The sequence below is a fragment of the Magnolia sinica genome, chromosome 19, assembly GCF_029962835.1.
Source record: "Magnolia sinica isolate HGM2019 chromosome 19, MsV1, whole genome shotgun sequence".
In the NCBI taxonomy this organism is placed as follows: domain Eukaryota; kingdom Viridiplantae; phylum Streptophyta; class Magnoliopsida; order Magnoliales; family Magnoliaceae; genus Magnolia; species Magnolia sinica.
In genome coordinates, this window is record NC_080591.1 from 49,296,063 (window position 1) to 49,368,151 (window position 72,089).

The 72,089-nt window shown below is 39.1% G+C and overlaps 1 protein-coding gene and 1 long non-coding RNA gene across 3 annotated transcripts in view; both read right to left on the reverse strand.

Moving 5' to 3' along the window:
• Nucleotides 1-9,155: 9,155 nt before the first annotated feature.
• On the reverse strand, nucleotides 9,156-15,268 carry LOC131234951 (uncharacterized). 2 transcript variants are annotated; one of them, XR_009165850.1, is made up of 3 exons: nucleotides 15,060-15,268; nucleotides 14,221-14,280; nucleotides 9,156-9,283 (listed from the first exon to the last, which is right to left on the reverse strand). It is a non-coding gene; the product is annotated as an uncharacterized LOC131234951 (long non-coding RNA). The 2 variants fall into 2 exon arrangements; XR_009165851.1 differs by lacking the exon at nucleotides 9,156-9,283 and adding an exon at nucleotides 11,014-11,110.
• A 45,007-nt stretch (nucleotides 15,269-60,275) lies between these two features.
• The window catches only part of LOC131235127 (uncharacterized), a 16,976-nt gene continuing 5,162 nt past the window's right edge, over nucleotides 60,276-72,089 (reverse strand). Inside the window, exons 3-10 of the mRNA XM_058232263.1 lie at nucleotides 70,528-70,657; nucleotides 66,276-66,392; nucleotides 66,069-66,192; nucleotides 65,093-65,248; nucleotides 63,792-63,947; nucleotides 62,149-62,228; nucleotides 61,362-61,411; nucleotides 60,276-60,818 (exon numbers count right to left, since the gene is read on the reverse strand). Coding sequence (XP_058088246.1) covers nucleotides 60,688-60,818; nucleotides 61,362-61,411; nucleotides 62,149-62,228; nucleotides 63,792-63,947; nucleotides 65,093-65,248; nucleotides 66,069-66,192; nucleotides 66,276-66,392; nucleotides 70,528-70,657 — 944 coding nt within the window. The 3' untranslated portion in view covers nucleotides 60,276-60,687. The remainder of the gene's footprint in view (nucleotides 60,819-61,361; nucleotides 61,412-62,148; nucleotides 62,229-63,791; nucleotides 63,948-65,092; nucleotides 65,249-66,068; nucleotides 66,193-66,275; nucleotides 66,393-70,527; nucleotides 70,658-72,089) is intronic.

Below are 72,089 nucleotides of genomic sequence, written 5' to 3' on the forward strand. Positions count from 1 at the left end.
TAAAAATTAACTTTTCTTTTTATTTCTAGATTTAAAAACTTTCCTAATTTGTTTTTAAAAACCTTCCTTTTGTTTTTAGAAACTAGGTTATTTTTTTAGAAACTAATTCACTTTCTTTTTTCTTTTGCTGAATCCTAACATAGAAACTTCTAATTTGGTAACTTCTTTCTAATTTTCTCTCTTTCTATTTGTAGATTTCTATTTTCCTTTTTCTTTTTACGTTTAGGATAGATTCTGAAATTGAGTGTTGAAAGTGTTTCATGCCCAAGTGGATCTGTGACAACACTCGACATCTCTTGAATGAAGGAGGATTGGTTGAGGGGTTATCTATCCATCATAGGATTAGACATCACTTGAGATCTATAGAGTTAATCGAAGTTATAGCTGCAAATCAACTAGCCAATCAACCTCCAAATCCACCCCAACCTAGGGTAGAGGAAATCCAGGATGAGAAAGAGGTGCCTTAAGCACCCCCGCCTCATACTTCATGAGACTATTTACAACCAGCTGCTCGGCTCCTAAGGTAGGTTCCGATCCTGGGATCCTACAAGGAGGATTTTCATAACAATATAATCACTTCCAATGCGAGCATACCCAAGATCACAGCAAGTACATCTGAGAATAACAAAGGCACACATCACAAAATCCACTAAAAATTTGAACTTTTACAATCATCCAAAAGGTCCAAAAGGACATACATGAGAATAAAAGGAAAAGAGAGAGAAATCGGCAACACTGGAGTCCTCACTGCTCAACTCTACTCCACGCTCTGCTGCTACGGTGCCTACCTAGAGTCTCTGCACGTATCAATCGTGCATAAGCTTATAGAAGCTTAGAGGGTGGTGTAAGTGTGTGACAATGGTGCACCGAAGAATAGTAGGAGGTATAAGGAGAGAAGCATAATCAATGAACATATCACTAGTCTTACCAAGGCTTACCATGAATGCGATGCAATGAGTACAGGACGCCATACCAAGGCAATGCATGAAGGGGCTTACACAGCCAATGCTAAGGCGATGCAAGTAATGCAAGTGCTCATATCCAAACCATATATCAAGTACATATCCAATCATAAGGAAATCACCGGGGTCCATTACAATGTTAAATGACTGCCGCTCTATAGACCCTACACAGTTAAACGAGCGTAAGAGACCTCACTACCCACCTATGGACAACCAATCACCAATAAGGCCTGAAAGTAGCGGACCCATTTACGAGTTGGTCAGACTAAGCCTAGCAATGCCTCCTCACACCAAGCAGGTAAGGCCACACCCCTATCCAACCGACTACATGAAAGTGGAAGTTGCGGCCTAACGGTATAAGGCCCTCGTGCGCTCATAGTTTTCACTTGGTCACGGTGTTGGACCAAATCCTTGGTACCATGGAAGTTTTGAAAATCTCACTTATGGGCATCTTATGCACCCGGTATACTCAAGTAATATTTCGGTATCCACACATGAGGCCATCCACAAATGTCCCTGGGAGGTAAGGCCTTGATGAAGCAAGGGCGATATCATCATGAAAAGCGATGCCAATGCATGAGTCGCACACACAGATCATGTACAAGTTTCAGGCACTCGATGTGCATAAGGAAAGAAACGCCATCCCTCAATGACCATCATACAATTCAATCAATTCATACAGATGATGCATATGGGTCGCAATGATGTAAGTTGCTACCTGTGGAATATGGAATCATTCGTCCCAAGGAGGGTCAAGATCTAGGCACATAGACAGTTATTCTAAGAAGAAAAGAAGTCCTCTAGTGGGAGCCCAGTACTTTGGGATGGCCCACAAACTAAGAGAGTCAAAATCTTATTGAGGAACGGTCCTAGCCAGGCCCAAGGTGGGCCTTTAACTACCTATAAGGGCCTCTATGGGCCTACCTTAGGGCCACCAAGGAGGACATCCAACCTCAACTGGGTCCCAAAAGGTAGCCTACTATATATGTAAAGAAAGGTCCAAGGCACAATCAACCCATGGCCTAGTGGGCCATACACTAAGCCCAAAAACAAAGGCAACCTGGTGGGCCCTTAAGCAAGGTTAGGGCCCAACCATAAGGGTCATAGGTTCATTCATTGTAGTAGGCCTAATGGGCAGCCCATTATCCCAACATATGGGAAATTCTTAAATTTTTAACACATGTAAGTTGGGCCTCACATCTCGGCCCAAGTATGGATTTATTATAGTGGGCAAACAAGGGCCCAACTACTTGAGTATTTGGCCCATAAGGCCCATCACAATGACATGGTAAATATAGGACCCAAGGGTTCAATGGGCCTATCAAAAGTTCCACCAACCAAGGCTATAAGGCCCTTACTTAACTAAGAGACTAGCCCAAGAAGAATCCTATTTGGGATGGGCCTTTAATCATACACTAATTAAGCCCAAAAATAAAAATTAAGATGATAAGATACTGACATAAATCATCCTCAAATCTAGTGGGCCATATTGTCCCAAAGAACATCTATAGGCAACAGTTATTGGGCTCAATGCCAAATTCCAGCCCACCCAAATTTCTAGGTTGGTTGGAGTTCAGCATTAGAAGTATTTCTTAGTATAATTAATTTTGGATGGCTCACACACATCACTGTGGGCCCCACCAGATGAGAGAGGATATACAATACATATATGAAATGGGCCAGACTGTTAGAATGCAAGCCCAGCAGTAGCCTAAGGCAGGGATGTCCCATGTGTAGGCAGTCCTATGGGCCTGGGGTATATGGCCCAAAAATCCACCTAATGTGTTCTAATTGAATAAAAAGGGGGCAAGTATGATCCATCCCCTAAGGACCCTACATGGATGGGTGGTGGGACATTCAACACATCGAGGTGGGCCCACGAAGCAGGGCTAGATGCCCCAGCCTGGGTGTCCCTGCCTAGCAGTCCACTTCCAGCCACACCACGGGCATCTGATATGTATTTTGGATCTGAACTTTTACAGAGTGATACTTCCATAGGTTACCTACTACCCCACAAAATTTTAAGATTTTTGGACACTTAGAAATATTTTAATTTGTTTAAATAAAATAGACTGTCCAGAAAATCGGACTGACCTGGACGTCCCAACGTGGTGGGCCAGTCCGGCCCTTGCCACGGTGTACACAGAGGTCCGTTGGCCCTGAAATTTGGTAAGTGGGTCCTAGAATGGGTGGAACATATCTCCATAAAATTTCAGAATTTTTAGACATATATAAATGTTTTAATTTATTTAAAGAAATCAATCTGTCCTAAAAATCGGACTGATCTGGACACTGTATTGTAATGGGCCAGTCCAGCCACCACCATGGTGTGTACAGGTGTCCATTGGCCCCAAAATTTTGTAGGTGGGTCCTACCATAAGTGAACCACCTCTCTGTAAAATTTTATGATTTTTGGATACTCATAAATATTTTAATTAAATTAAGAATTTCAATCTGTCCAGGAAGGGATGTTGCTGTCCATGCATTGTTTACCCAATAAGGTGGGCCCAACCTTCATCCAAGAGGGGAAAAATGGAGGTTTAGTATTTTCTTCATAAAATAAAGTAAGGTGGGGTCCATAAAAGTGGCCCATCCTTCAGAGAAACCAAGCTGAAGTGTATGTTTTCCCTCCATACATGTGGGTTGGACAGCCCAACAAGGTGGACCGCCCACCCCTATGGGCCTCCTTTTTGGGTACCATATCATGGACCATCTGAGGTATGACCCATCACACCTCATGGTGGGGTCCACACCTTCTCATTACACTCCATACTTATAAAGAAAATAATGACAATCATGATCCAAAAATCCATGCCAAAGATTGAACATGACAATCCATGCAACAGTCCAAGTTTTTGGACAGCAATACATGGCTGGACACATCAGCCTATATCTCAATAATCCCAGCCATAAAAAGGTGTGTGGTCTTCCTCAGTGGGCCCCACATAAGTCCAAATCACATACTAGAACTAGGACACTTGCATGCATTTGATTAAGGTGTCCGATGATCATGGAGTTAGGTGATAAGAGCATCCCACCTTGCTGGATTTTTATTTTTATTTATTTTGGGACATCCAAGGCCCACTATAAATGGGCCACACACACACTATCATCCATACATCAGAGAAAAGAGAAGAAGGAAAGAGAGTAATCCGGCCATGGGGGTAGGGCCCCGCCACTAGTGGGCCCTCCCAAGAGTGAATCATACCCATACAACTACATTGATTTTACATGCAACATAAAATCACTACATGCATGATATATAATTGTTATGGATGGTTGGGATGCCATCCCAACATGATCCTTAGGGTCTAGATGACCTTAAGATGGAGTGGATTATAAAATACATCATGATGGGGTCCATGGAGAATGGCCCCATCATGGATCATGACATGCATGTAGGATGGGCCAAAGGGCCACATCCATGAGATCAAATGGGATCCCCACCATGGATTGGTGGGTCCCATATGATCCATCTAGAAAGAAAAAAAGATCAAAGGGTAGAAAATAAGATCAACAATTATAATCACCCACCTTGAATCTTCAAGCTACCACCAACACTAGGTACTCCAAGCTCCAAGCTTAAAGGTTCAATGGTCAAGATGAGTTTGTGATGGCTAGATGGAGGAAGAAAGGAAGGGAAAATTGCTGGAAATTGGGAGAGGGAGGGCTGGAAATTCTTCCATGGAAGAGGAAAATGAGAGAATGAAGGAGGAGAGAGAGAAAGGAAAGGTTGTAGGGGAGTCATCATTACTCTCCCTCCTTGGTTAGAGAAAGAAATCATAACCTATGGTGATACAAACAATGCTTGCTAGGGTAGGTTAGGTGTGGGTAGTGTTTAGGATGGGTAGTGTTTATTCCATGGGAATTGTAGTGTGTGTGGGTGGTGTGCATGGGAACTTGTGCCTAAGAGTGGTCCATATGCTTTTGTACAAAAAGTGGACCACATGATGAAATGCTCACAACTTTTGATCTATAAGTCAGATGAATGCACAAGACGCGTCGTTGGAATCGCAACGACGATACGGTCACAATGGTATAGGTCTCAACTCGATCCGAGTCGGGTCTTCATGACTGGGCTCACGGATGACCGCAAACACTATCCAAGGGTCACGGGTCGCCGGGATTCGACCGGTAGGACCGCGGGATCAAGATGGACGGAATGCATACTCATACACACACATGCACACATGCGAACTCGGGTCGGGTCTCACAGTTAGGGAGTTGAAATTAAGATTAGGTATAGGTTTAGGTTTAGGGATTTAAGAATACTTCATGAGACTATTTACAACCAGCTGGGGTGAGTACACCCTCATGCATGGTTTTTTCAAAAAATACGGGACATGGATATTAGGTCAAGGGTGATCTAACTCATTCCAAAATTTCATGGACTTGAATTTGAAAGTCCATATCTACATTTGAAAGAGTTTGACGAGATTATCACCACTTTATATTTTCCTAGTGTGTCTAAGGATACGATCAAACTGAAACTCTTTCCCTTTTCTTTGAAAGAGAAATCTAAGATGTGGTTGCATTCACTACATCCCCGATCTATTGGCACATAGAATGACATGATAAGGGAGTTCATAAAAAAAAAATCCACATTATAAAACGAACACCCTTAGGAAGTCAATCATGAACTTTGCCCAAAAGGAGGATGAAACATTCTTCTAATGTTGGGAGCAATTCAAGGATCTTGTCAGCTCAAGCACACAATATGGTTTTGAAATGTGGCGCATTACACACCTTTTCTATGATGGTCTGACATCTTCCAAGTGCCATTTGGTCGAGACAATGTGCAATGGGGAATTCATGAATAAAAATGTCGATGTTGTGTGGGACTACTTAGACAGACTTGGTAAAAATGCAAAATCATGGGACACCTACCCAAAATCAAGCACCACTTCCAGGCCCACTCAATCAAAGGAAAGGAGCAAAATATACCTTCTGAAAGAGGAAGATGATATCAATGATAAAGTGGTTAATCTCATAAGGAAATTCAACGCCATGGAACTAAAGAAGGATAGGATTATGGAAACTGTTTGCGGTATTTGTGATTGCAACGTTCACACAATTGAAAATTGTCCAACAATACCTGCCTTTCAAGATGTGCTGAATGAGGAATTTAATGCCATGAACAATTAACAAAGACCTTTCAATGGATCTACCTCCAATACATACAATCCTAGTTGGAGAAATCATCCAAACTTCAGTTGGAGGAATGGACAAACTGCTACCCCTTAGGGCCCGTTTGGACGGTTGGATTAAAAGGGATTGTCATGGCTTTGGATGGATTGCACATATCCCAAGGCTCTTTAATGCTTGGCAGTGGATTGTCCCTGATCCCATTGACTTCCTTGATCCTACACCCATTACATATGCGTGTTTGGATGGTTAGGGTAATCCAGGGATTGCAACAATCCATCTTGTTTGGACAGGCATGGGATTAGGCTTCAATCCCATTCATTCCAGGATAATACACCATAATAGGTGTTTGGAATTGGCAAATGTGCACCCAGCTGTTTGATGACCCTCATGCCTTGTTACTCCTCCAGGGGATTCCGTATGGCCTCCCCACTGTGGGGTCCACCAGGATGCATGCATTGTATCCACTCCGTCCATCCTTTGTAGTAGTTCATTTCGAGTTTTCGGAAGAAATCATTTGCTGAAAAACCATTACCCTGGGGCCAACCTCCATGTACGGATTATATATCTCCATTTTCCATCAGTTTTGCCAGATCATTTTATAGCATCGGTCCAAAAGTGAAGCAACTCCAAATCTCTGGCGCACCACACCACTGGAAATAGTCGTTGCAAGGCAACCACTAGCATTTAGTATAATGTTTATTTGTCATCCAAACTGTTGCTAAGTTCATACAGACTTGGATGTATCAACCCCATCCATTTTTCTTTTGTGCATCGTGGCCCACAGAGTTTTTAACAGTCAATTACCACTGTTTCTGTAGAAGTAAGATATGAAGGATGATATTAATTTTTTTTCCTTTATCCATGGTAATTTTATCCTACAATCATTTGGCAGTAAAATAATTATCAGAATAGTCCTGATTAATGGTTTCAACGGTGGAGATCATTATTCTGTGTTGCGGACTAAGTTATGGTCCACATGATCAAAATTTCAGCGGTGCAAATCATTATTCCATCGGTTCGCCAATTTGATGGTTTCCATCCAAAAAATAAGATGCAAAAAATTTGGTGGCAAGTCTAAACAGAGTTAACTCAGTATGGTAGCATACTGAGTAAGTCAGTATGCTAAAAAAAATCTAGTAGAACCTAAAAAATCCATAATGTGCGATACTCAATAGTACAACACCAATAATTTCTAAAATTTGAAAATTATAAGCAACGAAAAGAAAACAACCAACACGCCAACCAAAAGGGCCACGAGTTTCTCGCTGTCCGATAGCCCAAGATTGTCAGTCGACGTTGCCCTCTCCACCACAACCGTGGTTGGTTGTGTCATCTGTCGAATAGAGGAGGCGGTCGTGTGATGGATGTCCACCTCAGCAAATGAAGCAGCAACCTGACGAATAGGATAATCTGTAACAGGTCTGGACGGTTCCCTAGCCTTTCCGAAATAACTTTCCCAACATGCCATAGCGTCTTTCCAATTCTTGAAGGCCCTATGTCTGCCCCCACTGTATCCCTCCACTTCTACTCGTGCATCGTCCCATGTGACGTATATACCAGGATGACGTCCAACTTGGACAACATAATACTTCTCTTTACCCATCTGCATTGAAATGTGAGGGTTAGTGATGACAAACGTTTCAAATTGTTGATTATGGTAGCAACTTGATGCTATGGAGAAACATAAGAAATCCAAATATGAATTATTTACCCTGAACAAGAATTGAAAAGGTCGTTATACGTACCATCCTCCAGTAAATCAAGTGTGTGCTCCGTTCCGGCTTAACGTGCATAATGCATACATTTTGGTAGATATACGAAAGCACAAGTAACAAATAATCTGATATAGTCATAATCACAAAAGTCATAGTAGTAATGATAATCCCAGAAAATCAGCACATCAAAGTCCAAAGTAGCAGTTAAAAAAAAAAAAAAAAAAACCAAACCAAACACACCAACAATAGAAAGTTATTACATGCCCAATTTTAAAAGCAGATTAAGACAACCATTCATTCAATGTCAGACAGGTCCAACACCTCCATCACCAAAGTGATCACGGAGTGTTTTCTTTAACCACTCCATTCGGCGCTCGGGTCGGAGACTGACAAAGAACGACGCAAGTGACTTGTCCTTACTCAGGATCTGACCAACTTCAAGAAGTTCAGAGCTAGTCAGGCCTTTCACCTCTTCTAGCACATCAAGAACCTTGCTTGTGCGATTGACCTCTTCGCCAAGCCCAAATTTCATCATTGAGTTGGCTATGGTCTGTAGAGAGGTCCCCAGTACATCATAGGGACGAGGAGGGCGCGAACGTTTCTGTATACCTGTCCCTCCTCAGTTAACATCAGAATTAGAAGTGTGAGTGGGAGTACTGCGGGAGTCATGATGTCCTATCACAGGACTGTCCGATGGTAATGGAATGGTCCCTGTGGAGTCTGTTACATAATCCTCTGATAGGTCAATAGTATCATCCATATCATCAACCTCTCTCCATACTTCATTAAGATCTCGCTGAAGATGAGAAGATGATGCTGATGCAGCCATACTCCTACTGCCATGCACATAGCGTCCGGTGGCCTGGTCAGATCCGCAAATTACTGCAAGGTCATCCATCCTTTCGATGCGTTTCCCTCGGAGTCATTCGGCACGTGGGTGAGACTGTCATATGAATAAGTCAGTTGTAATTAAGGGCTAAAACTACATAGAGATGTATGATGGGATTTTAAAAATCAGTAAAACTTACCCTAAGATACTCCTCCCAGACTTCATCTGGAGCCGTGACCACCATCCTCTCATTGTCCCAACTAAACCCACTCACTGCTAGCATGTCTTTCACTGCATTATACTCTCTTTTATAATATCTCAACCGATTCGACACGTTTTGCCACTGGACGGCTACGTCAGTATGCTTCGTAACTTCTTCAGCCGCAATTTGGTATGCCTCCTGCTTAAAACCATTATCAGCTCTACGCCCTAATGCAACTTGTTCGATAAATGTGTCGAACAGAATTTGATCCATAGCAGTAGTCCATTTGATCTTTGCGGCCTGGATAGAGGCTCCGCTAAAGATTTCACCGTCTTCCCATGCAGAGAACTTCGAGTGGGAACCGGCGGTGTTCTTATGGGTGATTAGGTCGGTGTTGATGTAACATTAAAGGAGTCTGTCATTTCACCTGAATACGGAGTATGTATGATATTTTACCAATGTCAATCATAATCGTGAAAACAACATCTATTAACATATACGCCAAAAAGGGATAAATTCATTGATCATTATCAATATACTATCATCCAACTAATGTAACTGGGTGATTATATTTCCAAAAATTTAAAGTTAAGTAAACTTGAAATATACTATCATCCAACTAATGTAATGTAAATGACACATGAAGTATCGACTATCGACTCCTACTATTGTGCTGAGCATCTGCCCACATTCTAGCTACAATGTTATCGCATACTCGATTCCAAGCATCTTTTTCACGCCGAGTTACTCAAATGGACCATTGACGCTCATCATTAGTTGATACCTCTACAGGTGTCGGGATAGCCACCCCATCGGCTGCAGATATACCAACGAAATCGCTGTCCAGTCGAGACTCATTTTCGGTACGTATATAATTGTGTAGGACACAACATACTATCACAATTTGGACTTGTGTTTGAAATTCATACTATATAGCGCTCTTCAATATGGGAAATCTGCCTTTCAAAACACCAAAACAACGCTCGATTGCATTGCGCAATTATGCATGTCGATAATTAAACAGCTCCTTCATGTTTGCAGGCGCTCTCCCGGTTCGATACTCCTATAAGTGATATCGAACGCCCCGGTATGGAGCCATGGAACCAGGTGAATGAGCGTATCCAACGTCGACAACGTAATATTTTCCTACACACTCGAATCATAGTTCCATTAAGTCAAAAATCGGATGCAATCATAGTTATAAATTAGACTAACACTGTTTTAACATATAAGCAGTACCATTTGGGACAATCAAGGGATCATCTGATCGAGTCATTACATTGTGTAGCACCCTCGCATCTGAAGCAAAACCCTCCCAACTAGCCAATACATATGTAAATTTCATATCGAATGAACAGGCTGCCAGGACATTCTGGGAGAGGACCCCTTTACGATTGCGAAAACTCGCCTGGTCAACCGCTAGAACATGTGCAGGAATGTGTGTTCCATCAATTGCACCAAGGCAATCCTAAACCATGCGAACCAATTATCATGAAAGGACCACACATTGAATTGAAGTGAAAATTACAAACTTGGAAGACAGACCTACTGGAAAATTACCTGAAAGTAAGCAGACCAATTTAGATTTGTTTGGATCTCCAACGGCGTCTCTGTTCCGGCTGATTTAATTAAATCGGGGTATAGTGATACAATTGTCGTTAGAACACGGTGAAAGTGCCAACTAACAGTCTCTCCTGATCGAATAAATCTGTGACCTAAAACCCAGTTGCGAACATTGTGCCCCAATGTGTGTAGGAAAATAACTACTTGTTCTTCAAGACTAACATTACGAGTATCATGGAGTCTTATCTTCTCGCGTATCAGCGTACATAGTTCAAAAAATGAATCTCGATTCATCCTAAGTTGATCTAGACAATCTCCATTGCTAGCCCGAATAATAGAATTGATGAACTTCACTCGCTCATCATCCCCATGACGCGCCAGTTTTTTGAACATGTAGTAGCGACAATATTCCCCAACAGCCTGTACACAAGCTGACACCGCTTGAGACATAATTACCCTCTTCATCTCATCCTCATCTGAAGAATCCATATGTTTGATGCCTATATTTTGTAGGGAGAATTCCAATATGTTTGGAATGCAATTGTATGAAGCACAATTCAAAGCAGCCAGCTGCCTATCCTAGATCTTCCCATTTCCAAGAAGATCCCCAGCTCGATGCGATTTAGTATCAAGGTGTCCGTTCCTATATATATGTTTCCGTGCAGATTTAGGTTTGGAGGTGAGGAAACATCTATTAAAAAATGTTAGCAAGTATCAACAGTTAGAAAGCAGGAATGGGGCATGAGTCTAAAGCATGATTTGGAGTGGCAATGCCACCTAGTTACAAGGATCATACAACTACTATTTGGAACTTACATGCACATAGCATAAGATGGGTAATGGTGGTTCTCAAAATGTCAAGTCTGTTTGGACTAGTGGAAGGAATCCCAAAAAGTAGATCTGGAAAGAAAAATGTCACGTTGGAGCAAATTTGTGGAAAAGAACCATAAATAACCTTTTTGTTTTAACATATGTGATTTCCATGGAAATACATAAAGGTCACTTCTGCTAAAAAGCTCAGATCTGGTACAGTACCATGTTGCACCTACTTGTAGCGTGTAGATGATGAGCAGCACTATACAGGTGTGTGGGCCTAGCAAACCCCTCCCACTATTTGTATGTATGTATATTGCTCATAAAAAATGGACATTTGTAACAAAATGCCAACCAGAGCAGAATGGTTGACCCACATTTTGATGGTCTAGATTGACAACTGGCCAAACTGGGGACATTAGCATTTCCCATATATATGCATAGGAATGCTAGCATCCCCACCTTCACAGGGACATTAGCAATGCCCCCAAAACATTAAATTGATATATGGTATGGCCAATCGTTAATTTGGACCATCCATTCAAGTATATAAATACAGGAATGATCCTAATCATCAGATTAATGGTTTGAAAATGAAGAGTCAAGATTGATGGAGAAACAAAGTGGGAACAGGTCCAATCATTATCTCAAACATCTACCATAGGCCCCATCATGGATTGCTTATGATGTCAAATAAGCGCTATAGCTTGTGATGCTAACCATCTAATCTATAGCTTGTAAAAAATGGATGGCTGTAACAAAATGGCCCACATTTAGAGAGTTAGGATCATCTGGCCAGTATGATTTTTTAGACATGGCATGCACATAATGGCACAAACAAATGGAATGAACAGTCCTGATCAATGATTGGCTGTGATGGGAAGTAAGCATTTCCAATAGACACCCACAGCCACACCCACCCACAAGTGCGGGCATATAGTTATTGAAGATTATTAAAATATGCAATATAAAAGAGCATGAGATGATTAAAATATGCAATATAAAAGGACATGAGATGGGTGTTAAGCAAAGTAAAAGGCATTTTATGTAAATTAGGAAGCCTCCTATTAAACCACACCAAAAGATGAGATTTGTTGTGACACGTCCAGAAATATTGTTATAGGATAAGTCAGGACTATAGCAAATGAAAATAAAAACAATGAAACCATTCAAACACAAGTCTATAGATTCCGAGATATCAAGCAGATCTCTTAAGCAAGATTCACATAACAACAATCAAACAGGCCAAAAAAAAACTTTAGACCACTGCCCCCACTTCACCTACACCCATTTTACCTTTTATATCCATCTCCATTTCTTCCCTTTCAGTGTGTGATCATTACCTGTCTTATTTATAAATTTTTACTAAGTCTGCTTGCATTGTAGTACTGTTCGAATAAGGAGAAAATGGTGGATAGCAGTGGAGGAAACGATGCGGTTACAGGCAGAATGCTAGGGGACATAATGGAAGAATCGATGAGGATTTTTTAGGAATTCATCAAGGCTGACAGAGATGAAGCTCATGTCATTTTGAAGGGGATGTTGAGCTCTCAAGCAGAGGTTCAAGTCCCTTCAGACCCACAGCTCTTGGCCAACATCCAAGCAAATCTTCAAAAGGTTATTTGGGAATAACCACCTTTCCTTTCCACCAATCCAGAAAGTTATTCCAATATTTTGAAGGGTTAAAGAAAGAATATAAATTTAGATTGGGGCTACATGTAACTGGTTGTAGGTGATCATATCTCCTGTCAAGTATTCATCCCAAGATTTAAACAGATTTTTATGATGTTCTGTAACCCTACATGTGTGTGTGCATGTACCTCATGAATCAAGTTCTGTAGCAGTCCTAGCCCAAAAATCAGACCTGCCAATAGGTTCCCAAAACAAATGGATGACTAAATAAAATCTACAAACATTCTATCTCATTCAATGAATGAATCACTTAAATTTTGGACCAGGGCATCTACAAAGTGGAACCTGCACAATGTAGTGCTTGGAACCGCACAAGTGTGCCACATGGGCACATGTGGTCTCTAGATGGCCCACCGTAATGCTGCGTGCCAGATCAGTATATCTCATATTTTTTTCCTACATTTACATGAAAATACGAACAGAATTCAATAGAGAAAATAGTGCTTAAGCTCCTTTTTGTTATTATGTTGTTGAAACACTTTGAAACCATCATTTAATTGTCTTACATTGCAGAAGGAGAAGAATCTGAAAGACATATAAAGAAGTGGAAACTGTATGAATCCTACAGTCATGCATAGTGCTCAAACCTCATATCAATGGATGGGTCCTGATTCAATGAGGTAGTGAATGTAGACTGCCTCTATCAAGAATTTAAGTGCAAGCTCCAAGAGAAATTTAAGCTTCTAGCCTACAGCATGAATTCAATACACTGGTGAAAGTGGACTGGTTGGGCTCTATCCTGACCTTTGACATGTTAAAAAAAACTTCCAATGCACTTTCATGTTTAATGTTTGAGCCATAACCAGTTAAAAGAGTTGTCCATACAACCACATTTCTCTTCTTGTTTTCTTCAAAAAGCTTGCAAGAAGAAAAAAGGATTTAACAAAACAGCTAAATGTTTGCTCAGCTGCCTTTTTCCCTACTAAAAAGTTTCAGCTATGCAAACAGGACCTGCTTTAAGGAAAATTCATCATTTCTTCTAGTAAAAGACACGGTGGCCTATTTCATTGGTCCTTCACTTCTTACCATAGGTAACAGTGGAAATAATGGTAACAGTGGATTTCATGATGTAAGAGAAGAATCCTTACTCAAGAATTTAAAACAGGCTTTACCGATAATATATGATCATAGCCAACATATATGCAAAGCCCAACTATTGCAAACAAGTCCAGAATGAAATTAAAGAGAAAGCTCAGCTCAATACCATTACATTAACATCCATTGACAGAATCAGATATGAATAGGAAATGCAATTAATCGGACAGAAATAAAGTAAGATAGTTGAAAGGAACATACCAGAGATCCTTATCAAATGCAAGGTTCGAGATCAATGACCTTCTATTCAGTAAAACCAGGCTACGAGTTAGCAACAAATTTATATAAAAAAAAAAACTCAAAGCATTAGGCATCGAAAGACACTATGTAGTTGAATGAATCCAACTGTGTATATGTAGTTGGAATCCAATAGTATTGAAGAACTGAAAACACTACTAGCTATAGATAAATTCATTGATGGATATGGAGGATAATGTAGACTCCATGGACTGAAAAATCTGTGCAATCCCAAGTTGATCATCTTTACCCATGCTTCAGTTGAAATCTATAAGTTTTACATAAAAAATAACACAAGACTCCCAAAATCCAGATACCCCCATTTTCAAGGTAATTCATGGTTTGAGACATCGATAGTCCAAAACCCCCAAAATCCCTAAGCCATGAGCAGCGTCAAAATGAAATTTCCAAAAATTCTGTGCTAACCATAGCAGGATTAACGCAAAATCGATGTAAACACAGGAAAACGATTGCAAATTACCCAACAACCCCATTTTTTGGGGGAGTAAATGGATTGAGAAAGCAACATGTTAAAAACCCCCAAAATCCATAATATTAGCAGTGAAATTTGAGATAATCCAATTTATTCAGTGACCAAAGGAAGATTAAAGGAGAAAAAGAGTAAATATAACAGTGTATTTATCAGTTCCCTAGCCGAAATTAAACATGCACAATAAAAATCCCCTAACCGGAAGCCATGGCAGAAAGCAGACAATAGCCATGCATTTCGAAGGGCTATCTTACGGGCTGCACATGAGGGTTTGACATACATGAGGGTTTCGAGAGGGAGGAAGAAGTTGTACCTCTGCCCTCAGCCCAACCGTCAGACGGCGATGGCAACGATGATGGAGGAACTCATGGCCATCGCGATCCACACAATACCTGAATTTATAGCCCCGTTTGGCCGCGAAAAATCACCTCCCGCCATCACTCCCGCCATATCTCCCACCATTACTCCCACCCTGGCTCTCCAATCCCATCCCATAGTCCCAACGACCGACTGCATGCGGAGGGATTGGGATGGCCTTGAGACGCAATCCACCTCCAGAGTCGCCAATCCGAAGGGATTACCTAATCCCACAAAGAATCCCTCGCCTGTGGCTGCGTTCTTATCCTCTCGCGTATCCCAAACGCGTCGTCTTTCGTATGGGGTGGGATTTGACTCTGCAATCCATCTAAAGTCGTCCGTTACCGTTCGAATCCACCCGTCCAAACGGGCCCTTAAGGTTTCTTCAATCAAATTCCAAATCAAGGAAAACCTTAAGAAGAACCGGTTTGAAATTCCACACAAACTCAGGAGCTTACTCAAGCAATATGTGAACTGACAAAATATATGCAAAAGATGGATTCATGTGTTATGGTTATAGAAAGGGAGATACTTCCTGCTCAACCTCTCCCCAATCCTAAACTACAATACGAAATAAGTGATCCAAGCTCTTCAAATTAGATGAAGTAAGCTAAATCTATCACCACTCTTAGGAGTAGGAAGACCATTGACAAAACTATTCCAGTTATGGCTGAAAATCTTAAGGACCCAGAAGAGGACAACGATGATAGACCTAGCACTGCTCCACAAGAATTGGAACCCGAACTTCATGGCAAACCGATTGCCCCATTCCGCCAACAGTTGGTTACACCAAAACCTTTCTCTAACTCTAAAGACATTCTAAAGGTGTTGAAACAAGTAAAGGCCAATATTCTTCTACTTGATGGGATTAAAAAAAATACCTTCATATGCCAAATTTCTGAAAGACTTTTATACGACCAAAAGATGGCATAATATTTAAAAGAAAATCTTTTTAACTGAAAAAGTGAGTGCCATCATAAAGCAAGATGTGCCACAGAAATATAAAGATCCCGGTAGCCCAACCATACCTTGTGTAATTGGGAATTACCGAATTGATCATGCACTTCTTGACTTAGGAGTGAGCGTGAATCTGATTCCTTACTCGATCTACAAACAGTTAGGTTTAGGTGAATTGAAACCCACCCTAACTACACTACAACTTGCTGATCGCACAATCGAGAGGGGTAATTGAGGATGTGTTAGTCCAGGTTGAGAAATTCTACTACTCGGTAGATTTTATCATCCTAAATACACAACCCATCAGTAACATGAGCACTCAAATTCTCATGATTCTTGGTCACCCATTCCTCGTCACTTCAAACACAATCATTAATTATAGGAATAGAGTCATGAGTATGTCTTTGGGGAATATAACATTGGAGTTGAATATCTTTTTCAACACAAGCAAACACTTAGAAGTTGATGATGATTTCCACGACATTAATATGATTGACCCTTTCGTGGAAGATAAAACACTTTTGACCTTATCCTCTAACCCTCTAAAGACGTGCCTAGCCCACTCCCAAGATTTTGATGATGATATGATTAGGGAAATGGGGACCATGCTAAATATCGTGCCTGTACTTGAAGTTAACTGGTGGATGCCACAATTCGAAGAATTGCCCTAAACTGGTATAGTGCTGTCATGCCCCAGACTCGATAACCGGAATCACAAGAAACCCGATGGCCAGTTCTGGCCGTAACAGCCTCCATAGTACCCTATTCTTGGCTCCTGAGGCAGGTTCTGATCCTAGGATCCTATAAGGAGGATTTTCATAACAGTATAATCATTTCCAGTATGAGCATACCCAAGATCACAGCAAGTACATCTGAGAATAACAAAGGCACACATCACAAAATTCACTATAAATTTAAACTTTTACAATCATCCATAAGGTCCAAAAGGACATCCATGAGAATAAAAGGAAAAGAGAGAGAAATCAGCAACACTGGAGTCCTCACTGCTCAACTCTACTCCATGCTCTGCTGCTACGGTGCCTACCTAGAGTCTCCTGCACGTATCAATCGTGCATAAGCTTATAGAAGCTTAGAGGTTGGTGAAAGTATATGTCAATGGTGCACAAAAGAATAGTAGGAGGTATAAGGAGAGAAGCATGATCAATAAGCATATCACTAGCCTTACCAAGGCTTACCATGAACGCGATGCAATGAGTAATGGGTGCCATACCAAGGCAATGCATGAAGGGGCTTGTACAGCCAATGCTAATGCGATGCAAGTAATGTCAGTGCTCATATCCAAACCATAAGTCAAGTACATTTCCAATCATAAGAAAATCCCCAGGGTCCATTATACTGCTGAATGACTGCCGCTCTTGTAACGCCCTGAAATTCGAGGGTCGAGCATAACTCAGCTCCCGAGTTCCAAAACATCACTTATGCAACATATTTAATGATGGATGTATGTTGACTGTATTAGTGCATAAAACATGGAATAGATTAAGCCAAAATACAGATATAATTCAGGGATAAGTGAAGAAAGCAAGTGAAAGACTTATAAAAATATATGTGTACAAGTGCAGATTCCTGAAGTACATATACAAACCAGGTCGTATGAAAGTGTTACTTAACAAAATTACAAGTATCAAGTTACATCATTTAAATCCCAAAAATAATCCCAGAGTCCCGCGCATCAGAGCAAGGCTCGCTAGAACCCGTCTGAAAACTGCATATAAGAGAAGGCAGCCTCATCATCATCTACCTCCCGCTCTGCCTCAGAAGTCGCATCCACATCTGCAACATCAGAACCTTAGATAGAGTCTGGTGGGTGTTTAACACCGCCCCAGAACGTGGGAGTGAGTGATCAACTTAGTGGAACAATAAGGCACTGGTTAACATGTTATCAGTTCAATCAAGCAGTAATGATAAAGCAAAACAATTAAACATAACCTAAGTACTCTTGTTAATGCAAGGATGTATGCAGAATGATGCGTGCGCTCACACGTACACCCTCAGCGTCTTCATCTTACGTTACGCATGACACCACCTCAAAGTGCGCCACATCTACAAAGCACATGCAAATGCGGTGCATGGATATGATTACCAAGTTGTTATTAGTCCTTTTCATATAGCAGGATTGGGAAGCTAAGATACCTTCCTCAGATCACCATCCAAACAGTGATCCATTCTAGGGTCGTCAATCCTAGGCATCTCATACGATCATATGATTTGAGGTCGTAGCAAAGGGCTCGTCACTAATCAATGCACGCCTATCACACCTTTATTACCACAGTTCGGCTCGTCACCTCAATGCAGTATCCAGGTATGCTCGAGGTCACTACAAAGGGCTCTTCACCAATCAATGTAGGCCGACAGCACGAATATAGTGTCCCATACCACCATAATCGGCTCACGAGTTTAGTTGCTCACTGGTCACTACGGGGAGGCTTGTCACCCCAGCGTAGGCTGACAGCTCGGCCACGGTGTCCCATACCACCATGTCCAGCTCATGAGTCTTAGCGGATCAAGGTACCATGGTTTATAGGATTTCATTGGTAAGTTCGGTATCCTAGATTCAAATAATAGCGTCCATACATGGTGAACATACATTGGACAATCGGGTTACTTGACGAACTCGACTAGCACAAGCGCACGTTGGGTTGAACGACATAGAGTGCGCAAGCACTCCGCGTGGCCAAACCATTGCCGCCAACTCTAATACGGCTCGGGTTCGTCTAATTTCGTCCTTTGTGGCGAAAGCAATCTCAGCCACAACCTTAAGGCAAATTACCAATTTCCTAGACTAATGCATAGTCCCAAACACATTACACTGCAACAGATATTCGTATTAAATGAAGAACAGTAATGGAACAACAACTTCAATCATGTGGTACTCAAGCATTTGAAGAATATCAACTTAACATAAATGTAAGCATAAGTAATGCTTGAATTTAAACAACAAGGAATGTAACTTGCAAGCAGGAAATCACACACACTAGTGGGAGAGTTGAGAATCGCTCCTCAACGCCCATACTAGGTTCAAATATCACACTTTAGATCATTCAGACATTTCTACAAACACTTAGAATACAAAAACAACATATATGACGTATGTTGAAATACACACATTTGGACAATTCCTTTTGCTAAGGAGTTGTCGCACATTTATCTAGCATACATACACGACAAATAATCATGGCAATCACAAGTTCATATTTTATACGCATACAGTACTTTATACATACACATAGAATACGTAAATCTTAATATACGCATGCATATCGGGAACGCAATATAAACATAACATTTGGCATGTGAAATCTCATCCATAACAGGAATAAATCATTAACTGGCATTGAAAGCCTTGAAAACCATAACCTATACACTTAAAGTCCGCACCTTAAGCCAAAAAAGAAACACCGAACTGATTTCAGACGAGTTGTCTTCGTCAACGGCGATAGAATACCCTAAAGCAAGGATAGAAATGAGATACAACAACACCAAGACTATTCTAAGCTCTAACACAGATTAGGGTTAGGTTAACTTACCCAAGGATGAACTCAGAATCGTCAGAATAACGATTCAAAGTGAAGGTTCAAGGATGTAGAAGAACAGGAAAGAATCTAGGATGATTCACCAACTTCTCTCTCACTTTCTCTCTCTTTTCCACTCTCTTTCCAAGCTAGGGTTAGAGAAAATTCGTATGGAAAAGAGGCTAGGGTTTAAGGACTATAAATAGGCCTAATATTGATGAAAATAACCCTAGGGCCAAGGTATACTTAGGGTATAATCAAAACCAGCCTCTCACGATCCAACGAAGCACTTCTGGTAGGCCTATAACCACGAAAGGTTGGACTTAAGCTCACTGACCATGGATCTAGGTCAAGCTGAGTTTTCGTACCGACCGGCTCTTCAGATCAGCCGTAGCAGACCACACTCAAATCAACGGTCACAGAATCTCGATCAGGTCCACAAGCACAAGGACATGCCTGGGCCACCTTCCCTGATCAGAGGGTGAAATTGGGTCAGAATCCAACGGTCAGATTGCTTAAAATCATCGCGCATGCGACACGACTCAAATTTCATAAAAGCTTATTAAATTTCCAACCGTTCTCACACTCTTCACTCCGAACTCAATCAAATCGACCCAGAACATCACATGGACTTGATTTTTGAGGTGATGGTCAAGCCCAACAAGGTGACCGCAACAGCCTAAGATCATTGCTATCGGACTTTCGACGCGCAGTCCAGGTCCGATCCAGATCTTCCAAAAATTCCCCAGAACAACTGGATTTAGCGATGGATCCCAGATTTCAGAGTAACATAGCGCTAACTAATCTACAAGTTTTGAGCCATGCAGATACAATTTAAAGTGATTGATGCAAATTTCACAAGCAATCAAGTATAGCGCTAATTACCCCAAAAACAACTACTTAAGGAAAGATTAGCATAAAATTTCCAAGGTCGTTACAGCTCTGCAGACCCCGCACAATCAAACAAGCTTAAGAGACCTCACTACCTACCTGTGGATAACCAATCACCAACAAGGCCTGAAGGTAGCGGACTCATTTATGAGCTGATCAGACTCAGCCTAGCAATGCCTCCTCACACCAGGCAGGTAAGGCCACACCCCTATCCAACCGATTACACGACAGTGAGAGTCGCGGCCTAATGATATAAGGCCCTCGTACGCTCATGTATTCCACCTAGTCACAACGTTGGAGCAAATCCTTGGTACCATGAAAGTTTTGAGAATTTCACGGATGGGCATCCTATGCACCTGGTATGCTCAACTAATACTTTCGGTGTCCACACATACGGCCATCCACGATTACCCCTGTGAAGGCAGGGCCCTGATGAAGTAAGGGCAGATATCCACAAGCTATGCAATGTCAGATGCATGAATCACACAATCACCCATGCATCAATCTCAAGCATCCATCTCTTGGGGAGATACCAACATGTCCTACACAATGGCACAACCATGGCCAATCATACCTCAACCAAGCATGCATATGATGTGTATGGGAGTGGGCCATGAAGATGAATAGGGGTGTCAATGAGGTGAAGATGAACTCTCAACCTAACCATGAAGAGTCTAGGTACTTAACCAATTCCTCATAAGGAATACAACCTCTAATGGGGGCCCATATACCTGGGATAGCCTACGAGACTAAGGAGAACAATGGTATGGGCCTAAATAGATGAAACGGGCCTAGCAAGGGTCTATAGTGGGCCTTTAACCACCCATAGAAGCCCATGGGCCTACCTTAGGGCCACCAATATGGATATCCAACCACAATTGGTCCCCAAGAGGTAGCTCATCTCTAATTGATAATGGATCAAGGCCCAAGGCCCTTGCAACATCAGAAATAAGAAACAGGCAGCCATAATCATACCACAAATACTCATGTTGGGCTTCAGAAAGGTGATCCAAGGCCTATCCAAAACATGGGTCCAAGGGAAACACACATAACCTAATCCATATATACCACTATGGGCCCATAGGGGAAAGGTTAATGCCCAACATAAGGGCCACTAATCCCATATATTGTGGTGGCCTAGTGGGCAGCCCATTGCTCAAACCACATGGGCAAATGTCATGCTCTTAGTCAAGTAAGTTGGGCCTACAACTGGGCCCAAGTATTAAAGTTGATTTGGTGGGCAACCAAGGGTCCATCTACTTGTGTAATCCGCCCCACTAACCCAATAGAATAGTATGGTAAAAATGACCCAAGAGTTCAATGGCCCTATCTGAAAAGTTCCAGCCCAATTGGGCCTAAAGAGTTCAACAACTAGGTACATTCATGGACCCAATTAAATTCAACTGTGGTGGGCCTCAAAAGTGCATTTATTAAGCCCAACATTTAAGGAACCAAAGGTATAAATTATTCCCTCTAAGATCTTCATAATATGGTCGGCCTCACTCCTCAAAATTTCAGCCCAAAGGCCAAGCATAATTATAACAAGTTGTTGAATTTTTAACCCAACAGATTTATGGGCCTATTGGAGTCTAGTAATTGTTTCATTTGATTAGGACATCAGCCCAAGTATTCCAGCTATCAAGTCAGAGGGCCCCACCACATAGGGTTTCATCATACGACACAAGGGAGTAGGTGGGCTACACTGCTAGACCAAAGTCTACCAAGTAGCCCACATGGGGCGTCCCATATGGGCCTGGGTGGTCTAAGGCCTAGACGGCCTGGCTATACATACATCAAGGCGGGCTCCATGTACATTAAAGTGGGTCCCATAGGGGATGTACACATAGGTTGGACCCTCCCTACATGAGCCACCCATGGATGGGACAGCTGGGATATACAACACATCAAGGTGGGCCCATGAAGCAGGCTGGATGCCCCAGCCTGGGGGCGTCCTTACCTAGCCAGCCACTCCCAGCCGCACCACGACCAGGTTAAATGTCTGTTAGGTCTGAAATTTTATAGAGTGATACTTACATAGGTGAGTCACACCCCCAACAAATTTCAGAATTTTTAGGCATTCTTAAATATTTTAATTAATTTAAACAAAATAGTCTATCCAAAAAATTGGACAAACCTGGACGTCCCAACATGGTGGGCCAGTCCGGCCCTCGCCACGGTGTGTACAAGGATCCATTGGCCTTAAAAATTGGTATTTGGCTCCCAACATGGGTGTACCACCTTATTATAAATTTTCATGATTTTAAGATATCCAAAAGTATTTTAATTAATTTAAAGGATACAATCTGTACAGGGTGGAGTATTGCTGGAATATGACTGTGCTGAATTTGGGCCATTCCAATGGGTGGGTCCTAGGCCTCCAAAATTCTGGAAATTGAGGGTCAAGTCTCTCATCATGTATACAATAAGATAAAACCCAAAAAGGTGGCTCACCATTATCAAAATAATTTCTGAATTTCAGTTTACAACAGTCTACGTTGCTGGACTACATAGCAGAAAATCAGGCTAACCACCCCTCTTGGCCCACCCTTTTGGATAACCAAATGGAGTCAGTTGGGGCTGAAATTTCGTATACTTATAAGTGGGGTCTATATCTTTAAGAAACATATATTACATGGGACCAAGCACCCCTCTAAATGCCCAAAACTCTAGCCTCAAGATGACCCAAAAATCTGTCCAGACAGTTCTGGACAGCAACATATAACTAAAAATAAATAAATATAAACACTATTTAAAAGGGGATTTAATCCCAGCAAATCATGGTATGGACCATCCTAGTGGGCCCCACAAACATCCAGACCCTTCCCATTACAAAACACCCCTTACATGTGCCCCATATAGGTGGATTAGGGGGCTCCAACGTCCAAGGGTGGACTGTTATGGACGTCCACCCTCCATGGATGGTCTGGAAATTTTTGGTCCCCAAAGTAGGCCATGCACTCATGATCAGAAGGTTATCAACAAAGGAAAATAAGGATTCGACCACAAGGGAAGGGTCTCCGCCACATTGAGGCCCTTCCCCTCATCACTCATGCATACACATTCCACTATCACAAGATATACAAGATATACATGATCATAGGATTTCTACTTGAGATCTATGGTGGAGATGCAATCTCCACCAAGGATCAAGAGTCTAGATGACCTAAAGACCCCTGATCAAAGAAGAAAAAGCCATGTAGGGGTTCATAAAGAACGGCCTCTTGCATAAAACATGCATGCACATAAGATGGGCTATGAGCCCCATCTATGAAATCTTGGGGGCCACCACCATCATTTGATGGGCCCCACAACCTTCAATGTTAAAAAAAAGGGAAGAACAAGTAAGAAATGAAATAAATCTGAATTTGCAATTGCATGCACAACCACCTTAAGATCTCTATCAAAACTCCACTCCAAGCTTCTAACTATCCAAGGAAGCAAGAAGAAGGGTTGAGATGGGTTTTCAATGGAGGGATTGAAGGGAAAAAGGAGGAGAAGGGGTTGGAAAAGAGGGAAAATGGGGCTAAATTTTTTTTTGCAAGAGAGAAAGAAAGAGAGAAGAGAGTAGAGAGAAATGAGAGGGAGAGTATGGAAATTTGCTAAAAAGGAGAGAGAGGGAGAGTAATCATCACTCCCTCTCCTAGATAAGAGAAAAATCATCATAGCCTATGGTGATATAAATTATGTTGCTAGGCTAGAGTAGGGATGGGTAGTGTGTGGGTGGTGGGTGGTGTAGGATATGGGGGGTTTAGGTAGTGTATGGGTGGTGTGTGTTGGAATTTGCACAAAAGAGGGTGGTCACCTTGAAAAATGTGCCCTCCACACTAGGTCAGCCACATGATCATGCTCAAAAGCTACAAATGAGATGCATACAACTTATGATTCACACATAGCCCCGCCGGCTTAGCATGACTAATTCGCCCCGACGATGCCTTGCCCGCCGTGGCACTAGCCCCGCCCGCTTAGCACGGGGCCCCGGGCCGCCGCCTAATTCGCCCCGACGATGCCCTGCCCGCTTAGCTCGGTGTCCTTGTCCGCCGCCTAATTGGATGGACGCACAAGATGCGTCGTTGGAACTGCAACGACGATGCGGTCACAATGGCATAGGTCTCAACTCGATCCGAGTCAGGTCTTCACGACTGGGCTCACGGATGACCACAAATACTATCCAAGGGTTACGGGTGGCCGGGATTCGACCGGTAGGACTGCGGGACCAAGATGGACGGAATGCAAACTTACACCCACATGCACACAAGCGAACTCAGGTTGGGTCTCACAAGTGCCTCCACCATCTAACCTCAAGGCACCGAAACTTGACCTAAAATCTTAACCCTCTGATTTGAAATATGTCTATTTATGTCAAGGTTAGATATACCCGATGGTGATTTCTTTCCACCTTGAGTAAGAACGGGAGAGTATGCTTATCTCTACTCTCATTAAGCATAAATGAGCCCTTGGATGGTCGATTGCGAACCTCAAGGGAATTGACCCTTTGATTTATACTCACCGCATTCATCTTAAGGATAATGCGAAGACCTCACAACAACCACAATGTAGACAAATTCAAACATGAAGTGATTAAGATCAAGGTTATTAAACTATTGGATGTGGGTATCATATACCCTATATCCGATAGTCAATGGGTGAGTCCAACTTAGGTGGTTCCTAAGAAGTCCGGAATCACCATCGTAGTTAATGCCAATAATGAACTCATGCCAACTAGGATCACTACTGGTTGGAGAATGTGCATTAACTATAAAAAATTAAATACTATCATGAGGAAGGACCACTTCCCTTTGCCCTTCATTGATCAAATCTTAAAAAGGCTAGCTGGTCACTCGTATTTTATTTCCTTGACGGGTATTTAGGCTACAACTAGATAGAGATAGCCCCTGAAAATCAGGAAAAGACCACATTCATATGTCCCTTTGGCACCTTTGCTTACCGGATGCCATTCGGACTGTGTAATGCCCTCGCCACTTTTCAGCAATGTATGATGAGTATTTTTTCTGATATAGTGGGGCAATATCTAGAGGTCTTCATGGACGACTTCTCTGTCTTTGGTCCATCTTTCAGCGATTGCTTAGAGAATCTTAAATGTGTGCCGAAAAGATGTGAAGAAAAAAATTTGGTACTCAATTGGGAGAAGTGTCATTTCACAGTTCATAAGGAAATTATCCTTAGACATATCATCTTGTCCAAGGGAATTGAGGCATATAAGGCTAAAATTGATCTTATCTCTAACCTACCTTCACCCAAGAATATACGAGATGTGCAATCCTTCCTAGGACACTAGTTTTTACAGGAGATTCATAAAGGACTTTAACCACCTCTCTCATTCTTTATGTAATCTACTTCAAAAGAATACACCATTCGAGTGGACTGAGCAATGCCAAGAAGCTTTTATTAAGCTCAAGGGCATGTTAACCACTGCACCTATCATGCAGCCACCCGACTGGAGCCTTCATTTTGAACTTATGTATGACGCATCTGACTATGCTCTTGAGGCGATCGTAGACGAGAGAAAAGATAAAAAGCCCTATGTTATTCATTACGCAAGTAGAACTCTAAATCCTACCCAAGTGAACTACTCTACTACTGAAAAGGAACTCTTAGCCGCAGTGTTCGCTTTAGATAAATTTAGGTCCTACTTGATTGGATCCAAGATCATCATTTACACAGATCATGCAGCACTCAAGTATCTTCTTTCTAAGAATGATGCTAAGCCCCACCTGATAAGATGGATCCTCCTACTCCAAGAATTTGATTTAGAAATAAAAGATAAAAAGGGAGTAGAGAACGTAGTGGCTGACCATCTTTCCCGCCTTGATCTCTCTGATTCCCTTGAGATGACACATATAAATGACATGTTCCCTGACGAATAATTATTCAAAGTCTCCCATTCACCTTGGTTTACTGATATTACTAATTATCTTGCAACAGGTTTCACACCAACACATTGGACTGCGCAAGATAAGAAAAAATTCTTCGCCGAGGTTCGTAAGTTTTTCTGAAATGATCCATATTTGTTTAAATATTGCCCAGACCAAATCTTAAGGAGACGTGTGCCAGAAAATGAACATCAAAGTGTCATCTCTTTCTGTCACTCTCAGGCCTATAGTGGTCATTTTTCTGCAAAAAAAAAAAACCATGGCCAAGATTCTAGAGTGTGGCTTTTATCGACCCACTATGTTCAGTGACACTCATGAGTTTTGCAAAGCTTGTGAGAGTTGTCAAAAATTGAGAGCATTATCCCATCAAAATATGATGCCTCTGAACCCTATTTTGATCATTGAAGCATTTGATTGCTAGGGCATTGATTTCATGAGACCATTCCCCCAATCTTTTAGAAATTTATATATTTTGCTTGCTGTAGACTATGTCACTAAATGGGTCGAAGCAATTCCATGCCGGAATAATGACCATCAAACAGTCATTAAATTCTTAAAAGAAAACATCCTTTCACAGTTCGGAACACCTCGAGCCATCATTTGTGATGGGGGCTCACATTTTTGTAATAGGCTATTTGTGAACTTAATAAAGAAATATGGCATCTCTCATAAGGTGAGCACTCCACACGACCCCTAAACAAGTGGGCAAGCTAAGATTTCCAATAGAGAAATTAAACACATCTTGGAGAAAATGGTTAACCCTGATCGAAAGGATTGGTTAATCCAATTGACTGATGCCTTATGGGCATACCGTACTGTATTTAAGACCCCTATTAGAATGTCTCCCTTTAGACTTGTCTATGGGAAAGCTTGTCACTTACCTGTGGAGTTAGAACATAGAGCCTACTAGGCAATTAAAAATCTGAACTTCAATTTAGACAACGCTGGCTCGCTACGCAAACTTCATTTGAATGAACTCGAAGAACCCAAAATGATGTGTACGATAACTCAAGAATTTATAAGGACGGGATGAAGGTGTTTCATGGCCAACACATTCTTCAAAAATCATTCACACCAAGTCAGAAAGTCCTCTCGTATAATTTTTTATTGCATCTCTTTCTGGGCAAACTCCGATCTCGTTGAACTAGTCCTTTCATTGTTACTAATATCTATTCTCATGGGGCCGTCAAGATACAAGATCCAAACAATGGTAAAGAATTCAAAGTAAATGGACATCGATTAAAGCCATTTGTTGAGAAATTTGATTTAGAGGACACGTCCATACCTCTGATTAATCATGTATACCAGGATTGATCTCCTAATCTAACGGAGGTATAGTTAGATTTATTACTTTCTTGTTATGTTTAGGATAGTTGGATTTATGTTGTTTAAGATAGTTTGCTTCCGCTGTTTTAAGATAGTTTAATTTTTGGTTGTTAAATTCTTGTGCTAACCCACCTTTACGCTAAGATCCTTTGAAAAAAGCTTTAAAATTCCTTCATCAGGTATTATCTTTCCATCACTTCTCCTTCAATTACGTTATCTCTTTTGCAAATCATGCTTATTTCTTTTACATTGAGGACAATGTAGATTTTAGATTGGGGTGGGAGATTAGGTAAACTAATTGGTGTTTTCTCAGTTTTGAGCAAAATTTATAAAATTTTTGAAAATTTTTTAATGTTTATCTATTTGGAAAGCGATAAGTTAAGTATTTATTAATGTTTTGAGTATGATGATAAGATAGGGATTGAATTTTGAATTACTGAAATCTAGTCATCTAAGTAATTTATCACCTAAGTTCATGCACTCAATTGATTAAGAGGAAGTTTGAATATCATGTTAATCTATGATGAGCAAGGCTAACATGATGTAATGATAATATCCTTATAGAAAGTAAGTTGATCTTCACTGCGCACATTGAAAAACTTGATATGCGAACTATGCTCTAACTTAATGGATAAAGAATTTATTTGATTGATTGCTTATGTGATTCAATTCTAGGTTTTCAAAATCTCACTTTCTGATCATTAAGTCTACTCATTCATACCTGATTACACAAAAGATTATTTTCTAAAAAAGGTTTGAACATTGCGCATTAAAGTTCATTTTTCACGTATTTTGCTCGGGATTAGCAAAATTCTAGTTGGGGATTGTATTGAGGGTCAAATATTGCATATTATCCCCCATTTATTACTTGGTTTTATGAACATGATAATACTTAATGTTCTATTTTACTCATGTTTGTGTTGCAAGGTGAATTTAAGAGCTTGGATTGAAAAGGGTATTAAACGCATGGATTTGATGCTCAAGAATCACCAAGGCAAGAGATGGATCCTAAAAGGCCAAGATTGAAGAATTTAAATGCTAAAGATCCAAGAAAACCAAGTGAGGAATGAAGAGAATTAAATATTTGAAGTAAAGAAAAGAAATTCTGAAATTGTCCTTAAAACAAACATATTCCTAAAAGTGTCCTGAAGAAGCATATTCTAAAACTCTAGGTTATTTTGTGAAACTGTGCAGACTGAAGCCTAATTTGGGAAACTGCATAAATTTGAGGCAATTTTTAGAGTTTTCCAACTCAGTGCGAAAGTTGGAGTTCCACAACTATAAATAGGACTCCCTATGATATTCCCAAGGATCTTCAAGGGTTTATGGAGTGGATTAAAAGAGTGAAAAAGCCGTTGCCAAGAGTTTTTCTTCCATTTCCTTAGTTGTTTCTATGCTTTTCTTAAGAGATTCTATTTCAATCATATCTATGGTTGGATAAACCTCTTAGGTAGGGCTAAGAGGTAAAGCTTATAGCGTGATGGGATGTTTTTTATTACTTTAACTCATGTTTAAGTTGAACTATCTTTGATTCTAGTTTGATTATAAAAAATACTTTCAATTTTTAAAGGTTTGTTGTGACTTAAATTACAATAGATCTACAATAGCTTTGAGTATGTTCTTTTCATGTATTGAGATTATGAAATTAGGAAATCCCATTGTTCACCATCGTCCCATGGCCATGGTTGGGTGATGGAATCCTTCTAATCTTCATGATTCTCTTGTGATTGGTTGTGGGATTGGTAAATTCTGTTGTTTGCCTTGTCTCATGGGCATGGTTTTGTGATGGAATCACTTCCAGTTCTCACACCTCTCATCCATTGAGAATTAGGTCATAGGAAGTTCAGATTTGGTTTTACTTAGATATCTTCTAATTAGATAAGATAGGATTCTGATTCCAGTTGCGTCATTGAATCAAGCATAGATCTCCCTAATCTCTACAAGTGGATCCTTGGAAACCCTAGTTTTTCACCTTTGAATTTATAAGTTTTAGTTAAATAATTCACAATAAGTATAAGTTTTAGTCCCTATGGATTCGACCTCGGTCTCACCGAGATTATTACTACATTGCGACCCAACACTTGGGGTTGTGAACAAGTGCCTCTACCGTCTAACCTCGAAGCACTAAAGCTTGACCTAAAACCTTTGCCCGCTGATCTTAAATATGTCTATTTAGGTCAAGATGAGACATACTCGGTAGTGATCTCTTCCCACCTTGAGAAAGAACAAGAGAGTATACTCATTTCCACTCTCATTGAGTATAAAGTACCTGTTGGATGGTCGATTGCGGACCTTAAGGGAATTGACCCTTTGATTTGTACTCACCGCATCTATCTTGAGGATAATATGAAAACCTCCTGACAACCACAACATCAACTCAATCTAAATATGAGAGAAATGGTTAAGGCTAAGGTAATTAAGTTGTTGGATGTGGGTATCATATACCCTATATCTGACAGTCAATGGGTGAGTCCAACTCAGGTAGTTCCTAAGAAATCCGGATCACCATCGTAGCGAATGCTGACAATGAACTCGTAACAACTAGAGTTACTACTGGTTGGAGAATGTGCATTGACTACAAGAAGTTGAATACCATCATAAGGAAGGACCACTTTCTTTTGCCCTTCATTGATCAAATTTTGGAAAGGCTAGCCCGTCACTCTTACCATTGCTTCCTTGACGGATATTCGAGCTACAATCAGATAGAGACAACCCTTGAAGATTAAGAAAAGACAACATTCACATGTCCCTTTAGCACCTTTGCTTACTGAAAGATGTCATTCAGACTATGTAATGCTCCCGTCACTTTTCAACGATGCATGTTGAATATTTTTTCTGACATGGTGGGGCAATATTTAAAGGTCTTCATGGATGACTTCGCTGTCTTTGGTCCATCCTTGAGCGAGTGTTTGAAAAATCTCAATGCGAGGAAACGAATTTAGTTCTGAATTAGGAGAAATGTCATTTCATGGTTCCCAAGGGAATTATGCTTAGACAGATGATTTCGTCTAAGGGAATTGAGGTAGACAAGGTAAAAATTGATCTTATCTCTAACCTACTTCCACCCAAGAATGTAAATGACATGCAATCTTTCCTAAGACACGCTGGATTCTATAGACAATTCATAAAGGACTTTAGTCATCTCTCTCGTCCTTTATGCAATCTACTTCAAAAGGATGTACCATACGAGTAGACTAAACAATGCCAAGAAGCTTTCACTAAGCTCAAGGGGATGTAAACTACCGCACCTATCATGCAACCACCTGATTGGAGCATCCCTTTTGAGATTATGTGTGATGCATCTGACTATGCTATTGGGGTGGTGTTAGGCCAGAGAAAATAAAAGAAGCCCTATGTTATTCACTATGCAAGTAAAACTCTAAATTCTACCCAAGTGAACTACTCTACTACGAAGAAGGAACTCTTAGCCGTAGTGTTCGCTTTAGACAAATTTAAGTCCTACCTGATCAGATCTAAGATTATCATCTACACGGACCATGCAGCGCTAAAGTATCTTCTCTATAAGAGGGATGCCAAGCCTCGCCTAAAAAGATAGATCCTCTTACTCCAAGAATTTGATATTGAAATACGAGACAAAAAAGAAGTAGAAAATGTAGTGGCCGACCACCTTTCTCGACTTAACCTTCCTAATTCCCTTAAGCCGACATTGATAAACGATATGTTCCCTGACGAACAATTGTTTAAACTCTCCCAACTACCTTGGTTTGCTGACATTGCAAATTATATTACTACAGGTTTCATGCCAACATATTGGACTGCGCAAGATAAGAAAAAAATCTTCGCCGAGGTACGTAAATTTTTTGGGGATGATCCTTATTTGTTTAAATATTACCTAGACTAAATTCTAAGGAGATGTGTGCCAGATAATGAACATCAAAGTGTCATCTCCTTCTATCATTCTTAGGCCTGTGGTAGTCATTTTTCTGCTAAAAAGACCATGACCAAAATTCTGCAGTGCAGCTTATACTAGCCGACAATGTTCAGAGTTACTCATGAGTTTCACAAAGCTTGTGAGCATTATCAGAAATTGGGAGGATTATCTCATCGAAATATGATGCCTCTGAACCCCATTCTTATCATTTAAGCATTTGACTTCTAGGGCATTAATTTCATAGGACCATTCCCCTAATCCTCTAAGAATATTTATATTTTGTTAGCTATTATAGACTATGTCACTAAGTGAGTCGAAGAGATACCGTGCCAGAATAATGATCATAAAACGGCCATTCAATTCTTAAAAGAAATCCCGATTTGGAATGCCTCGGGCCATCATTGGTGATGGAGGTTCACACATTTGTAATAGGCCAATTGAGAACTTAATAAAGAAATATGGCATTTCTCATAAAGTGAGCACTCCATACCACCCGCAGACAACCAGGAAAGCTGAAATTTTCAATAGGAAAATTAAACAAATTTTGAAAAAAAAATGGTTAAACTTAACTATAAGGATTAGTCAATCCATTTTACCGATGTTTTATGAGCTTACCGTACAGCTTTTAAGACCCCTATTGGAATGCCTCCCTTTAAACTCGTCTATGGGAAAGCCTCCCACCTGCTTGTGGAGCTGGAGCATAGAGCCTACTGGGCTATCAAAAATCTAAACTTTAACTTGGATAATGCTGGCTCGTTGCGCAAGCTCCAACTAAATGAACTTGAGGAAATCCAGAACAACGCTTATGAGAACTCAAGAATTTACAAGGACAAGACGAAGGTGATCCATGACAGGAACATCCTTCAAAAATCATTCATAATCAGTCAAAAATTTCTTCTATACAATTCTCGGTTACATCTTTTTCTAGAAAAACTTTAATCTCATTGGACCAGCCCTTTCAATGTTACTAATGTCTATCCTCATGGAGCCATCGAGATAAAGAATCTGACAAATGGCAATATTGTCAAAGTGAACAGACATCGTTTCAAGCTATTTGTTGAGAAGTTTGATTCAGAGGACATGTCCATGTCTCTAACTGATCCTGTGTACCAAGAAGTTGAATACCGTCACAATATTTGGGCAAGTATATAGAAACATTCAAAAAAAAACTTTTGCAAGTTCAGCTAGCCTAACTTTAGGTTCGACCAGCCAAACTTGAAGTTAGGCCAGCCCAAGAGTTCACGGGTCAAGTTTCCAGTAATGGATTTCTTTAAAATTCAGTGAGATTTAGCCAGCTGAACCTAGTATTTGGCCAGCAAAATTTTGGCTTGGGCCAGCCGAATTTTCGATAAATCTTATCACGTGCAATCTGATAGTTGTTGCAATAAATTCGGTCGAATCCAGCTAGCTAAACCTATTCTTAGGCTAGCTAAATTTCAATCTCTTTAGCTATAAATAAAGGCCTTCTCTCATTCTAAACCATAATGAAAAATTACTTTAAACCTTCTGCAAGTTAGAGAGAAGCTCAAGTCCTCAGTAAGCTAATTGTGTGGTATTTATATAAAAAAAAATAAGCTTATTTAATTATCTTTTTCAAAATTATTTCAATCTTATTTTAAACGAGTAGTCTATACTCCTCTTGAGATTTAAGAGAATTGAATCAATAACATTTGTGTTTTTCATTTATAAAAATCTTTAGAACCCTATACTCTTTTATTTAAGCGAATATTATCTCCTATACATACAAGAAAGAAGATCTCTGCTACAAGATTCTACTGCATCATTGAATATACGATTGAAGATAAGTACATTGTTTATTTTATTTCATATTAGGTTACTCTGAGATAGCCTATGAAAATCTCAGTGGGTTGATTGGTGATAGCCCGTGAAAATCACAAAGTTGGTCATTTTTTGTGATAACCCATGAAAATCACAAAGTGGGTTTTATTTTTGTGATAGCCCGTGAAAATCACAAAATGGATTTTATTGTGATGAGCCCGTGAAAAATCACAAGGAACTATATAATGTTGTTAAGGTGAACCTGTGAAAACCTTGTTATAGTGATATTCAAAATTACGAGGGTAATAATTTTGAGAGTGGAGTAGGTATGATTTTTAAAGCACCGAACCACTATAACCCCTTATACCTTGTAGTGAATGCTTTATTCTTTTTAGTGGTGAATGTTATCTATTTTATTATTGTGGTGAATGCTGTAATTATTTTATCTTCTCTTGCTAGTTTGAAAAATTGATTTTAAAGACATTCGTGAAATAAGGTTCTTCTGCCTAATATTTTAGGCGAAGGTTGTCCTACGAATTATTTGGAATTAAGGTTTCAATATAAGGGCAATTGAAATTGTGTATTCTTTATATATTCAGCTTTTATTTTGATTATTTAGCATTATCCTATTCACCTTCGTAGCAACTTCAAAACCTCTGGATTTATTACATATGAATCTAGTAGTTCCCACCAAAGTCGAGAGTCATAAAGACGAGAGATATTTTCTGGTAGTAGTGGATGATTACTCCAGATTCACTTGGATCACGTTTCTTCGTGAAAAATCTGATGCATTTGAAGAATTTAAGAAACTTGCAAAGCGACTCCAAACTGAAAAGGGATATGTCATTGACAAAATACGGAGTGATCACGGAAGAGAGTTTGAGAACGACCAATTCCAAAGGTATTGTAATGAAAATGGAATCCGGCATGACTTTTCAGCTCCAAAGACTCCACAATAAAATGGAGTGGTGGAAAGAAAGAATAGGGTGTTGCAAGAGATGGGATCAGTTATGCTAAATAGTAAAAACATGACAAAAAGTTTTTTGGCCGAAGCTGTCAACACCGCCTACTATATAATTAATCGGGTATATCTTAGAGTAGGTTTAAATAAAACTCCGTTTGAACTTTGGTGTGGAAAATAACCTAATGTTAAGTATTTCTATGTCTTTGGTAGAAAATGTTATGTTCTTATGGCCAGGAACATATAGGTAAATTCGATTCTAAAAGCGACGATGGCATCCTCCTAGGATATTCATTAAATAGTCGTGCTTATAGAGTCTACAATTTGAGGACCCTTACAATACAAGAATCAGTCAATGTAGTTGTTGATGACCAACCACATGACAAAAATGGTCCTACTATTGATGTGGAGAATGATGTGAAACCATGCATTATTAGTAAACCTGATAACAATTCCACTCCTCCACTTGAGTCTTAACCATTGGGTAACATACTAGTTATTAAGGATCATCCCCTCAATCAAATCATTAGAGATCCTAAAGCCGGTGTGAAGACTCGGCGACAACTTGAGATCATCAACAGTCATCTCTACTTCATCTCAATAATTGAAACTAAAAATGTTGCAGAAGCACTCGAATATGAATATTGGATTGCAACAATGCAATATGAGCAGTAATAATTTGAAAGAAATGAGATGTGGTAGTTAGTTCCTAGGCCACTGGCTGGGACCATTGATTTTGGGCTATGGTTCCCTAAATTTGGTCACGATTTAATAGTCGAAAAGCCACAACTTTGGTAAAGACCAGATACACACAACTAAATTAAGTTCTTAAATAATTCTGATAATATTCACACATCTCATGCATTAGCCTTGCGAGTCCTAGTTGAGTGATTTGAGACGCAATCTCTTTATAGTCTCGGGTTTAGTGGCCCACTATCGAATGTTATAGAACTTGTTCAAAAAATCAGGGCATTTCTAGAATGAATTGGATAGCAAGATTTCTTGTGCATGATGATTAGGGTTTGGATTAGCTAAGTTAATAGTGCGGCCTATCGCAACTAACAAAAATGATGATTCGATCCTAATCACCCTAAATTGTTAGTTCTTAGGCTAAAGGAGTAACTGAGTTAATTTATTTTGTTAATTAAAATTTGACCCCTAGTTGTCTCGACTTTTGTTAGGTCTTTATTTAGTTGTAGTTATCTTCATTAGTCAGTGATAAGTTAACTAGATTTGGGCCCTAGATGAACAAATCATGAGGCTAGACTTGAGGTTTACATGATCGGGCGAATTTGTTGGCTGCCTATAGTTGATTAATCGGATTTGTGCAGTTCTTTACTAGTACGACCCGCGTATAGGCTCACCTCGAGCATTAAGGGTCAGTAAGTGACAACATAAGCTAATTTTAGCAAAAATTTTCAAGAATTTTTGAAAATCCAAAATAACAAAATTTTGAGATGTTACAATTTACCCCCTTTAAAATAAATTGTGCCCTCAAAATTTCCTAATGTTTCTATTATGTAAACTGGTAAGCATGTTGCAAATTGTGATATATGAGCTCCCACTAAGTTCCTCATGATAAGCTGGCATATAGGTAGGTACTCAGGTTATTATTAAGATCTACCCTCCTTAAAATTTTCACCCTAAATTTTTTTTTTTTTTTAAAATTCAAAGGATTTGGATTTGTGAAAATAGTTCCCCACATCCTGAGTAAACTTTATGTTTTCAATATTCGACTAACATGGAAAGACGGTTGCAGTGAGTCTGAGTTTGATACATCAACCTTCTGCCTGATCAGGCAGTGAGTTAATTAGTATCCTTTCCTAATCCTGGTGAGTCCAGATCTTCTGTTTGATTAGGGCATTGAGTTGATTGGTAATCACCTAGGATTTAGAATTTGGATCAAACCGCGAATGCTTCGCGTAATCCTGGTTCTGTAAGTCCATGGTCCCAATCATTCTAGACATTTAGGGAATATCATAATTCATTGGGAAGTTTAAGTTTCAATTGTCTCAGATTTCCCTTTAGGTCGAGTTCAAAGATGGTTTTATTTAAATTTATGTTTGACTTCATGGGTAATGAATTTCTCATGGTACTCATGGTCAAACGACTATCTTAAAAAGGTTTCTAAGGGCCTAAGTTTTTGTCTTTATGTTACTATTTCGATCCTCTGGCTAGGGAGTTATGAGCAAACCATGCTTAGGTTTCATTAATTTTGAGAGGGAATGAAGAATTAGAAGTTTTAAGATATTTCGAAGGTTTAGAGGGTTAGTGACACAAGGAAGGGCATGTAAAAGGAAATAAGAAGAACATCATCTCCTTAACATGGTATGAACCTTGAATTCATAAGACAATAAGAAACTCAAAATACTTTAGTAAAGTCAGCCTCGAATACAAACTTATAGAGTCTTAAACAATTAAATTCAACCTTACTCAAGAAACATAATTCAATTGTACCGGAAAATACTTGAAATAGAAAAATATATAATTAAAAAATAAAATCTAATTTAATCATATAGAACGATTCTTGGCATAAGTAGAAGCAATTCCTAAATAGACACTGAATACTAAAACTCTAATATTAAAAAGATACATCAGGTCCATCGGTAACTAGTAGTTGCAGAAATTTTTAGTTTCAACACGTCTATTGTTTGTAATGTCTTTGTTACTTTTAGTTACTGAATTATTTTTTAAATTTTTTTAATAATTCATTATGAAGTTCACTTTCGTCCCACAAAATTTCATTTTATTTCAATTTTTAAAGAAATTATAAAATTTCTAGAAGTATAAGATGTCAGAACCAACAATGTTTTTCTACATAATTCCAAAATGTTTCTATTGCTTGTAACGTTTCTTATACTTTTTGAAAAGGCCAAGCTATATGTCCTAGAGGGGGGGTGAATAGGACAATGCCAAATAAAACTTATAACAGCGGAAAAAAGAATATGATAGCCAAAGTTAATCACAATGCAGGAAAGTAAAACAGCCTCAAAATTCAGATCTTGAGAGGTTGATACAAATGTTGTTCTAAGGACAACCTTACACCAAAAACCAGAGTTTATGGTAGGACAACCTTATTTCTAGAAAGATCTTTGTATCAAATCTCAAACCGAAGAGGAAAACAGAAACAAATACAAACTGAATTGAAATAAATTGTAATCACAAATGTATTGTTCTAGGGACAGCCATACACCATAAAAATGGCAGGGCAACCTTGCTGGAACAACTTTCAAAGGAAATTGAATATCAAGCTGATAAAGGAATAGCAGAAAATAAATTCTAAACTATTACAAAATTCTCACAATGCTTGAATTAAATGATTACAACATTCACCACCATACATACATCCCACAAAAGAATAATTAAAGATCAGAAGTATAAATCATTCAACCACAACACAAGGGATTATAGTGGTTCGCCTGTGTGTTCACCAACTGTTAAACAACAGCCACACAAAATGCTACTCCACTCCTAATATCCTCACACGGGATATTAGCGTTCACTAACAAAATAGGTTTTCCCAGGTTCACCCAAAACCTTTACAATTGTGTCTTTGTCTGTGGGCTTACACAATTAAAAACCCCACTTCTGAGTTTTCCGGCTCTCCTCGAGATAACCAATACAACAATATTTTTCTGGCAAATCTTGAAAAAAACCAAAATAAAAAGGAATTTACAATTAAATGTAAAATACCCGATTATCTCCTTCGTTGTAGCAGCGCAGAACTAAGTCGAGTAGATGATTGAATGTCCAAGTTCAATGTCCAGTACTCAATTACAATGGTTCTAATTCTAATAGATTTTAAATTAAACCACATAGGGCTTGCCTTAATTGATTTTGATTCCAAAGAAAGGGAATAACAATTCCTCTTATCAAATTAGATTGGAATAGCAGAAACAAAATCAATTAAATAAAGCTAAGGAAAGAGAATATTAAATAAGCACACTTAGCTTAGATGGAGCATAGAATTATCTCTCAGAAGTTCGACGAAGATTGGCTTGAATGGATTAATTAATTCGATGATTTCTTCTGAGATTCGTGCACTATTTATAGGTGAGCAGATCGCATCTTCGACTGGTCTAAGGAGCTCTTCGACTAGTCGAAGCAATAACAGATATTTGAAAAATCCGGCGGGATATGCTTTGACCGTTCTACGACTGGTCGAAGGTCTCCTTCAACTGGTCGTAGGTCACCTACGACTGATCGAAGGTCTCCTTCAACTGGTCGAAGAACCTGAAAAATATCGCTGAATTTCGAGTCGAAGATTTTCGACTGATCGAAGATGCAGTCGATACTGTTCCTTCGACTAGTCGAACAGATTCCTCGACTAGTCGAAGCCTAACAGTTTTTATCCGAAATTTGTAACAAACTCACGACTAATCGAGGAATTTCTTGGACTGGTCGAAGTAACTCTAGGACTAGTCGAAGAAGGCCTAGGACTAGTCGAAGAACAGACCAAACTCATGTAAAATAAATATTCGATTTATGTATCCAAAATGACCTACTTCTAAGGTCAACCTATGGTTAGTCAAACCTCAACCATGAAGTAAGGACATTGAAACATTAGGAACTAGTGACCTTGAAGTATGAGCCTTGAAGACTTGAGTTCTTTACAAACTGCCTTGTACTCTTCTTGAAGTCTGCAGCTTGAGTCTTGTCTTGTGAGCAGTTCTTGCATTCAAGATTGATCCTTGTACTTGTGAGCTTTGCTTGTTGTGAGCTTAGCTTGTTCATGAATGTTGATCCTTGAGAGAGCTTCACTTATGCAAGTTATATATAACAGTGATTTTGGCACCACAAATTTGACAACAGACAGGAGTATAAACTATAGCACTTACAATCTCTCCCTTTGTCAAATTAGTGACAAAACACATAACCAAGATAAACATAAAGCAAAACAACTGGTTAAAGAGTTATGAACCAGGTCATATCAACTGGCTTACCTGGTTTCATTCAATAAGCTCAAACATACTCCCCCACTTCCCCTGAGTAACATAATCAATGCTACTCCTCTCACAATCACATCGTTAAGAACAAACCATTCTCCCCCTTTTTGTCACAATATGACAAAGGAAACAACAATAAAGGAGAACTAAATAAAGGGATATATGAGAGTAAACATGAGGAGTTATGAGAGTATAGCAAAACAGTGATAGAGATACTCAGCATAGCTTCACATAGAATAAATATCCAGCATAAAACATAGATAGTATCCAACTCAAAATCAGTCAACCAAGTGCTAAGTTATAAAGTTATTACAGACCAGAAGTCTCATAAAAACTAGTCAGAACCAGAACCAGATGACGGAGCAGGAATAGAGGGATCAAGTTGGTGCATGCCTTTGTTCAATCGCCTAAGATATTTGCGCATGTACTTGAATTGTAAATCATGAGCAATAGACATATTTTCCATCTTTACATTTATATTCTCAACTTTATCCTCTAATGCACTCAGACGAGCATCAACATCAGATGGTTCAAAATCTGGATCATTTGTTGAGTCAGAATCCAGTTCCTCAAAAATGTCATCCATATTAATGTCAACACCAGCTTCTTCATGACCACCACCACCACCACCACCTTGTTCAGGAAGCAGATCCAACTTTATCTTATTGATATTAGTATTGTTGAAAATCAGATGATGGATAGGTGCCTCATCAACCGGCATATCGACTAACATATGAGTAGCCAATACAGTCATTAAATAGACAAAAGGAATGTCACTATGACCAGGATGGAGTCTAAACTGAAGAATGAAATGACAGATTAAGGATGGTAAACAAATCTGAGTACCATTGGAAATAGCATGGATAACACGAACCATAAACGAAGTCAAGTCAGATTTATTACCCGAACGAGGATACAGATTGGACACAAAGATTTTGTAGAGAATTCTGTATTTGGGTAACAAATACCTTGCGGGAAGCGCATTCCCTTTTTGAGTCCATTGAATATCCATGTTGCATAAGTCTCTAGTGAGCATGCGTTTTTCAGACAATGAGGGTTTATCAGTTAAATTATGGATAGGAATACCCTCATCATTCACAGGAATGTCCATAAGGGCTGAAATTAAATGACGATCAACGTCAAAAGGCCCTTCTCTAGTAGATATTTTAAAAGTTAAATTATCCTGTGAGAAAGCACTAATACATGTAAACATGGATTGAGCAATGGACCAGTATGCAGGCCCACCCCAATGTAATAAGTTAACCCAACCTACAGCTTCAAGCATAGGAAGGATGTCAAAAGGTGCAATATGATTAACATCAACAGGATGTTCAACAATAACATTACGTAATCTAATGTCCCTAACATATGATGGATCATCATTGGGAACAAGAAGATGACGCTTAGAGATAACGGTCGATCTAGAGGAAGAAGAAGGACCACGGGAAGTAGTTTTTCTACCTCTAGAAGCCATTTGCAACAAGGATTTCAAGGAATTAAGAAGTTGCAAAGGATTGAGAAGTGGGTTTACTCAAAACAGATTTTTCAAAATCCAAACCCCAAATCTCAATGAAATCCAAAATAGAAAGCAAAAAGCTTGAAAAGAAAACAACCTAGACACAAATCTGCAAGAAAAACGGGATTTAGAACACTAACCTTGAAGAACATGAAAGATGGGTTCGACAAGTCGAAGCACGGCTCCAAGGAGAAGAAGAATGAAATGAGGAAGAAAGCAAAAATTCCCAAATATAAGTGAAACCCGAGTTCTACGACTGGTCGTGTGTATCTAAGACCGGTCGTAGGTCGACAGGTCGAGTACACTCACGACAGGTCGAAGAAAGCCCAAAAAATTCATATTTCTTGCAAATTATACAAAAATTGGAATTCAATCTAGCAAATATATACACTAAATACAAGTAGGCATAAATAATCATTTTAAAATGCACATGCCAAGATCAAATTTCATCTTTTTGAACCTGCTTTTATCGAGAGGTTTTGTGAAAATGTCAGCTCGTTGATCTTCGGTAGGAATATATTCTAGAGATATAACTTTTTCTTCTACTAATTCCCTTATATAATGAAATCTAATGTCAATGTGCTTAGTACGAGAATGCTGAATAGGATTTTTTGAAATATTTATTGCACTGGAATTATCACAATGTAATAACATAGAATCCTGTTTAATTCCATAATCACTTAGCATTCGTTGCATCCAAACAAGCTGTGTACATGCATTACCAGCTGCGATATACTCAGCTTCAATTGAAAGTGATATAGAATTTTGTTTCTTACTAAACCAGAAAACTAGACAAATTTCAATGTAAAAACAACCACCACCGGTTGATTTTCTATCATCTAGATTACCACCCCAGTCAGCATCGAGTACCCAGCTAATTAGACATTGGTCTCATGAGGATACCAGAGACCGAGATTTATAGACTTGCGACATATCTAATAATTCGCTTGAAAGCAATCAAGTGAGATTCTTTTGGATCGATTGATATCTTGCGCAAATACCAACACTTAGAGAAATATCGGGTCTACTCGTACTTAAATATAACAAACTACCAATCATACTCCAATAAAGTTTTGAGTCAACATTTTTACCATTAGAGTCTTTTGAGAGTTTCAAGGTAGTACTCATAGGAGTATCGAAATTCTTGCCATTCTCAAATCCAAATCTCTTGATTAGATTCAAAGCATACTTAGATTGAGAAATGAATATTCCTTCAGTTGTTGCTTTACTTGCAATCCAAGGAAATAAGTCAATTCCCCAACCATGCTCATTTCGAATTGTGATTTCATCAAATCTGTAAACTCAGTAGTCAAGTCAATACAAGTTGATCCATAAATGATATCATCAACATAAATCTACACCATTAAGATATGATCATTATGTTTTTTAACAAACAGAGTTTTATCAACAAATCCCATTTGAAAATTATGACTTAAAAGAAATTTCGTTAGTTTCTCATACCATGCCCTAGGTGCTTGTTTTAATCCATAAAGTGCCTTTTTAAGCCGATATACATAATCAGTATTTTTGGAATCTTCAAAACCCATTGGTTGTTCAACATAGACTTCTTCATGTAAATCGCCATTTAGAAAAGCACTTTTCACATCCATCTGATAGATCTTTATCTTTCTAAAACATGCAATGGATATAAATAGTCTGATAGATTCAAGACGTGCTACTGGTGCAAAAGTTTCATCGAAATCAATCCCTTCAATTTGAGTATAACCTTGTACCACTAGTCTAGCCTTGTTTCTAATTATATTTCCACACTCGTCAGACTTATTTTTAAAAATCCATTTTGTTCCAATGATGTGTTTATCTTTAGGTCTTGGTACGAGATACCAAACATCATTTCTTACGAATTGGTTGAGTTCTTCTTGCATCGCAACAATCCAGTTCTCATTAGCAAGAGCTTCTTTTACATTAGATGGTTCTATTTGGGATGTAAAACATATATAATTACATATATCCTCAAGTTGTCTACGGGTGCGAACACCGGTGAGAAGGTTTCCGAGAATTTGTGTGGTTGGATGATCTTTAACAGTCCTCAACTCAGAATCAGTCTGATTCGATGAAGTATCAGGTTTATCAATGATTAGTACTTCATCATTATCTGAATTAGAAATTGGCGTGTTTAAGTGATCATCAATGACAACATTAATGGATTCTTGAATCACACCAGTCCTTTTGTTCAGAACCCTATAAGCTCGACTGTTTAAAGAATATCCTAGAAAAATACCTTCATCACTCTTCGTATCGAATTTTCCCAAATTTTCACGATCACGTAAAATATAGCACTTCGACTGATCGAAAGTATTTAACAGTAGGCTTTTTATTGAACCATAATTCGTAAGCCGTTTTATTATTATCTTTGCTAGTATAGACTCGGTTAATAATATAGCAAGCTGTGTTGACTGCTTCAGCCCAAAGATTTTTAGAGAGCTTCATGCTATTCAACATGACATTAGCCATTTCTTGAAGCACCCTATTCTTTCTTTCTACAATTCCATTTTGTTGTGGAGTTTTGGGAGCAGAGAATTCATGTAATATTCCTTAGTCGGTACAGAACTTCTCAAAATTGCTATTCTCAAATTCAGATCCATGATCTCTATGAATTTTACTGATTTGAGAAGATTTTTCAGTTTGAATCCTTTTGAAAACTTTTCTTACTTCTTCAAGGGTTTCAAATTTATCCCTTAAGAAGACTACCCAAGTGAATCTGGTAAAGTCATCAACTATTACTAGGATATACTTTTTCCCACCACGACTTTCTGTTCTGGTAGGTCCTATCAGATCCATGTGGAGAAGTTCGAGTGGTCTTGATGTGGTATTTGAATTCACCTTTTTGTGTGAGTTCTTTGTTTGTTTGCCTATTTGGCACTCACCACATATTTTATCTAATTTCAAGTTTGGGTAAACCTCTTATAAGTTCTAATTTGATCAATCTATATAAAAATCGATAATGTAAATGTCAAAGAAGATTGTGCCATAAATCAATCTCGTCTATATGGACCATGTAACATGTTTGATTAGATGAGCTGGATTCGCTAATAATATAGTAATTTTCAGACGTTCTACGTCCAATTAATATTACAGAACCCTTATTGTTTAGTATCTCACAGCTTTGATTAGAAAACCGAATACTATTGTTATTATCACATATTTGAGATATACTAAGCAAGTTATGTTTTAAGCCTTCAACATATAAAATATTTTTAAACACGGGAAGATTAAAAAGTTGAACCGTACCTTGGCCTATAATCTTGCAGTTGCTACCATCACCAAATGTGACTGAACCATCAGTCATATCTTTCAGATCCGTGAATAAAGCTTTGTCACCTGTCATATGCCTGGAGCATCCACTGTCTAGGTACCACTTTGAATGACTTGTTGCTTTGAAAGCAGTGTGAGCAACCAAGCAGGTGACTTTAGGAACCCATTTCATAACTGTTTTGGGTTTAGGAACATAGTTGGTCTTCTTTTGTGTATATTTGTAGGAATGACCTATAGAGTTAGATTTTAAGAGCTCCTTGAGTAAATCAACTATCTTTTCAGCTAGTGGATTTCATTTCTGATTAAAGTTGACATGGCTGCTTCTAGGTTTTTGAAAAGTTTTTGAATTTCTAGAAAAATCTTGATAAGTACTTTTCCCTTTTGAGTTTGAGGACTCTCCTTTAACAAACATAGGAGGAGTATACTTTTGTTTAGGAGGTAAATTTTTATCATAGCCCAACCCGGATAGATTGCCACATTTTCTTGATCCGGATAAAAGTTTCTCTAACTTTGGATCACCTTGGGCATATTTTCATGTGTCCTTTAAACTCAGAAGAGAAGATACTTCAGTTTTAAGTTTCTCAATTTCAGATTTTAAATCAATAATTAAGGAGTTTTTGAATTCCAAATCGCATTTTGATTTTTCAAAACAATTTGAAATTTGTGATTTTTCTAAGACAAGTGAATCAAAACAATTTTTGAGTTTAGAAAACTTTTCTTTTGAAGTTTAAGTTTGACAACAATTTTACAACTTTCCTTATATAGGGCATTATAAGCGTCTTGAAGATCATCTTCATTTTCACATTCACTACTCGATTTTCTTCACTTGTTGAGTCATTATCTGAAAATGTGAATTTGGCTAGAGTCATAAGAGCTTTAACCTCATTGCCCGACTCGGTTTCAGAATCTTCTGATTCAGAAGAACCTTCAAAATCAAATGATTCATCCCATGTAGCCAACATACCCTTCTTCTTGGGTTTGTCCCTTTTAGGACATCTATTTGCTAAGTGCCCATATTCTTGACGTTGTAACATTGACTATCTTTCAAAGATTTTTGAGATTTGGGTCTAAACTTCTTTTTATCATTTGATTTTTGAAAATCAACCCATTTTCTTGCTTTTGAAAATCTTGTAAAATTTCTTAGCTAAAAGAGCCATATCATCTTCTGAATCAAATTTTCTTCTCAATTACATTTAGAAGATTTTAGTGCGATAGATTTACCTTTAGGAGCTTTAAAGTTTAACTCGAAGGTAATAAGAGAACCAACTAGTTCTTCTACCCTCATATAATCCCTATCACAAAGTTCCTGGATCGCGGATACATTAGAATAGAACCGTTCAGGAAGTGAGCGTAGTATCTTTGCACACACTTTACTTTCTGGGATTTTATCGCTAAGACCTCACATTGAGTTTACAATGTCATTTAATCTAGTGTAAAAGTCCATAAACATTTCATTTTCCTCCATATGAATTTCTTCAAATTTGGTTGTGAGGAGTTGGACTTTAGATTTTTGACAATTGTAGTACCCTCGTGTGTCATTTCTAATATATCCCAAGCTTGCTTTGCAGTATCACAGGAAATGATTCTTTTGAACTCATCCGGTGATAGTGCGCAAGTAATTGCATTTAGTGCTTTAGCATTTGCACTACTCTCACTTTTCTGAAGAGTGGTCCATTGGTAATATGGTGTGTCTTTCATAGATTTTGAACCATCAACCCCAGTAACTTCCATGATAGGAGGTTTCCATTCAGTCACTGTGGCTTGCCACACATTTTCATCCATTGATTTGAGGAAGATCCTCATTCTGGCTTTCCAATAGGCATAGTTGGAGCCATCAAAGGGTGGAGGCCTTGTGATTGAAAGGCTATCAAAATTTGACATCTTAAATAGCTTAAATCGTTAGCTCAGAATTAAATCCAAGAATAAAAAGAGCTATTAGGCTTTGATACCACTTGAAAAGGCTAAGCTATATGTCCTAGAGGGGGGGTGAATAGGACAATGCCAAATAAAAACTTATAACAGTGGAATTAAATAGAATATGATAGCCAAAGTAAATCACAATGCAGGAAAGTAAAACAGCCTCAAAATTCAGATCTTGAGAGGTTGATACAAATGTTGTTCTAAGGACAACCTTACACCAAAAACCAGAGTTTATGGTAGGACAACCTTATTTCTAGAAAGATCTTTGTATCAAATCTCAAACCGAAGAGGAAAACAGAAACAAATACAAACTGAATTGAAATAAATTGTAATCACAAATGTATTGTTCTAGGGACAGCCATACACCATAAAAATGGCAGGGCAACCTTGCTGGAACAACTTTCAAAGGAAATTGAATATCAAGCTGATAAAGGAATAGCAGAAAATAAATTCTAAACTATTACAAAATTCTCACAATGCTTGAATTAAATGATTACAACATTCACCACCATACATACATCCCACAAAAGAATAATTAAAGATCAGAAGTATAAATCATTCAACCACAACACAAGGGATTATAGTGGTTCACCGTGTGTTCACCAACTGTTAAACAACTACCACACAAAATGCTACTCCACTCCTAATATCTTCACACATGGGATATTAGCGTTCACTAACAAAATAGGTTTTCCCAGTTCACCCAAAACCTTTACAATTGTGTCTTTGTCGTGGGCTTACACAATTAAAAACCCCACTTCGAGTTTTCCTGGCTCTCCTCAAATAACCAATACAATAAGATTTTTCCGCAAATCTTGAAAGAAACCAAAATAAAAAGGAATTTACAATTAAATGTAAAATACCTGATTATCTCCTTCGTTGTAGCAGCCCGGTAGAACCAAATCAGAGTAGATGATTGAATGTCCAAGTTCAATGTCCAGTACTCAATTACAATGGTTCTAATTCTAATAGATTTTAAATTAAACCAAATAGGGCTTGCCTTAATTGATTTTGATTCCAAAGAAAGGGAATAACAATTCCTCTTATCAAATTAGATTGGAATAGCAGAAACAAAATCAATTAAATAAAGCTAAGGAAAGAGAATATTAAATAAGCACACTTAGCTTAGATGGAGCATAGAATTATCTCTCAGAAGTTCGACGAAGATTGGCTTGAATGGATTAATTAATTCGATGATTTCTTCTGAGATTCGTGCACTATTTATAGGTGAGCAGATCGCGTCTTCGACTGGTCTAAGGAGCTCTTCGACTAGTCGAAGCAATAACAGATATTTGAAAAATCCGGCGGGATATGCTTTGACCGTTCTACGACTGGTCGAAGGTCTCCTTCGACTGGTCGTAGGTCACCTACGACTGATCGAAGGTCTCCTTCGACTGGTCGAAGAACCTGAAAAATATCGTTGAATTTCGAGTCGAAGATTTTCGACTGGTCGAAGATGCAGTCGACACTGTTCCTTCGACTAGTCGAACAGATTCCTCGACTAGTCGAAGCCTAACAGTTTTTATCCGAAATTTGTAACAAACTCACGACTAATCGAGGAATTTCTTAGACTGGTCGAAGTAACTCTAGGACTAGTCGAAGAAGGCCTAGGACTAGTCGAAGAACAGACCAAACTCATGTAAAATAAACATTCGATTTATGTATCCAAAATGACCTACTTCTAAGGTTAACCTATGGTCAGTCAAACCTCAACCATGAAGTAAGGACATTGAAACATTAGGAACTAGTGACCTTGAAGTATGAGCCTTGAAGACTTGAGTTCTTTACAAACTGCCTTGTACTCTTCTTGAAGTCTGCAGCTTGAGTCTTGTCTTGTGAGCAGTTCTTGCATTCAAGATTGATCCTTGTACTTGTGAGCTTTGCTTGTTGTGAGCTTAGCTTGTTCATGAATGTTGATCCTTGAGAGAGCTTCACTTATGCAAGTTATATATAACAGTGATTTTGGCACCACAAATTTGACAACAAACAGGGATATAAACTATAGCACTTACACTTTTAATTACTGAAATATTTTTTTATATTTTTTATGATAATTAATAATTAATTTCACATTTCTCTAATAAAATTTTATTTCAATTCAATTTCTAGAAAAATTTTAAAAATTTCAGGAGTACCAGTTATCCAAAACCAACGATTTTCTGTATGATTCCAAAATGTCTCTATTGCTTATATTGTTTTTTATACTTTTGGTTACTAAATTATTAATTTTTTAATTTTTATACTAATTTATCATTAATTTTAATATCATCCTACAAAATTTCATTACATTTGGATTTCTATAAAAATTATTAAAATTCCAAAAGTAATAGTTGTCTAAAATTAATGTTTTTGGTACAGTTTTCAAAATATCCTAAAATTAAATATATATTTTTTTTATTTTTCTATAAAACTAGATTTGTCAAACTTCGATTTGGCTATTGAATCACCTTAATCAAATTATATTAAAGGAAATATGAATTTTTGAAGTCAGTATAAAAAACTATAAATTGCTAAATAGGAGTGGCGGTGGTGACACCGTTGTCTACCACTCTACCGCTGATCTAGCGGTGGAGCCGCCACCATCTGGCAAAATCTGGTGGTGGCACTACCACTCTGGTGGATTCTGGTAATGGTGCCGTCTATTTTTTTTACAAATTTTTTTAAAATTTTTAAAATCTCTAATATGTGTGTGTGTGTGTGTTCTCTTTTTTTCTTTCTTTATTCATTTCATTCATCACCATCTTTTTTCCTCTTTTTTTTCACTCCTTTTTTTCTTCCATTCATTCCTCATTATCCAATTCATCCATTCCTTTTATTCATAATTAATTATTTTTTTTATTCATTTCATTCATTCCTCATTCCTCATTCATCCATTCAAAATAAATTTATTTATTTTTCCTCATTCATTCATTATATATATATATATATATATATATATATATATATATATATATATATATATATATATATATATATATATATATATATATAATGTATTCTTTCATTCATTCATTTCCCCTTTAAAAAAAAAAAAAAAATCTTAACTATCACTTGGTGGCACCTAGTCCCATTGTCCATTTTCGTTTTTATAAAACTTTAACTTTGTACTTGTTGGTCGGGTTTGAACTGAGTCCGAATGACTCATCTTACAGAGTCTTTGAATCCTTACGCTAAATTTTACTCCCTAAAAGGGTTAACTGAATTTATTCATTTAAAAGTCAGAATCACACATACTTAAACACTTCTTACGCGATAAAATTAACCAGGGCGGTCCTAAGTTTCTGATTTCTAACTTCAAGTTTGAAAGCATGACAAAATCGGGGATTTAAACATATTATTCATCATTTTTAAGTTTAAATTCAAAATCATCCACACAATAAGAAATTTAATCCTATAGTCCAGTTTCTAAGTTTCGAGTTTCAAAGCGTAGCAAACTGGGGAGTTTGGTCTTAAGGTTCATTATTCTTAATTTATTGGATTTCCTACACTGTGAGATACTCCTAAAATTTAGAAAATTTCATTCAGGTCCGAAGCTCAAATCTTAAGTGTCTTAATGTCTAGTTATTGTGGTTTGTATAGTCTGCATTCCCAAGATCCTGGTTATCTCAATACTCATTTTTAATGCCATCCTGTCACACACTGAAAATCGGCATGCGAGTACAGAAACCCCAATCCCAAGTTCCCGGGTTTAAACTAAATGAAATGCAAGTGTGACCTCATTTACATTCACATTCATTCCGCACACGAATAATCAAAGTAGCACAATTCAAGTTAGCAGATCCAAAGTGAGGTAGAGATAACAAAAAATCATAAATTTAGGGCTAACAGTCAAAATACCATCACAATAGTAGGGTCCACCCAAATGGAGACTATACAAGCTATAATACGAATTTTACACGATAACTAACGAAGTCCACCTAGTTGGGGACTCCAAATATATAAAGCCTCAAAAAATACAAAAAGGAGAGAGGCAAGGTCCACTTTATCTCATCTAATGTGTTGGTCTCGATGATACCTACATCAATAATATTATCCGGTTTGTATTTTAAAACAACATCATAAGTGGGAGTGAGTAGCTAACTTAGTGGTTTCATTTTCTAAGCTACACACGTTATCAACACAACAAGCATAGGCAATGATAGCATTATAAAACAAATAATTTTTCAGTGAATTTTTTAAATGCATGGATGACATGATGATATGCGCAATGGTTGGCCCACAGTACAACACAATGGTGTTTAACATGATGAATGCCTCGTATTAACGATACCAATATAGAACCACATAAACATTATTACTATCGAGGACATCAACATATGCACAATGGTTGTTCTGCGGTACAACCCAATAATGTAATGATATGCATGATTAGGCAAGTAGTTATTATTTCCGATTCAAACAGTAGGTTGACGAAGCTAAGAAACCTTTATTTTATCAATTGTTGCTAAACGGATTCACGTATCTTATAGTGGCATGTATGTCAAACCTCAAACTTGAAAACCAGGCTCACAAAATTTTCGATCGCTGAATCCAACGCCGACAGCCTACATAGAACCTCATTCTCGACTCTCGGCACCTATTTACCAGGTTCCGATCCTGGGATCATACAAGGAGGATTTCTAATATCAATTCGATTCGTAATGAGCATAACCATAGGATAACCCACGAACATTAACCACAAGAACACCATCACAAAATCCATTATGATCAAAAACTTTGAGTACAATGTGTATGAAAGGAAAATACAAGATAACGAAAATAATAGAAACTTCAGAAGCTCGACTGCACACTCTAACTATGGCGAAGCTACGGCTGCGTCCTAGCGTCACCTGTGCGCATCAATTATGCATAAGCTTATAGAAAGCTTAGAGGGCGGTGTAAGTGTATGCGTAATATAAGCGTGCTCAGAATACAAAGTCAGAGTAATGAGGAATCATGCTAATGAGTACATGAATGCAACCAGTCGTACCAAGGCTATGCGATGCAAGATATGAATGCTATCGGTCATATCAAGATCATACGATGCATGATGCAACTCAAGATACCAATCCTCATCCAAATCCATATACAGCTCATCAAATATCAGTACAGTTCTCATTCTGGATAATCACCGGGATTTAGTACACTCCAAATGGCACTGCCCCTCTCCCAGCCGCACAGTCCAAGTGAGCGTAAGAAACCTCACTATCTGATTGGCCAATAGTCTTCCAATACCTATCTGGCACATCGATAGCGGACCCATTCACGAGTTGGTCAAACTCAGCCTAGTAATGCCCCCTACCCTCGGGCGAGTAAGGCCACACCCATTTCTAACTAACCACGACACAGTGGGAGACGTGGTCTCTTGGTATTCGGCCCTCGTGCACTTATATATCCACTCGATCTCGATGTTGGTGTCATCCTCTGGTACCATTGGGTTTAAAGATTTTCACCCAGGGACATTTATGGCGCCCCGATGCTAGAAATAGTATTTTTAGTATCCAATCCTACCATCCACGATGTGCTTGTGAAGGTCATAGCCCTGATATTGCTAGGGCGTATGGTAATCATGTCATACAAATGCGAAGTGCATGAATCACACTACCAGTCATGCAACAATCCTGCGCATACCGCGCGCTCATGTAAAGCAACTCCGCCTATCAGGGAGCCCATAAACAATCTGTCCGAAAGCATATGTTATGATCAGTCACCCTCCATATCAAGCATACATATGATGCGTATGATCATGAATCATGGATCTATACTAAACATGTTATGTGATGATGTTTATAACAAAGATGGGCCTAAACAGCTTACATACTACAAGTATGGGCCTATCAATGGGCCCTAGGGAGAGTCATAATGCGAACAGTTAACCAACATTATCCTTACAATGTGGACATCAAACCATCATTGCTCCCAAGGCATAGCCCGCTATGAACATCATTACATAAACCATGGTGAAATCACACATTGCAAAGGGCCTTATGTATACATCCTGTTGGGCCTCAACCCATGGGCCTCTAATACATCAAGTGGGCCTCATAACATGCGTCTCATATATATCAAGGTGGGCCTCAACAACGTGCCACAAATATATCAAGATGGGCTTAATCACATGGGCCTCATATATATCAAAGTGGGCCTTAACAATGGGCCACAAATATATCAAGATTGGCCTAATCACATCCCAAAAAAATCATAATGAATGATCATTTGGACCATACCATAAATAGTAATGGAGATAATAATTTCCATGGTTGAATAAATCAAAGGGCCCACTATAAAGTTTATTTTCCAACCAATCAAATCATAAGGTCATAAAGACCTGGATTAAGAGAGAGAACAATTCTCCATTGATCCAAAACTTCTGTGACCGAAATGGGTTTCAATGATAGATGTTCAATCCTCCACTATTTTTGTGGTGTGGTCCACCTGATCAATGGATGATCACATCACGGTGTGGGCCACAGTAATGTATTTGATATCCAACCAATTCATAAGTTTAACATAGTGATAGATGAAGTGGACACAAATATCAGCCTAATAAGAAACTATTGTGACCCTTGGAAATTTTAAACGGTGAATGCCACTATTTCCACTATTTTAAATGGTGGGGTCTACTTGAACTGTAGACCTGACTCATTCTTTAGCTCATGCCATAAAATAAGCTTCCAAAATGGTTGGATGGTTTGGATTCAAAACATGCATCATGGTGGGTCCCATAAGGATGGACAGTGTGGAGAGAACACATACATCGTTGTGAGGTCCCACCGTCCAGTGGTGTGGACGGTGTGAAAAGAACACATACATCATTGTGAGGACCCACGTGGGGCCCACCAAAATGTCTATCTGCCATCCAATCCACTGGTAAGGTCACACAAACCCTAGATGAAGAGGAAAACAAATTTCATAATGATCCAAAACTTCTAGACGCCCAAAAGAGTTTCAATGGCAGACGCCAATCATCACTGTTTCCTGCCGTGTGGGCCACCTGAGTTCTGGATGAGGCTGATTTTTGGGGTGGCCCACTGCCCTAAGTGGGCCTACCAAATGCACGGTGTGGATGTCCAAACCACATCATGGTGGGGCCCACGGCTGGGATCGTGGGTCCCTGCTGTCCATCCGTCCGTCCGATAGCAGCGCCTGCGCATGTTGCTGACAGCAGAGCGCCTGCTGCAGCAGCATGCAATTTTTTTATTGTTTTCTTCAGGTTTTTCACATGTGGGGCCCGCATCTTGAGAATCCACTCCACCCATTAGATTCTAGGACTCAAAACACACCAAACAAGCCCAATCTTTGGCATGTTTCGGCGAGTAGAACATCAAGATGAGTTTTCAATGGTAACAATATGATTTTCTATGCTATGGCACACCAGAAAACCGAATTGACTTCATTTTTCGGCTCAACACCTAAAATGAGTTGGGGAGCGGGATAGACGGCGTGGATTAAAGCCATACCTCAAGGTGGGGCCTGCATGAGCAGCCCACCCCAAACTTAGCTAATTAGTACACCCCAACATCAGTTCACACATCACAATGGAGCCACGTCCAGCGTCCAGGGATGTTGGACCGTTTAAATACCACACAAGTATCATGGTGGGTCCCACATGGACGTGGCCCACCATGCATGTATATATACATATTAATATATATTAATATAATATACTATATATACTGTATAGGCGGTGGATCTCCTCTGAAATGCGGTGGGCCACACCGTCTGATGGATGGACACGAATCGGTAAGGCTCACTTCACTCATGATAGATAGAGAGAGAGAGAGAGAGAGAGACATGAAAGGGGAGGGACCCTGCCACTAATGGGCCCTCCCTTATACAATGCATACATCATGTGGGTCCCACAACAAGTGGGCCCTTAAAATTGAAAATAATAGTAGATCACCCACCTATTGGCCTCCTTCTTGGTCCCTTAGTTTCCTTAGCTCCTTGCCTTCAACTATGATGGAGGTTGATGGGGTTTTTGATGGTGGAGATGAGAGATGAAAGGAAAGAGGAGCTTGGACGTATGGAATTTCTTGCTTGGGAGATTTGAGAAATGAGAGAGAGAAAAAGAGGTGATGGGATGATATGGATGGGATGATGTGGTGGTTGTAAGGAAAGGTATGGGTTGTTTGAAAATTTGTAAAAGGGGAATGGTGAGGGGAGAGAGAGAGTTGACTCATGAAAAAGAAGGGATGGGTGTTGTACTTGAGGTATGGGGTGTACTTGACATTGATTGATTGATGGAATGATGAGACATGTTGTAGAGATTCCTTCAAAATTCGCAATACACGACATTTCTTCGGAATGAACGCAGACCCACAACCTCTAGCCTGGGTATCGGATCGGCGCACGAGTCGCGGCGTTGGAACCGCAGTGACGAGATGGTCACTAGGGTACAAATTTCAGGTTGAGTCAACTCAGGTATGCAGGACTTAGCTTAGGTTCATGCGCAAACATCGGACACGGGTCGAGAGTTGCCGAAATTCGACCGGGAGGACCACAGAAGCATATGGAACGGTACGATCTAGGTTATGGATCTTACAATGTAGCAGCCCCTTACCAGTGTCCATTGATTCAATTTTGGGTTCATCGCCAATAGTCCATACAACTCAATCGGGTTAATATTAGGGCTTGTCGTCCGAGGACAATCACATCTAGGGTAAATGTCATAACCTAAACCCCAATTATGGAGAAGGCATACCACCCAAATCATTAACAACATGGTAAGATCGCGACATTTATCGGTGCTTAGTGGTCACTATAGGGAGGCTCATCACCCAATATTTTACCAATATAGTTGGCTCGTCACCCAATGTTTTGCTTGTGGTAGGCATGTCACTCTAATGTAGACTAACAGCTCGGAGACGATCTCCCAAACCACCATGCCCGGTTCACAAGTCTTTGCGGGATCGTAACGTACTAACGGTTATGAATGGATTTGATTAAATGGTAATAGTGGTATCTTAGATTCCTTTGAATGTTATATAACCACCAAATATAAGAATGATTGGATTGATCCAGTAAAAAATGGAGGACCCTAAACCAAACCAGCATTAGGTGTAAAGCATCCAGTATATCTCCAACTATTATCGTTCGTCCGTGTTCAACCTTGGTCCACCGTATAAATCCGGGATAACCAACCCAAAGAGGGTCATCCACTTAACATTTTACATGGCTTGATATACATGATTACAAATCATATTATCAAATACATAAACATAACATGAAACAACTTAATACCACAATAGGGTGCATCAACTGAATATATGTACGAATCAATACAATCCAACGTATATCAACATGACTTATCAATTTACATACAAGAACTCTAACAATAGGAGTTTCATCTTATTGAAGCATTTCATCAAACATATTAGCTACCATCAACAAGTAACATTAGGATTACAAAAATAAAGCAATTCAAATACAAATAACATATGACATCTTATAATCAACCAAAAATCATTATCTAACACTATCAAAGGTTGATAAAATGAAACCTAGAAGAATGGTCCACACCTTTGCAATGATTCACCCTACTTAACGCCTCTATGGTTAGGATTTTAGAAGAAAAATACCAACTTCTAATCAAATCAAAGGAAACTTTAGTAAGATCCATAGAATCTAACATGAGATATTTTAACCGAGAGATAGGAAGTACCTCTGATCATGGGTAAGGGTGGATTCGATAGAGAAAAATGGTAATAGCTTGGGCTTCGACGAAGGAATTCTGGTGCAAGCAAACACCAATGACCTCTCTCTCTCTCTCTCTCTCTCTCTCTCTCTCTCCGTCTCTTTCTCTTTCTCTCCCTTCTCTCTTCCTTTCTCTCTTTCTCCCCAATTTTTAAGGCAAATTCGTATGGAAAGAGGGGGTGCCCAAATGAGGGCCTTATATTGTGCCAAAAGTGGTGCAAATGGTCCTAAGGGCTAAGTTTTCAATATACTAACTCTATGGGAGGTGTTTCTAACATTTAGGGCCCACTATAAGGTGTAGGGATTGACATACACCGTAGGATAGTGGCCCTACTGATGATCTACGTATGGATAAGATTGGTCCGCCATTTGGATGTGTTAATCGATGAATATGATTAGAAATCAGTTCAATAGTCACCGATGGTCAATCAAGGCCGCGATTATATGAATAGATAGAGGGTATTAACTTAGTTTGGTGCCCTAAATTTGGTCACGATCTAATGGTCGAAAAGCCACAACTTTGGCAAAGATCGAATACACACAACTAAATTAAGTTCTTGATTAATTCTAAAAATATTCACACATCTCATGCACTAGCCTTACGAGTCCAACTTGAGTGATTCGAGACACGAACTCAGCTCGATGTCCTGGGATAGACATCAAGCCCGCTAAGATGAATATTTTTCTATAGTCTCAAGTTTAGTGGCCCACTGTCGAACAGTTTAGAGCTTGTTCGGAAAATTAAGCCATTTTTGTAATGAATTAGATAACGAGATTTCTTGTGCACGATGATTAGAGTTTGGATTAACTATGATAAAGTACGGCTTATTCGTAACTTGTGGAAATGATGATTCAATCCTAATCACCCTAAACCATTGGTTATTAGACTAAAGGAGTAATTGGGTTAATTTGTTTTTTAATTAATACCTGAACCCTAGTTATCTTGGCTTTTGGTAAGTTTTTATTTATTTGTGGTTGTCTTGATTAGTCAGTGATTGGTCAGCTAGACTCAAGGGTTAAGTAATCAAGCGAATTCGTTGGCTTCCTACAATTGATTAATTGGAATTATGTGGTTATTTACTGGTACCACCCACGTATAGGCTCATCTCGAGCATTAAGGGTCAGTAAGCAACAACATAAGCTAATTTTAGCGAAAATTTTCAAATGATTTTTAAAAATCCAAAATAGTGAAAATCCAGAACATTACATCGTCGAATCTTGTAAGATCTCGACTATGCGCTCAGTTTCACGTCTTCCTCGTCTGAAATCCAATGATTTCAAGTTGAATTCTTCACCCTTTACTAGGTAAGAGGTTCCCTAGTTGTTCTTCTATATCTTTCTTTCATTTCCTACATTTTTGAGCAATTATGGTTAGAAACTCTTTTGTTTTCGTCATTTCTCAGAACCCCTAACTCTAGGTTTTGTTCATGCTAGGACTTGGTGTCCCGGAAATCAATTAGGAGCGGTTCATGTAATTAGGAAGCCGTATTTGGGTGTGTCCCCATGTGGATATCGTTGTACGCCAATTCTGGGCACCAACTCGTCAAATTGAGTTGGGGTTTGCTCAAATTAAGTTAGGTAAAACCCTTGACCATTGATTAAAGTCAAATTGTGTTAGAATTCACGTTACTAAGACTGAGATTGTTAATGAATTATTATTTGAAGTGTTTTCCCTAAATTTCTGATGTTATGACCACATTTGAATTGATTATTTTCGACTTTAAGGTGAAGATCTACTCTCAAGCTTCTACTGGACATTTTAGATGATTAAATATATTTGTTTTCTATCTAATCAATAACATGCTCAATAAAATGCTTGAATGATATGAAATTTATAATATTAGAACTCTTTGATGTCGAATGTTAATAAATGTTGATATTGATCAAATTTTTTGGCGTGGATTTAATTATATTAAATTGTACATGTGTTCAATTGTCATGCGTTGATATAGGTCAGATTGTGTTGATGTTTGTTGGATTACATCGATTCATACATGTATTCAATCGGTATACCTTGGTGTGGTACTGAATTTTCTTGTTATTATATTTATGTAGTTAATAAATTCAAATTATTGGTGTGGTGGATCGACCTCTATGAATTATTTAAATAAGTGGATATCCCGCTTTAGGGTGGATATCTCAGTTTAAACGGCCGACCGAAATTGAACATAGACGATCGGCAGTAGTTGAAAGTACACGGGATGCCTTGCACCCAACGTCTGTTTTCCTGAGATCCTCCGTAGTCGATAACATCAATCTTATATAATACTTGATCATTCTTATGCTTGGTGATTGTATAACATTCGATAGAATTTGGGATATTACTATTACTGTCGATTTAAGTCTACCCATAACCATTAGTGTGTTACGATCTTATAAATACTCATAAGCCATATATGGTGGTATGGGACACCGTATCCAAGCTGTCGGCGTACGTTGGGGTGACGTGCCTGCCATATAGGCAAAACATTGGGCGATGAGCCCATCATGTTGGTAAAACATTGGGTGACGAGCTTCCACGTAGTGACCACCGAGCATCGATAAATGTCGCGACTCGACCATATTTTTAATGGTCTATGTGGTGTGTCTTCTCTACATTCAGGGTGTGGGTGACGACCTTTACCCTAGATGTGATTGTTCTTAGGTGATAAGCCCTAATATTAACCTAACTAAGTTGTATAGACTATTGGGTGATGAACTCAAATTTAGATCAAGGGACACTGGTGAGGGCCCACTACGTGTTGTCATGAGCTACATGAATCTATTTAATGACTATTGATAGAATGGTAGTATCATGTCTTTGCCAACCTGCTGTTTGAACGAGAAATAATAACAACTTGGCTAATCATACATAACATTATAACAATATTGTTGGGTTATACTACAAGCACCCCATTGTGCATATCATCATAGAAATTATTGTTGGGTTGTGCTACGGGCCAATCATTACGTATAACATCGCATCATGCATTAAATAACTAACTTAAGAATTGTCTGTTTTGTATTATTATCATTGCTTATACTTGATTGTGGTGATAACATGTATAACTTGCTTAGTATTTGTACATTTGAGGTAATATGCTTAAAAGCATTACTTGTAAAAATATGTATTTATTGTGAATCTTCTTATTATTAAGATATCCCAAGTATAATCTTAGGGATAATTCTTCACTATGTTAGTATCTGATGCCTTCTATTTGACATATGTAGATGATTTAGGAATAAGATCAGATGGTAGTGCGCTCGAGATGCCCAAATTAGACTCATAACTCCATTACTTTGGGTAGTTGTATTTTCATAAATATCACATTTATTATTATTTGTATAATTCTCATATGGGCGAACACCATGTTTGAAATTATATCTTTGGATATTAGTCCTATATGTTTTTAAGTTCGTTATCTCTATACTGCTTTAGTTTCGCTAAACTGAAGTGTGTTACTCTTATTATTTGTGTATACAATGAATATGAATGTAAATGAGAACATACATACATTTTTATTAAGTTCACACCTAAAAACTCGATATCGGAATCTATGTACTCAGGTGCCAATTTTCAGAGCGTGACATAGACTGTCCATCATGTGGGGATCACCTTAATGTGGGTCATCCATCCTAGGAAGCCCGCCCTTAGTGTGGATTGTCCATCATGTGGGCCCCACCTTCATTGTGATTGTCCATCATGTGGGACCCACCTTCAATGTAAGCCATTCATCTTTAAGGGCCAACTTTCAATGCGGACCTTTCATCATTTGGGGCCAACCTCAATGTGGGCCATCCATCATGTAGGGCCAGCTTCAATGCCCACTACCCATAATACAGACAGCCCTTTGATGTGGACCATCCAATTGTGTAAGCCTCACCTTTAAAGTAAGTTGTACATTATACTTAGTATTGGATGTGGGCTATTTGTCATTAGGAAGGGACCTTTAATGTGGACCATCTATCATGTCGGGGCCACCGTTGATGTGACTGTATATCATATGAGCCCTGACTATTGACGTGGACAGTCCATCACATGAGGCCACCTTTAGCAAGGGAGTGTGACTGATTATGTCAAAAAAAAAAAAAAAATACTTAAATAAATAGCTTGTAATATTAAGTTACTTTTATCATAATGTTTAAGCTTAACTTATTTTGTGTTTTTGTTAGCTCGTTAGTACACCCACGGTCATATCACACTTCACTGTTGGCCACCCCCACTAGGTAATCAATGCCAAGACCTCAGCGTCAAAGTGAGATAACTTTTACTCGGCCTACCACTTGAGCTATGGATATGGGGTGTAATACTTAAGCTAACTTAAGTAGAAAAAAGAATTTTAAGAATTAAAATAAATTAAAATATAATTTATTTGGTGGTATCCAAATGCGTGAGGTTTAAAACATTAGGATCTGGATTTGTTGCATGTGGTCTATTGGCAACTAGTGTTGCTTATAATGCCAATGATCACATGGCTAGGATAATCCAATGGATGTATATTTTGAGGAAAAAAAAATCCCATCAACATTGCACCAAAACTAGATGAACGGTTCTGATTAAATACATCACTATGCCACGTGTGCAGTGGACAGATGGCTTTACAGTAATCTACTTTTATAGTGGACTAATAAATGTCATTGATGTTGCCATCTATTATTTTGACAGAATAATTTGTAACTTTATTCGTTCCATTTATGATAGAAATGATCCACCAATTAGATGGGAAATTTGCAATCTACCAACATGCCAACCTTCTGCGTATGTGTTCATGCAGGCCATCCACCAAGAAAGGTAACTATTGTAGATGACATGGCCAAACAATCAGGATGGCCCATTAATCAGGTGGGTAGTACGGTCACCTTGAATGTGGACCATTCATGAATTTTGGCACATGTGCGGCACACCTAACAAGTTGACGTCCTGATTTTTATTTTTATTTTTTCCATGTTATTCACATGGTTTGTCCCACCTGATGAGTGTCTCAAGTGTCAGACGCTTGCCAGGTTGGCATGTGTGGGGAGATGCACGTAACAAAAGGTAGAATCTAGAGATTGGCCATGTCATTATAATATTGCTTCAGCCACGTTGTTATGATCTTGATCTCTTTCCTCCTCACACGTTGAAGCCACTCAGGATCTTCTTCGGTCGAGAATCTCAGGTCCACATGGTGGGCCCCTGAAAATAATCACCGTCCATCAGGAAAACATGGTTCTTAATTAATATCTAACGATTGGAGAAATCTTGTGCGTGTAGTGTGCACTATGAGTTGATGGGACACCAATCTCTACCGTTCAGGAATCCCAGTTTTCGGACCAAGTCCCGACTCGCATTTTGCTCGGTCCACACAGGCAGTAGTAGTGGGCCCCACATACTGTCCCAGTAGGTCAGGTGGGCTAGCCATATCACCTATCAAAGTGCGTGAAACGAACCACTAACTTCAGACGTGTGCGATACCAGCAGTTCGGGCTTAGCAAGAGGCCCATGGATTGACTCCAATCGAGTTTTGGGTCCCTGTAATCAATGGGCCCTAATTGGGGCTCACCACATCCTAATATAGGACTGGTGGGCGGAGCATTTGGATAAAGGACTCAACTAGGCCCAGCTATGGTCTGGGTTGGAGTGGGCTTACAATCCGATCTGGGATGTATTCAACATGCTTCAGTTGGGCCCAGATGGCTCACTTCGACTATAGAGAATAGAGACCGTTGATTTACTAACCTTCTCTTGCAACTATGGCCACGACGCTCTTTGATATGCTTTTCAATACCCTGCCAAGTAGAGGTGAGAGTATTATTTGTATACATTTGTGTGAGAGGTGCCCACGGTTCCGTGATCTATACCGTTGATATGATTCACCCCACAGTGGTTGGAGGATGGTTGGAAAAATTTTCAGGTCGGATGATTATATCCATCCATCCAATCTATGGCTGTTATTTTAGACCACCTTCATTTTTGTCCTAACCGTTTTCTTAGGCCACTGATTCGAGGGCTGTAATCATTTCATATGAGACCTTATCAAGGCATCACTCACGCTAATGGGGTCCCTTCAGATCAACGGTTGGGATCCTCTAACCATGGGCGTTGAATCTACAAACTGGCAAATGAGGATCCTATTATTGCTAGTGTATAAAAGATGTTTAAATGAGAAAATGTGCTTGGTAAACGTGTGAGAGATCCCAGCCATTTATCAGGCGTGCGCCCCAACAAAATTCCCTAACCTCGGCCACTCATAAGCTGACCACACGTGTGCAAAAACATAGAACGTGGATAATTTTTGTCAAACAAGTGGGTGGGCTCGCCTACTCGGGCATGGGGCAAGGGCATGAGCATGGTGGGCCCACCTAATGAATGGCCTTGATCTCGCACACGACTGCTGGGTTTTGCACTTGCACAATGAATGGCCTCTTCAAACCATCTACTCCAAATTCCCCATGGTATTTCTATATTCATATGTGTAGATATTAAAAACCAATGGACAGCTGTGATGAGAGTCGTTGATTCATACCCTCCACCGCTCCAAGGGTCCCTTAAGCCGTTGAAGAAGATAATGTTGCTGCCAAAACGCTTCAAGACACTCGAGATATTCTGTAAATTATTTGAAAAGGAAAAAAAGAAAAAAGAAGCTTAACCATGTGAATTTGGTTGACTCGGTGTGACTCAGTGAGTTGGGCCTAGTTACCAAGTCACGCTCCACTCTCAATCCCGACTAATAATGCGAAATTGAATTGAAGTTGACGGAGGAACGTCGTTATATATAAATAAATAAATTTTTTAAAAATTTTAAAAAAAGAAAAAAAGAAAAAAGAGAGGAATGATCACATGAAAACCTTCGTACGTGAGCACCCTTGAGCACCTTTGCAGACGTTCATGGCACCGAATGGTCCACGTGATGCAACACCCTTCGAAACATCGCTATCTCAAAATTTTGGTGGGCCATGGAAAAAAGGAAACAGTTTTCTTCTTTAATTTGTATCGTTCTTTGCTATAGGCTAGAAATTGAGCCAATAAAATTTCAACTGGTGCCACGTCAAGTAGACTGATTTTTGTCTGTGCCCAGGTAAGATGGTGTGCAGGTAAGCATTCATATATATATATATATATGTATGGAAAATTGTATTATAATGTAAACTTCCCATGAGGTAGAGCTATGTGGGCCCCACCATGATGTGTGTCGATCATCAACAGCGTGCATTTGATGGGTTCCTCATCCAAGCGGGACACAATAGATGGATTGGATGTCGAAACCACATTCCAATGGGCCCTGTATACAATTAGAAAGGTTTCAATGGACAAGCATCCACACTCAACTGTTATGTGGTGTGGCCCACCTAAGTCATGAATTAGCCTGATTTTTTAGGTCCATTGCTCACCATGTAAGAACACATCTGATAGATGGGATGGATGTCCATCATACATCATGGTGGGCCCACAAAAGTCGACATCATTATGGTCCACCTAGTGGGTAACTTCTATCTTATTAACTACTTGGGAGATCAACCCTCTTCAATAGATTGGCCCCACCAATGGGTAGCACTTGTATAAAAATCAGCCCTATTCACTCATCAGGTAGACCATACTTGTATTTTGCCATTTATCAATGACTATACAATGTTGTGCTATAGTGTAGCTCAAGTGATGAGTGGATAACGCTGACTTTTACACTAGCTGATCCTCACATAAGGCCCACTTATTCGGAGGATTGTATGTCACAAATACTTAACAGGTTTGGAGTTATCCAATGGGTGAACTGTAACGCACAAAAATCTTCCCTTGAAAAAAAAATTAAAATTAAAAAATTAAAAAACAGAGCCTAGATTAAACCTATCAACTATTTATTTAGATATAGACATGTGGCCCATCAGTAGAATCATGGACATGGGTGCCATTACAAGCCCAACATAGATATATGTACGGTTGCAGTATTCATAGATAGATATGAATATCTGTACTCTTATATTCGGGCCAAACTAGCTAGCCTAGAATATATATATATATATTATCTAAGTTATGATAAGGTTTGTCTGTTTATTCAGTGGGCTAAGAAACCTGGCATGACCTCAGTCGATCATGGTGGGTTGACCATGTGGACATTCTTGAAGATGCAGTATTTGAGATTGCATGACAGCCACAAGATTTTGAAATACTTACGTGGCCCCCGAATTCTGTGGTGATCCAGTTGGGCCTTGGTGGTATGCCATAGTAGTCTTCACAGGATTTTGCTCGATCGCTGTAATTGTAGGTCCACGGTGGAAATATGCTCTCCTTGTTGTTCCCATTCGACGGCATAATCATCTCCGTACAAGCCTGCATGGGTTCGCAAAAATCGTGAACGTTGGATGAGAAATATACAGCGAATGAAATAATAGTATATTTGGGAGACGAGGGCGATACTCTCCCTCATGCATGGACAAAGACTCAGTGACTCGGATTGACTCAGTCAGTATAGAGTCGAGTTGGGATTCACTCAGATCGGTCCAACTCAAAACAAGTCAGGTGTGACTCGTCCAGGTGACTTGTGTTGTCAAACTGGATGGAGTCTGACCGAGTCTGAGTCGACTCGTACGAGTCTTGAAACTGTTCTGCGCATGTAGGTGAAGATTGCTAGAAGAAGATTCAAACACATATTTCTATCCATTAACATGGGCCGTGGGGCCCACGCATTTTGATTAGATCACCTGACCGCATATGTGACCAATGATAACGTGTGCGGGGGCACCTTTTCCTGGGACCTGAGTAGACTTGCGACTCGGCCCGGTTGGGGGTGGGTCAGATCAGGACACAGTTCAATTCCGCATCCGACTCGGACGAGCCGTCAATACATGGCATTTACTTCAAGAGCTCAAGGCCTGATTTGTATGTTTTATATCCACACTGCCCATCATTCTGCCAGATCATTTTATGACATGATCCAAAAAATGTAGATCCAATTATCGTGTGGACCACACCACAGGAGAAAGTGGTGATTGAACATCCACCATTAAAACTCTTACGGCCCACCGTAATGTTTATTTGTAATCCAAGATGTTGATAATGTCACACAGACCTGAATGAAGCGAAAACGTAAGTATCATCTTGATCCAAAATTCTTGTGGCCCCAAGTTTTTAATGATGGACTATTCAATCAACACTGTTTCCTGTTTTATGGTCTACCTGATATTTAGATCTGCGCTTCGTTTTTGATAATTCAGAATCCAATATAGGGGTCTTCCTATATCGTGAATGTGGACCGTTGATATGTTTCCCTTCTTGATTGTCTAACCCATCAAACGAATTCAATGGTTACGATCGTCTGATAAAGGATGTTTCCATTCCATGGTCCATCTGAGATGGGGACACGGATACCAATGCTCTGGATAATCTCAAAATGGGCCCCACTTGCAGATATGCTGAGGTGCTTGTCTGTTTAAATATAAACAGAAAACGACAGGAAAATGTGCAAAAAGGCGCACCTGCCATGACCATCCACCAAGCCCGTGCGGATCGGAGTGGTCGTTGAGATCGAAACACGTGGCATTCCCCGTATAGTTATAGTAGATGTTCGCTGCACCGTACAATCCTCTAAATGTGTCATCTGCAGCCGTTGCTTCGTCGATGGCCCTGCACATCTGCGGTATGAAAGATGAATCAACGGTTCTAAAAATGGAGAGTAGCTTCTGGTGGTCTGAAGGCCACCTAAGAATTGTAGTCCTCCACGAATTCATGTGGACGAGATCCACACCGTCCATCAAGTGATACACCCTGTGTTTGGATGTGGGCCCAACAATCAGGCCGATTCAATGCTCAGGTGGGCTATACCATGGGAATCAGTTGGTTTTAGTGTCCACTTGTGTGTATATTCTATCCACTCAACTCATCTGTTGGGCCATACCAGGATGAATGTATTTTCTGTAAATGAGGATATTCCAAGAATTATTTGGTCCACACTAAGTGAATTTAGATGTTTCATGCGTATTTTTCATCGTTTCATGTGGTGTGCCCCACATGAATCTTTTATTGAACTGATTTTTTGGATCCACGGTCAAAATGCTGTGGCACATCTGATGGACGGAGTGGATCTGATACATGTTTGTACCCATAGTACTCAGTTAGCACATGCAGGCCCTCGTGCACGAGTTGTGATATCGAATTAGAACAAGCCACGTAACGGGCTGAGGTCCTAACCAAATAGAGAAGTGAGCGTAGGTTCTATTAAACAGCTTTCAAAACCGTTGTATCCTGTATGTGATTATGGTTCATTTTCTCTATTAATATTGCATTTGGTTACAATAAATTTTACAAATTTTAAAATTAAATTAAACTAATTAATAATGAAATATGATGATATTTGGTGTGACCAAACACACCTTACGAGAAATTTTTTTTTTTTTTTTTAAAAAAACGAAAAATAATAATAATAATAATGGACACATGTAGCATGAATTGTACCTGTTTGACTGGATAAGCTGGTAAAGGGTTCAAAAAGTTGGATGGAGTTGGATAATCCGTCATGGCTGTGTAAACATACGCTGTGTCGAGCCAACCTTCCAGAGAACTTGTACTAATATAGTTCCTGTCATCAAGAAAGAGATTTATACAGTAGAAATTGTGTAATTCTTCGACCTGATTTATGCCACAGGCATGTTAGGCATTTACTTGCATATTTTAAAGGACTTTTGGAGCTTCTCGAGCCCGCCTGGCTGTTCGGCAGTATCCTCGATCAGCTTCCATGACCCTTTGATCACCTTATAACAATTCTCACTCTCGCTCTGATATTATTGAAAAATAAATAAATAAATAACCATCCAATGAGCATGTGTGTGTTGTCTTAATTTACATGTGTGTGTGTGTGTGTGTTTTGTTAAGCCGCACTAGAGCTGCAATTTGGGTTCGGACCCAACTGATGCAACTTGAGTTCAGGTTGAGTTGGGTCATGTTAGTGTTGGAAAACATTGACCTGATTTAAAATCATGTTGGGTTGGGCCAGGTTGGTTTGGGTTGGTAATAATCACATATATGTGGATCAGGTTAGGTTGGGTCAGGCCTGAGTATAAAGGAATTTGTGTTAGGTTCAAGTTAGGCACCTTGGTTGGAATTTGGGTCAGGTCAGGTTGCTAGTTGAGTCCTCTTGAAGACTCAACCAGCCCAAATTACAACCCTAATGTACACCCATTGGCAGCACCCATTGGCTTATTGTACCTGTTGGTCTAAGTGCTTCGTTAATGGGTGTTTGGATCCATGAAATTAGTCAAATCACAAATTTGGAAAAGATATTTGTTATTGATTTGACAGATTGTATTGTTTGGTTGTCCATGCTAAATTTATATTTTGGAATACATTTTTATTAACTTTCTTTAAGTCATTTAGACTCATCTGACACGGGACTATTCAACCCATCCAATCAATGGTCATCAAAGTTGATGGTCCAAATATGCTACTTATATAATTCATGAATTTGTTGCCCATGCAAATGCCAGAAGGGTCATCTCCGTGATAGTCTGTTGGCCAAAATCCATATCGATTTGATGGTTGAACCATGTAGAACACAGCCTAGCTAATTCATCCATCAATCAGATGGTCCATGCAGTTTGAATTTTGGGCAATGACCTAACTAACATAAGCAATTGTGTGGATGAAGAGAAGATATTAACTTTTTCTTATGAAATAGCCCTTTAATCCATAGGAGGAAAGAAATTAAAAAACAAAAATTAAAATTGATAGTATTCATTAAAGTATGTTGCTTACAACATATCTCATGCGCTTATATAAGAAAAATAAATCCTAAACCAAATAGTATACTCTTTAAAAATATTTAAAAATATTATTATTATTTTTTAAAAAAAAAGTCTAATTTTATCAAAACAATTCTTGATAACTAAAATAAATACTTTGGAGCATGACCGGACTCTCACAACCCTGAAAATAGAAAAATAAAACTTACTAAAGTAGTAAGCCCTAACTAAATTAAAAATCCTATTTTGACCCTTCAAATAGTAAGCTTTCAACAGCCTAAAGCTTGTTAGAGAAAGTGTAGAGGTCGTTTGATAACCGATCACAAAATAATGGCATCACAGGTCACTATCCAAGAGGTGGTCCTTCGACTAATGGATTTAGGGATTGGCCCTTTATCAGCTTTATCTCTCATACACAACACCCTCCCTATCTCTCTCTCTACACACCACATGGGCATTTGAACTCATGACCTCAATATTGAAATGACTCTTGAATATGTCTACCATCGAGCCATAATAAATATACGAGCATAAGTCAACAAAACCCATATCCCTGACATCAATGTGGAGTGGATTAGGTGAAATGCCAAACTCATCCGGGATGGTGCGGCCCTTATTATGGGGCCTACCTTGATGTATGTATTCTGTATTTACTCCATCCATCCATTTTTCCATATCATTTTAGGGCATTATTCAAAAAAAATGAAATAGATCCAGATGATCAAGTAAACTATATATACTATAAGAAACAACGGTGATTGATCATTTATGGGCCACAAAAGTTTTGAATAAAGCTAATATATATCTTTTTTTTGAACTTCCATCTAGGCTGACGTGACCTTATCAATAGATTGTATGTGTAGGCTTATGTGACCTTATTAATAGATTTGGTGAAACATTAAAGTATGCCATAAGAAGTTTTTAAAGGTAGGGTGTTTAATCGCTTGCTCCACCTGATAATTAGATCTACTTCATTTTTGGGACAATGTCTAAAATGATCTAAAAAATAATGGACGGACAACACGGAAATAGAATACATACATCAAGGTGGCCCCCATGGTAAGGGCTGGACCATCTTGTGTGAGGTAAGGGTCTCACCAAATCCACTTTGGTTGAAACGCACTTGATCTACCATAGAGCCACGTAGATATATGACCGGAAGTTAACAAAACCCATGTAAACACGTACACACGGAAAATGCAACGGTAAGTCATACCTACCATATTATAAAAAATATCCAATGAGAAAAGGCCAAGGATTCTACAATGACTTTTAAAAACTTTTTACCTGATATTTTCTTAATATTCTCAAAATCTGGTAAGTCATAACCATCCATCTCGACAAGTCACATGGCTATATGGATTATTTCTAATGTAAACGAAGAGGTTTGCTAAGCCCACACGCGTGTATAAGTTAGCTAACGCACACACCACCACATATGCCAGTGCGGCAGATAAGTGCAACATCCAAGCCGTCCATCAGAAGGCTACCACTATGTAGATTCCTATCCCAAAAAGGTTGCTAGAATACTGGTCAGGTGAGGCCGCAAATAAATAAACAAATGTATGTTGTGAAAAATCAGCCGAATTTTTCTAACCCATCAAATTATTTCTAATATCATGGCCCACATATTAATTGGATTGCCTTTATCTTTGGCAAGTAAAATCTACAGAGTGTGGTCCACCTTATGGATGGATTGGATATTTCCCGTCTACCATGCTGACATCTGTGGTGGCGTGTGCATAAACTTGAATGGTACACGTGCCGGAGCAAAGCTCTCTGGAGACATAGGTCGTGGCCCAAAACAATATTAGAAAGAAGAGTTTGACTCTTGCTTTTTTTTTTACAATGATCCAAACCGTTCATGTGATGGGATTCTCTTGGATGGGAGAGGCCCAAAAAATCTCTCAGATGGAATGAGGAGACATTGCTAGAATTCAAGTTCATCACAATGGACCCTCCTCATGCATCAACCACGTCTGACCGCTGGAATGTGTGCTGCATGTAAAGTTGCTTGTGAGAGTGTGGGGGGTGTCATGCAATGAAAAGTAAGGCCCACATGATGGATGGTCTAGATTGATTATTAGACCCATTATCCTAGCAATTGATGGCTACGATGATATGATCAAATTAGCAAACTTGCAACTAAAAGTGGGACTCCATCCTGATGATTGGAACCATTTCATGCAATTAATTTGAACCGTCTGTTTTGCAAACACTTGATTGGATGGTCAGGAAAATGGAATAGGAGTGAATATGGAGCAAAACAAGAAATAAAAAGTGGAATTCTCGTAATGGAAAATGTGGATTGATGACAAGCCTCATCTTCCAACAAGCAACAAAGACCGTTCATTTTCTTAACAGTTGATTGGATGGTTAGGATGGTCCAGGCAAAGCGATTCTTGATCAATGCATGCAGTCAAAAGTAGGCTCAAGTATATATGTACAATCTAGATTGGTACTGATTAAACAAATTTCATACAATGAATAAGGAAATTTCATCAATTGACTAAGATGGTACAACTAGCTAGTTTGACGATGAATAATGACATTTCATTGTCTGGCAATTGATCAATTGATTAAGATCATACAACTAGTTTGACAAATAGCATTATCGTTCAACAGCCTATAATTGCCAACGTGACACATGGGTATGACATCCAATCCGTCCAAAATATTAGGCCCACCAAAAAGATCATGATCATAACCAATCATAAGTTGGTTACCTGTGTAGTTTGCATTTGATCAGCAGTTGTCAATTGTTTGATCATAGAAGATACAGTGGGCCCCACATGATGAAGGCATCGGCATGATTTTTTTGCACCAGGTGTTCCTCATGGTGGGGCCAACCCTTTGGACAGGTCTGATGCTGCGACAACAGGTTCAATATTTTGTGGGGCCCACCGTTGTGTGTATATGCCATCCAGCCCACCCGAAAAATCATGGTGATCCAAAACTAAGGTGGACCTCACACTACCTGAATTTGGAGTTTCGTTGGCATGATTTTACGTTGTTTTCTTATGGTATGGCCCAGTACTATTGACCTGACTTTTGCTTCTAGAGAAAAACATGGGGATTCCAGCTGATAGATGGAGCGTCATGGTCACACACACATCAAGGTGGGCACCACACAGCTGCAGAGAGAGAGAGAGAGAGAGAGAGAGAGAGAGAGAGAGAAGTCACGCGTGATAATGTCGTTGAAGGTGTACGGGGATGTGATGCCTTCAAAATTGAGGATGGGAGCAGAAGAGGCCAGGGCTCCAATGGCCACATGTGGGTATTTCAATCTAAACCATGCTGCCAACACTGCAATGCCCCACCGTCCATTTCAATCGCCAAAATATAAAAAAATATAATAAAAAGTTCTGGTAATTTCATACGTGTTTACACACACAGAAATATAAAACATGCGTCTGAGATTTGAGCTTTACATGACTCTTATAAAAGTGGTTTTCATGCTTACTTTTTTCAATCTGCTTAATAAAATGAGTTCATATCTATTTTAGTTAGCTGTGGATGGGCCAGGCGCACAAAGCAAACTGAAGTTTAGCTTAAAATGTTGTTTAAGTGTTAATAATAATTTTAAAAAAAAAAAAAAACTTTTGAGGTTATGTCTAAACAGGTTCTAAAAGTGAGTTCATCTTTTATATGTGTGTGTGTGTGTGTTCGGTCGTTCCAAATATTAATAAACTTCATGATATTTTCTACTAAAAAATTATCATGATGTCTGGTGTGATGAGACACCTTTAGTGATGGTATTTCTTTCGGCGAGGACAATCATGATCTCTAAACCATAATTACATTAATGCCACCCACAAACATGCCTTGGACCTAAAAATTACATAATTTGGCTTTCAAGTGGGCCACAGCTACAAGGAACATCAATGGTTAATTTTCTTTCTATCCATTCATTTGTATTAGTATTCCGTGGCCCGCTTATGTCCTTATTTTATAACAGAAGATCCAAACAGTGCAATGCACCATATAGAAAGGTCAGATCTCACACATGCATGGATTGTTGGATCGTCCAAGTCATCTAGGACTATAGGTGTACACGAGTCGATCTGAGTTGAGCTTGGCACAACTCCACTCAGCTCGGCCACTAGCCGACCTCAGCTCGAACTTGGCTCGGCTCGTTCCTACTGGCCAACTCGACTCGGTTCGATCAGTAGCTCGGGCCAGTTCAAGCCAAGATCGAGCTAAGTTCGCATGTGCAACATTTTCACAAACACATGGACTGTACTTTCAAATTCTTACTGTATATAAAACACTAGCAGCGGTTTTACTGGTATTTCATCAAACACCTTGTAGGCAACATCAAAATCATGAAAAAATGGTATTTATTTGATGAAACATACCTTCCTTGCCACCAACCGACACTTTGTTAAGTCAATATTTCATCAAACACTTGGTGAGCAACATCAATATCAAAGTAATCAAGTCACCGAACTGGTTCGATTCGAGTTGGGTTCAATTCGAGTCGAGTCGAGCTCGAGCAAGCTCGAACTCGGTTTGGAATTTTTTCGAGCTCAAAAAATTAGCTCAACTCGGCTCAAACTCAATTTCGAACCAAGTCGAGTCGAGCGAGCTAACCAAGTGTACAACCCTATCTAGGACTCAGTCGAGTTGGATTTGGTTCAATACCGCCGAGTCACCCCCTTAATAGACCCAACTTGCCTGAGTCCTAACTAGATGAGTCGGTCTGAGTCATTAAGTCATTAAGTCGTTAAGCCATGCC